A 56,348-nucleotide genomic window follows, 5' to 3' on the forward strand; every position below is an offset into this window, starting at 1 on the left:
CTTTTATTCATCTGATAAACACTTGATACTGCAGGAATGCAGTACTCCTACTGACCACATGATGGCAGTGCCGAGCAAAGCATGCAAACTTGCACCACATGCTTGGCCCACACACACACACACACACACACACACACACACTCACACACTCACACATGGCGAAGTCACAAGTGCAGCAGCGGATACAGAGTGCTCACAGCGCTGCACAGCAGAAGTGCCACCTCTGCTGAATCTAATGGGCTTTCTCGCTCTCTCTGCCTCTCGACTGCCCCGACATCCGACAGCAGCCGAGCAGCAGCCATTTCCATAAGCAGCAGAGAGGCGAATGAGGACAGAGGGATGAGAGAGTGATGGAGACAGAGAGGGGGAGGAAAAAGCAGGAGAGAGAGAGCGAGAGAGAGATGTGGGTGGTGTTGAGCTGAGAGGAAAGATGCTCCACACTGGGAGGCTGTGTGTGGATGAGGACTGCAGCGATGCCTCTGACCCTGTGTGGAGACCCGGTAACAGCTGCTCCTCAACTGGTCCAGACCGGATCCCAGAGCTCCCAAACTGGCAGGACTCCCACAGACCTCAGTGCTTTAAAAACCTCTCAGAGCGGCAGCAGCTGGATGCAAAGAGGCCTCAGCATGCACACGGACAGCGCTGCCGCCATCTACACACTAATGGCATGCTCATGTCGCTGCCTGTGGTTCCACTGAGATACAAGATCTGCTCATCCTGTAAAAAACACTCCGGCAACGTCCTGAACACGTTCCACCTCAGTGAAGGATTATGTAAAACAGTAACATGTTTCCTTCAGGGACGTTTGGGACAGACCTTTAAAGGTATTCAAAGACGGGGGTTCTTCTGAGGTAATGCCATTCTGCAGTTCATTTCATGCTCAGGAAGCTTTATCGAGCTCTGAGTGCGACCTGGGAACATGTCTTCATGTTCAGGCATCACCCAAAAATCTCAACCTAGAACAAGTCTTAGAGAGAACAAACATTTGTCCCAGCTGACACTAAAGCTCTTCAGTCGAGTCGAGAGCATCTCGAGAGTGATCACCTCCATCAAAGCTGCTCAGTCTGCAGAGTTTGATATTTTAAAGTGTGTGTAATTCATGTGATTATGTTATTACTCACATTACTGGAAGGGCAGACAGTTTGAGACGGTCTCAGCCAAAGGTGGTGCAGTTCAGATGGTCGTAGTGCTTCATTTCAGAGGGTCAGACCCAGAACCACTGCTGTTTACTGTAACGTCTTTATGGACTCTACACCTGCGAGGTGCGGTCCAGATTTCCTAATTCTACACAAAGCGGCTTTAAAGGTGCGCTGTGTAAGAACTGGCTCCCTGTCGAAGGTCTTCCAAACACACAGGGGGCAGCATAACACCTAACACAAGTGCTCTCTGATGTAGCTACTAGCTGCTGTTCGCTAGTTAGCTCAGTTAGCCGTGCAGCTAGTGATCCGTGTAGCTAACTGATGTCTGTCTGAAAAACAGCAAAGTGATTCGAACTTGTTGGATTTTTACTGTATTAGCACCAAAATGGCTAAACAGCAGCAGCAGAATGAGATCCACGTTTCAGTTGGAATCAAATGAACAAGGTCTTCAGAAAAACATGGCCACCGTCAAGCAAGCCACGTCGTAAAGGGCGAGGCTCCAGCAGGAAAATGGTTAGAACTCATTAACAATTTGGCCAATCATTGTGAGTCTGGAGCCCGACCTACAGGGGGCGCCACAAATACCAGAAACCTGTGCCTCAAACCCCAGTGGACAGCAGTTTAGGTCTGCTATTGATTCAAGTATTGATTGCCGTATTGATTGGTGCACATGGGCACGTGTTTACTCCTCAGTCAAGACGCCTTTGATCAGCCCTGATTAGACTTCCTGGAGGCGTCCTGAGCTCCTTCACATCCAATGAAGGGCCACAAAAGGCAGAACTTGGAGTGTGCTGTTATTGAAATGCTGCAGGCTCTGTGATGATGAAACGGGTGCAATGATTGGTCTCCCTCCATCTTTAAACAGAATTAAATCAGCTGAAGTGACACCTGTGAAGCCTGAAACCCACTTGTTTCCACTCCTGGCTTTAATTTTAGCCAAATTAGTAGCTTCCTCCTGTTGAGAGCAAAAGCTCTTGAACCCACAAACCTTTTTCCTTTTTTTTGTCTTTACAGGCCTGAGTGTTTCTTTAATGGCTGAAATTCACGAACGCAGCGACAGCAGCTTTAAATGACATTAAATGTGTGAACTTTGCGTTTTTTTTCTTCTATCTGTGAACTCATTCTGGTACTTAACACTGAAAATGAAATGTGTTTATCACAAGGCAAATATATCCGAGAGTAACAACTGCTCGTGAAGACAGATTAAGCGATTAAAGGAGGCAGACATTTATTTCATAACATTTAACAAAGCAGAACACAAGATCTCATGTCTGCTTGGCCCGTTTACAAGAATCCATGAAACCATGAACCAGAACGCTGCATCTCGGTAACACGGAGTACTAACAGCAGTGAGTTTCCTCTGAGAGCCAGGATGAAAACACCTGCACTGCTTTCACCTCTGGACTGAGCAGAGGAAACAGCCTGATGCATGACCTGCATGCAGGAGTTCAGCTGGTTTATCTGTAATGTTCAGTCAATAACTCCAAACTGCAGACAGCGAGGTTTTTTTCCATCGATGTGCAGAAAAAGCCTCCTATGTTTGAGGTGAAATGGAAAGAATGAATCTCACAGAGTGATTTTTAGGAAACGTTGACTTCTTATTACATTAAGACATTAAATTATGGAGATCCATGGTTCCCAGAGGATGATCCGTAATGACTTTTCCACTGGCACTAAACCTCATTTCAAACCTTCCCAGGCACCAAAGTGTCACAAAAACTAAGCATTCAGTGAAATTCACTGCAGGGATTCATGGTCCTCAGATGAATCCTTGTGTTTTTAGTTAACCTTCAATCCAGCGCCGCGATGTTCATGATGCTCATGATCTGGTTCAAACTCATGAGCCGATTACTGCGAAAGTTATTCAGTGCATTGATGCTCCTCAGAGGATGAACCCTGCCCTCTCTGAGCACAACAAAACATCCATTTAAAACACACTCTTAATACTAAAACATCTTCAATTTCATTTGTAACCTCCGTCCATCCATCAGGCCAAGATTTCCACTGGTCACTTCTGAAAATGATGCTGAAGAGCTCAAAACTCATGAACTCCGTCAGACACACAACATTTCCAACCACCACCCTGACCTCCACACGCTCACTTTCCACTGCGGTTCTCCAGGGATGCTGGTCTGGGCGGAGGCCACGAAACGGCCAATGGACTTTCCATTAGCACCAACGCACAAGACAAACATCTTTAGCAAGTTGTTCTGTGCGACCTTTTCATGTTCAATGATTATCTCATTCCCAGGTCGTCTCCAGGTGTCCTTCAGCGTCTGTATGAGACGCACCAGGCTTTCAACTAAATCCAGTGTAAACTCATCAAGGTGACAGATGTTTTAATATTGCAAAGCATCTAAAAATGTATTAGTACGCACCAAAATCAGACTTCATCTAAACAATCTGAGAGAGCCTTTCACCCAAATGCACTCTAACAGTCTGATTAGAGTGAAAGACTTGAGCCACTGCATTAATGCATGTGTCTGCTGTCAGTTCAGGTGGAGAATATAAAAGAGAAATTCGAGGAAACGTGGTGAAACGCCGTGAGCACTTCAAACAGAATGAAGCCAGAAGCTGGAATAATTCCCCGAGCTTTTGCCTCCTTGTTTTGTAATTGCATTCTTCGCCGAGGTGACTGAAAAGGCTCTCGAAGATAATTTCCCAGCGCCGTGTGAGAGGCGCAGCATGGCCGGCCCTCTCGCCTCTTAATTGGTCAGTGTCGCTCTCTCCCAGCGATGGAAAGCCTCCTCTCGGTTCCCAAGGAAACAACGAGGCCGCTCTCACACTGCAGCAGTTTGCTTTTTCAGCTGCTGCCAGCGTCGCATTCGTGGGCTTCCACACAGCCGACACACACACACACACACACACACACACACACACACACACACACACACACACACACACACAGAGGCTGCGTTTCAGTCTGATGTCTCTCTCGGTAATTTAGTCTTTTTCGCTGCGGCTTTGCGAGAACCATCATCGTCCTCTAAAAGGACTTCCTGTCACTGCAAAGATCACATCTCACCCCGCGTTCCCATTCTGTGACACTTACTTCCCAACATGATGTAAATGCTCTGCTGTATCTGTTGCATCATGTCTCCATGACGACCGATTCTCTGATGGCGGAGCCTTTTGGGACACATGAGCCTGCTCATGTTTTCAGGTGAAAACACACCTGTGCACCTGTGGGCGGCTGTGAACTGCCACGCGCTCAGCCTTCCTTTCTAAAGCAACAAGTCTGGTGATATTATGTCAACAAAACCCACAAATAGACCAAAGCGACAGTGAACGGATCCACTAACGAGTGTTTATGTGCATCTGAAACAGCTCCCTCATTGTCCAGAAACAGCAGTGAGCCTCACGGTTACATATTGAAATATGTTCGAGCTTGCATCCTCTGAGCGTACAGAGGTTTTATGTATGAGATTATGTCTGTTTCCAAAACTCAAGCATTTCAGGTGTGTTATGATGCTTCCTGCCCTCCGTCTGCAGTTCGACAGTCCAACAAAAGAGTGACGTGACATCGTTTTCTGAGACTGAGATGCAGGATGTGTTGGTGTTATTCACGTTTTAGAGATGTAGAAAACCTGAATTGCAGAGATGTAGATTGTAGAGATGCATGCACCAAAGTGAAGCTCACATTTTCAAACATCAGCAGGCTTTTGGAAAAGTGCAAGAAGGGCAGGAATCACATTAATGACTGGATGCATGGCTGCATGTAAACAGGAACATCTTAGCAGGGATATTGTTGTTTTTCTGGACTAAGAGAAAACAAAAGGTTGTGACGTGAAGGCAGTCAGTGAAGCCAGCGGGGCTGAGAGACCTCAGAGTCCACTTACAAAGACGAGAGGCCTCCTGTGATCAACACACTTCAGCCTCTCTTCTAATGACTGAGTGACGCTGATTTGAAGCACAGAGTGTTTCTGTTTCCATCTCATCAGACCTGCACTCTCCTTCTCGTTTGAACCATTTTACTTTTAGATGTCACAGGATTCGTTTACGTGTTTTCCATTTGATTTTTTTGTCCTGCTCCCTGTCGAATAGTACAGATTCTTCACTCCTTTACAGCTTTACAATAAAGTCAGAGGTGAAAATTAAATGTCCGCAGAAAACGTCTGAAACCACCCGAGCTGCGACAGAACGACCCTCTCTGAGCGAGTCTCATCCTTTTCCATTATTATGCAGAAACACTCGGCGCTGCATGTCGTGAAACACCCGCAGCGTCTGAACGCCCCTCTGGGAACCATTTCCCAAAAATTTTCACATTTTATTGTCTCTCAACAATCACAGCAGATTTAACACATTTTTGGGGGTTTTGACGCTGATCAACAGATCTTTCATGTCAAAGTGAAGCCAGATGCCCTCGAGTTGATCTAGATTTATTAGAAATATAAAGTGGTTGCACAAGTATTCAGCCCCTTTTAATAGGACACACCTGAATCATCACAGCTGCAGCCAGTTTGTTGTGATGGTATAAATACACCTGCATCAGGTGAACGAGCGTGGTGGCAAGACGTCCACCATGAAGACAAAGGAGCGCTCGCTGACCAAGTCAATCATTAAGAGAAGGAGACAGCAAAACATTCGATTTCACGATCAAGATTTCAGTTTTCGACATGGATTTAAAGCAGATTTAAGTTCTTCCTTCATGTCTTCAAACTAAACATTTGATAAAATCAGCGAATCTTTGTCGGCGTTTGTGCTTCTTTTCCACTCGCTCGCTGTGCTCTGATTCGTCCGCTGTGGACAAAGCGTCTCTGAGTGTCTGCGGACAGCTGCATGAGGCTAACCAGCTTCTTTATTTGTGGCTGAGGTCAGAGGTCAAGCCTTCTCAATAATCCTTCATTCGCTTCAAGATAGCAGGGTGGGATTCCAGCTAATCCACGAGGAGAGAACAGAGACCATCTGATAAATTACATCTGCTCAGGTTTTCTGTTCGAGTCAAGGTGGAAAAAAAGCTTTCATGTCACCGTTAATCCTTTATTCTTTACGTTTGGAACAGACAACATGAGCAGATCAGAGTCATTTTTCTGTGTGAAATGACATTTTACCATTTTTCTAAAACATCTGAATGCTGTATTTTAATTTGCATATTTCTCGAGGTTGTTTCCTTTCACTGCCACTAGGGGCGCTAGACTGACACCACACTGGATTGAATCACTTGCAGAATTTGGCGCAATATTGAACCTGCTAGTTTTGGTCACAACCAAAAATAAATAAATATTTGTGAATTGAATAAGTGTACTAGAGAAGAAAATGAATTTAAAATGACAGATGACTCTTTGCAAGGTGATGAAAGTGAGTCGTGTCTTCAGTGTGAAGTTTTCTGTTACGTAATGACAACAAACTACACAGTTGATGAGCTTTTTAATGTGAAAATAGATGACATTTTATTTCACATCTGAGCTCTCTAAACTACATTTCACAAAATATCCTGGGTTCATTTGGCTGATTTCTGATGAATTTTCTGGATTTAAAACTTTAAGTCTTCTTGAGGACCCGGCTTCGCTCTCTGTTGTCTCTTATTGATTTGGATCCTCGCTGGTAAATTCTATATTTTACATGTAAACATGTAATTCAGTCCAATGCATCGACCCCCGTCAACTTTGATCACCGAGCTGAATCCGCTGGCACATCTCATCCATTAGTCACCATGGCAACCATCTCATTTAATTAGCAAAGAACAAGCTGAAGGTGTTGCCACCCCAACGACCCAGTCTGACAGCAGACGGTGACAAACTGGTGTCACTGGGAGTCCAGTCGTCCTCCCAGCACCATGGGTCCAGTTCACAGATCTATTTTTACCAGCCTCTGAGACTCCACGTACCCACGCTGCCGCGGGGTGCAGAGTACTGACGACGTGTCCTACATTTCCCTCTCTGATACGCCGGCCGGTCTGCGTGAGCTGCTGCGGTCCGGCTGAGAGGAATCGCCGGCTGTCACATCACCGTCAGAGCTTCCATTATGGCGCTCACACGGGCTCATTCTGGCCTCTTTAACAATGGTTTGCAGGATTTAGGACGCTGTATTGGCTGAAATGTAATATTCATTATGTTTTCATTAGTGCATAAACACCTGGAAATGAGAATCTGGAGTCCACCATGAAGGTCAATCACACCATCTCTGACTTCCACGTCAGGTTTTCCTTCATCTCCGTGACTTATTCCAGACAAACCTGCTCACAGAAACAAGGCTCTGCTTCACAAATCCTCCTCCTGAACGAGGTTTCAGCCTCTTGGCTGTTGGTCACATCCCACCTGCAGAACACGGTCTCTGTCCGAATGTGGTGTGAGAAAGCTGCTTGTTAGCTTCATCAGCTTTCTACTCAAGCAATGATTCATTTCTCTTGGAAAATGCGACACTTTACATGTACTTTTGTTTTAGTCGCTATGATGCGTTGATATCAACTGCTGTGTGCGTGCTGCGTTCAGGGACCACGCAGAAGAGCATGTTAGTCCAGTGCTTCCCACCCTTTTTTCCTTGAAGCCTGTGTCCAAGACAAGCCAGGCCCCCCAACCCCAACTCCTACCTGCATACATGCACTAAAAGCATAAAGTGATTAATGCAAAAATAAACAGCTGTAGGCTTTTGTTCTTGTGTGTTATTGGGATTTTACAAATTTAATGTGCACAAATATAATTTTGGTAACCTCACAACCTCAGCACAGATAGATTTGTGTGCCCCCCCCCCCCCCCCCCCCCCGATCCCTGGACCCCAGGTTGGGAACGACTGTATTTTCTGTCGTTGCTGAAAAAAAGTTGTTGTTTTTTGTGTTTGCGAGTTGAGGTTCGCCACCACTGGCCTGCAGTTTGCTGTTGGGCAACTTTTGTTGCACATTTGGGCTCCACATGTGTTGAACTTTAGCACTCAGCGGAGAAAATGCGATGACCACAGGAGAGTTCATGTTTACTAACCCGGACAGTCTGTGATGGCTTGAAGCAACAGATACCAAAGAGTTGAGGAGTCACTTTGTTTAGGAGAAAGATCTGATCTGAGTGCAGCTTACGACACATTAATGGAAACAGTGAATGTGCAGCATTTGTTATTTCTGCTTCAGCCTCTGTAGTTAAAAAGGCTGTTTTTACGTTAAATTCCTGCCTGGTGCATCATTAAACGGGAAGTCTAAATCCTGCTGCAGACCAACATTCGTCTGTTCATCCATAGAAAAACTGTCTCCTGCTCGAAGGCAAAATGTGTGTTCAGACTGTTAGAGAGACCCAGATGATTGAAAGTCATTAAATGTTGGAGAACTCATTAATTACCCTCATTACAAAACATAACCAGCTCTGATCAACCTGTAATTAACCCCTGAATTACAGATTAAATGTGACTGTAGCAATAAATGAAGGAGTTTTCCACAGCGGAGGGAAAACGTCTTGATTCATGCGAGTGTTTGGGTTTTTGTTTCCTGTGTGTCAGTGTTGCCTCTGCCTGGTGACGGAGCGGCATAAATACCCCAGCAACAAGTGTAACGCTGGCTGCTGCGCCTCCCGGCGAGATAAACACGATATGGACAAAAAGCAGAAAATAGCAGGAATGCAGAAGAGTGGGTTCAAGGTCAGAAAGTTTACATTGCCCGGACTGATGGTAGGACACATGTGTGAGGCCCTGTTTCTGTGCACTGCATTCCTTGTGCAGAGAGGCCTCCAGGATAGGGGCTTGCTGCAGTATTCTTGTGCCTGCCTGTTTAATCACATTTACAGGAGACTGCAAGCCGTGGCGGGGGACTCGCGGGCCTCTGGACCGGACTCAGGAGCTCACATGGCACACCATGCTTGCTGAACCGCACGAGCACGCCTCCTCCCTCCTAAAAAACCAATACCCGAGCTCGTCCGTCAAGGCCGCCCCCGCCTCCTGCTCCGCCTTTGGTCCGCCTCCATCCCAGGATCCACTCCAGCTCTTCTCTCCAGCTTGTTCCCTACTTCGAAAGTAGGTCACTGTTTGCTTTGTATTATTCAGCAACTGGAATGATTGTGCGTGAGGGCTCTTGACTGTGATCTGGGTGACACGCAGCCAGCCAGTGGTGTGCAGAGCAGAGGAGAGGGAGAGGAACCCGCCAGGCAACAACACACCCGACCGGTCGATTAAGATCGAGTTTGGCAATGGAAAACAAAGTGAAATTTACCCATCAGTCCTGCACTCTCGCACTTAAACCGCAGCCCCAGTGAGTGACCTCTCGCATCGCATCAGCCTGTAGGTTTCATGCCACAGAGGAAACAAACAGATCCCGAGTGAGCCGCCACAAGGAGGCCGATGAATATACAGCACGGGGTGGTGAAATGTTTTAATGGGGAGAAGCATGAAATGAAACAAGGCTCCTGCAGACGCATGCAGGCGTCCAGACAAGCTGAACTTGCACTGAGTTCGCCTCGGCTCAGCTCCTGCACAGCCTCAGCACGCTGATAAAACCTGGCAGGACTTTGGTGTGTGTGCGCGCAGGTATATGCAGCATATTTGTGCAACATACTTCCAATGTTTTGTGCAGAGAGAATCTGTATTCAGCCCACAGGGGTATTAGCCCGGCCTGGGATCCTACCTGGAATGCAGAGCTGTTACATAACTCAGAGGACTTTGGATGATTTGTGATTGATGCACTTTGTGGCATGTTGTTTTTGGACCGGCCCCATCTGAAAATACAGCAGTGACACAAAAAGCACACACTTTTAAATGATTGGGAGCAGCGTTGAGGCATGCGTGGAAAGTGAGTGAATTACAGCGCTGAATCACACATACTGTATGTTCTGAGAAAGTGTCGCTGTGTCTTTGTGTCAGAGCTGCCGCCTTCACTCGCTCTGCTTTACACTGATTGGCTGGAAGGTTTTGGGATGCACTTTCATACTTTTCACATCACTTCTCATGTGAAAAAATAATCCTGTTGGCTAGATGTTAGCCACCTAGCTAGCTATGTAGCTAACAACAGCAGCAACCGTTCATTTGGATGCTACATGACAGGGAATATGGCATCACTTTGCATCACTTTTAAACATTTTTTTATTGTTTTTCAGCTCTGCATCCTGTCGAGGTATGCAAAAAGCAGTAAAAGTTTGCAGCCGCAACAGCAAACATAAGGCAGCTTTTTTCAGAGGGGCAGCTCAGCCAATGAGCAACTCAAGACCGGCCTTGGTCCCACATTGCATGAGAAAACAATGTGACCGTGTGAAAGGGGTCGTTTGTTATCACCTGGACATGCAGCTCACCTGAGCTTTATGAAGCTTTAACGAGTTTCAGCTCCTTTGGTTGACCCTTGCCGCTCTCATAGCGCCATTTTTAGCAAAAGCTGCTCCTAAAGTCCACTTCAACCGCTCCAACAGCAGATTTCTCAGTCAGGCGATGGTGGAGACCAAACACGGAGCTAAAAGAGAGAGAATATTGGACTTGAATTCATCAGGTGGCACAAACACAAGTCCAAATAAATGTGGATGTGTAAAGAAGCTACCGTTTGCTAACAATTCAACGTATCAAGCTACAATCGGCTGTTAAAAAGCTTTGATTATTAAACAAGTTGCACCCATTCAACACTGTTATTAATTCAGCTGCTTTATGGGAAGGTGTTGGTTTGTTTCAAGAGGAGGATCCATTAACAACGCTGGCCTCGCTTCTTTAAAAGATGAACCATAATGCTCAGTTGCCCACCAACCCCAATCATTTCCATTCAGCCCCTCAGCTTCTCTCCATCTCTTTCCTCAGGCTGAATAAATAAGCACCATAATAACCACGGATGATGTAAGCTGTCATCGTGTTAATGCCACTGGCGAAAAGGCTGAATGCCTCCGAACACAAAGCCTGCCGGTTTCAGACTGATACCCTGGCCAGGATAAAGACAGCGTATGAGCAGGAATAAATCATCTCTTCCTTTCCTGCTGCGCTTCTGATAACCTTTTCCTTTCCTCATTACAGATGGAGATTACAGATGTTCCCCTTTTTTGAAATCTGTCATGGTTTCATCTCGGCGTGATAAAGACCCATCAAGCAGGCAGTCGGATTGACCCGCCTCGCCGTTTGTAGCTCCCACATTCGTCTTTGTAACTTATCTTCAGTCATTAAATGTGATAAATGCAAAAGTCGTCTGAGCTTCCTGGAGAAGGAGTGTGGCAGCTAATATTCGTCCTCTGCACCTGCAAAGTGCAGGACGGCTGCAAAGACGCACCTGTTTTCCATGACTGCTCGTCACGTAGCCCGACAGGTACGAAGGCGCCGAGGACAGCTTGTGAATGACGAGTCAGCTGTCACATAAAAACTGAAGGTGACAATCTTCAATTAGCTCATGACAATGTGCAAGAAAATGTGATGTGTCAGGGAACATCACGGGTGGTGGAGTCTGTCATTAACGTCGCTCTGGGATGTTGTGATTCGAGTTCTGTGAAGGAGAATAAAATCACCACACTGACTTCAGCTGTCATCCTGTAACCTGGCTTCACTTCCTGATGCACGTCAATCAGTGAGGCTGCGACACTCAGAAACACTGGTCACCTGTGAACTGGCTAAACTCAGACTGAGGCCTCATTTAGATTCGACGTTTGTATTTCTGGGTTTAATCAGTCAAATGTTACCTCTGTAACACAGATTTTATAAAGCACTGATGAACCTGAAGCTGCTTGGTAACAGAGCATCCTAGCTAGCTAGCTAACAGCATCCATACACTGACACAAACACACTGATGAACTTATGGCCTGCAAGTGAATGAAGCTCTTCACCATTCCTTCACCCTCCTCACCCATACAGATCAACGCTCTCCGACCACAGAGATCATTCAACGTTGAACTGATCAGAGGAATCGGCTCATCCAGGTATGTCGTCAGTATTTTTGTATCTTTCAGAGATTTATTTACACTTTTCAACATCTGGATAAAATGCGTCTCAAACTACTTACGGAGGTGACAGTTGGCTTTTTTCTCTGTCGGATAACCTCTGATCTGATGCTGACCACGACAGCTAAAACATGCTAATGCTCGCTAATATTAGCCAGCATGAGCTATTGCTTCTACCAGACTGTAGTACCCCGATGGTGTTAAAAATGCAAACGTGCATGTTATTACTTGTGATATTCAGTGTTTTAATCCAAGTTGAGTTGTGCAAAGGGCAGCTCTACCACATTAACTACAACCAGCAACGACCTGTTGAAACTAAATACCCACCCACACTTTCTCCATGAATTAAAGTATAATGGATAGTTTTTTAAATTCATAATCTGTGACACCAACAAAAGGCCTGAACCTCTCGCTGTCTGTCAGATCAGAAGCTCTTGCTCTCTGCTGTTACTCACCTCATGAGCATCAAACCTAAAACATCAGCTGATCTTTTAATGTCAGGAAAAGGATTTGATTCTCCTATTCATGATAGAGGAACATAAGGTGTTTTCATGTCCACAGTCTGCATTATATAGTTTGCGAAAAGGTGAAATTCCTTGTGCATTTAAACATGAAATCCTTGGCGGTTAGCAAAGGAAAGTGTACGGTTTGCTTTCAGTGGGAACATGCAGCCCACACAGCTGCCTGCATGCTTGTGTGTCTTTGTTGCTGGGCTCAGTGGTGGGTTTATAGCTGGTAGTGCTCTCTGCCTCGTCCTCCACGGGGAGCAGCAGAAAATCATCCAACATGTCCTGCAGAGCTGCAGATGGAGGCCGCTGTCAGCTCCAGTCAAGGTTTGTGTTTGTGTTTGTCGGACGCACAACAATTAGAGCGAAGCCGTCGGCGGCAGTGAAATTCTCGTTCTCAGCCTTCTTTCAGCATTTCTCAGAGAGTCTGTACAAAAGGAAGTCACACAAGTTAAGAAAGAGGCGAGAAAAAGAGAATCTCTCATAAATAGTGCAGGTGTTCAATTAAATATATATATATATATATATATATATATATATATATATATATATATATATACTGAGGCAGACTGGAGAACAGCAGCGATGAACTGAATGAAACTATGATGTAGTCGTAGGTTGTGCAGTAGTAGTACATGGTACATACGTGGTAATACATATAGATAGATGTGTCTGTGTGTGTGTGCATATACACATATATGTGTGTGGGTGTGGGTAGGTGTGTGGGTGTGTATTAGCCTCTCAGCTGATGCTGCAGTAACTTAACTACTAACTGTAATAGGTCCACATGAGGCTAACAGCCAATCACAGGTCCCTCCATATGAGCTGATGCATGGCGTCTGTTATGCTAACGGCTGCTAACCCACATGACCGTGATCTGATACTGATACTGTGGCCTAAAAGCTGCAGAAAAAGATGAAACGTAGCTTCGCCATGGAGCATCAAGCAGTCATACGATCAGACATGGATGTTCTCTGCTCTGGCGGTGTGTTTCATCTTTCCAGTTTGCTGCAGACCGACACTGCTGATGCTCGAGTCAGTCAAAGGGCGGCCGGTGCTGAACCTTCAGCCGCCATCTGCTGCGCGACCTGAGTGCAGAGGCTCAAACCAGGAGAGAGTCTCACCCCGAACAACCCCTGAGTGCTGCTTTTACGCATGCTTCCTGACATGCTTACTAACCCCGCTGCTGCCTCGGGAGTCAGGCGGATAAACATGAAGTGATCAGTTTGTACCCACTGCACTGCATCATCACGAATTCACAGAGTTACATCAGACTCGCTCCGTTCATTATTTTCATTCAGAGGAGAAGAGTGGTGTAGGTGGTGATGTGGACAATAAGGATTTTACAAACTGCACAAATCTGCAATTATCAGCTGATTTTAAGGCTGTTTCTTTTTTAAGAGCTTTGTTAATTTCAGAGATTTTATTATTTGGCTTGAGATTGTTATAAACCATTTTTATGGTTATGACTTTATTGTCTTCTTTTCTTTCCTCCTCTCATGTTAGAGGTTTGCTGTTTTGTAACTTCACTGCCGGGTAATTTAAGCGTCTCTTAAATTTTTGTGGTTGCCTAATTGGCTGCACCTGCCTGTTGTGCTGTCTTTGTCTGTTGAGTTGTCGTGGGTGACATCACTGATCAAAACACCTCTTCTGCTTGCTTTCCTGCACATCATGAGGGTTTCTCCAGGAAACAGCCTGCAGACACAAGATTTTCAGACAGGAAATGTGAAATCTTGATAATCTTTAGATCACGTACGCTCCCGCAGATCCGACCCACGCGACACTACAGTAAACGTGGATTTTTGGATTATTATCTCTGCACATTGCACATATTCTTTACACTTATTACTGTGTGCAGCTTCATCCTCTTTGTTTCCTCTTCAAAAAACATATTTTTTAGATTTTTCTTTTTGTAAACTATTGATGATTCTTGACCTCGGTGCAGTGCTTGTTTCTTTGTTTGTTTTCTCTTTGTGCACCAAAATCTCAAGGCTATGTGAAAACCTGATTCTTGATCTTTATTTTGGCTCTGATTACGCCAGAGCGGCTAAACAAATTTAAGTCTTCTGAAACACTATTTTAACCCACCGTGGGACTCAAAAAAGCTCAACGTTTATGTAAGAAAACATCAAACTGGTGAGGCTGTGTTGTATTCCAGACTGATGCTCCCGCTGTAGCTGCTGAAGATCATCCTCCCACACTGTGCTGGGATCGTTGCATCGGTCAGGCCTCTGGTGGTGGCAGAAATAGCAGCGTTATTGAAGCAGAAGTGGAGGTGGACGAGCAGCGAGGGTTAAACTGGCTGCTCAGACCTGCAGGTTAAACTTGCAGCGGCTGCTAATTTCTGCTCCGCGCAGAGGATTCAAAAAGTGGTCAAAGTAAACACGTAAGTAAGCCGTCGTCGAGAGAGCTGATTGGCTCCGAGGCGACTGGTGAGTGAGCGCATGTGTGAAACTAGGTCGTGCTAACCAGAATACGTAAGAGAGCGTGAACTCGCCTCTGATCATCTGAACTCACCGTGGTCAGTGCAGACGATGTTGCCTGGAAACAGAGAAACTGCTTATTCCTCATTTCTAAGGTTTCATGTAGTCGTTGTGGTGACGACACGCCGTCACAGCTCTTCTTCCTGTGTGATGTGCAGTCCAGTAAACAAAAGGACACAATATGATGCTAATGCGAGGGGAAGGACTGTGTCTGCCTGAGTCACTCAGTGATGTGACATAAGTGTGGACGACGAGAACGAGCGGTCCTTTCCGCTCCAAGCCTGAATGTGAAGCACACAAAAGGCTCCTCGCGCTAATAACAAAACTGAGTGCTGCCTCGTGGTGCCTCTGTGTGACTGTGGTGATCTGAAGTGGCCTCCAACACATTTAGGTGGCTTGTTAAGATTTCCAGGACACCGGAGGATTTGCTAAGTAATCCTCCCTTCAGCTGGCCAGAGCTAGTGGTCGACTATTTTTGCTCTCATGATAGTACACTGTACTATTCCTGCGGTGTTTTTCTAGACGCTCACTTGTGCAGGAATACAGCCTGTACTCTACGGATTATCAAGGTGGGACGTTACCTGTGCACTCAGCTGCTTTAAGCACATTTGAGTGTCGTACAGGTGCATCTAAGGTGGGATTTTACAAGATAAGAACAAAAACATGATGCAAATCAACAAATGCACGCTGGTCCTGGAACAGTGATTGCATTTTATTCATTAATGAAGCACCAGTTGATAAATGATTCACAGTTTAAAGTCATTTATCAAGAAAAAATACTTCATATTTTCTCTATCACATATCAGTGTAAATGGCATCACTGGTGTTTTTCACTGCATTCTGGCATCTTATACACAAAATAATTGCTTAATCAGTCAAAAACTGTCATTGTTTTACCCTGAAAATGTTATGTCAGTTTGTGTCAGTTGGTTTCGGTTGATGCTGCATTTCAGCGCCAAACCTCCAGCTTTTCATCCTCGAAAAGGTCACAAAAATCAACAAATGGAGGTTGGTCATATTTCAGAGTGGCAGTGAAGGCTCACGCAGCCCGTAATCTTCACAAGGTTACAGGCGGAGATTACAAAGGGCAGAGCAAAGAGGCGAGACGCAAGCGAAGGAGACAAACTAAATTCAATCAGATGTTTGTGCTGATCTGCATCCAGTTTGACCACTTTGTTTCGCTTAAAGTGGAGTTTTCAGCTTCTGTTCCACCTTTTCATTGCAACCACATTTTTAGCTGCGTGAACTGAGTCTGTTAACAGGGAACTACTGTAATAAGATGCATGCAAAGGTTGAATGACAAATCTCACGTGTAAATCTATCAGCAACTATCAGCACCATCTGCTTTTTATAAGCTTTGGCCTCGGATTATACATAGTGCTATCTGGCTCATAAAACCTTGTTGAGCCACGCTCTTAAAGGCCGGCCCCCCCTCACTTTGAGCATCACAGAGCAGATCCAGCTCCACAGAGCATAAAAGCGTGTTAGTTGTTAGCGCTACGACATTAGCACCTGTGTGAATCACTTGGCCTGGAGGCTGGCTGGCGTGCCTCCAAGGCTCTTCCGTGACAGCACCAGACAGCCAGAGGACCATCCCCTCAAACACAGTCACACACCCACACGGTCACACACACAAGTCGTCCTCCAGAGCCTCGGCTGGCTCCGCGGACTCGGTTCTGGACGCCTGAGGGCAGGAGGACGGGACCGCCGGGGCAGCAGCTGCTGTTGCCGTACCAACACCGGAAATAACAGACGGGCCTGAAGAGCCTGAAGGACGCCGCGTGCCTTGCCCATTCAGCCGGACAAGCAGTCACTATATTCACCAGAGACTTCAGTTCTTAACCCGTTTAACCAAACAAACCTCAACTCACTCCCATATTACACTGGTTTCTGCAGAATGGAAACTTCCTTCAGCTTTGGTTCAGCCAAAATAAGACTTGAACTGGAGTTCTGCCAGTAGATGGCTTACTGTATGCATGCAAGCACAGTAAACACTCACTGTTTACATCTTTTCGCTGTATCATCTCAGTATGACTAAATGAGAGAGGTCGAGAGGCTTGTTTGTTCAACATTCGAGAAGCTGTAGCCGACACGCTAAAGCTAGCTCAGAGAACGGCTGCGTTGTGCGTGATAACCTGACACAATCAGTCCAATCAGAACCACAAGAGGCAAATGAAGCACAGCAGGTTCTGAATTATCACCATATGCAAAAATTCTTCATTGGCAGCATTCAGTGCCAGTGAAGGAAGTGGCATGCAGGTAAAACTGAGGGTGTAGCAGTTAAGGTGGATGGCATCCTGGTTAAACTGCTTCACAACCCTGATTCCAAAAGTGTTGAGACGCTGCGTAAAACGAACAGAGTGTCATCATTGGCTGATCCTCATGCTGCACACGTCGGTGTCAAACCAAGTAAAGCATCACATCTGCCTTTCTCCACTTTGTTCTAAAGGAAACAACCTTTGTCCTGAACTGATATCAGTGGTTACAGACTGATCTTTAACTGCGATTGACAGGAAACATTAAGGAAGTCAGAATACCAGTTTACCAGTTTCAGCTACACTGGAAACAAGATGTAGGACAAAAACATTGTTTTGCAAGTCACGAGTCTCCAGTCTTGGCTATAAAGTCCCAAGTTAAGACAAGCAAGTCCCAAGTGGACACCTGCATCTCCTATGTCAAGTCCCAAAACGAGGCCCACAAGTCCCACGTCAAGAACAAGTCCCATGTCAAGAGCAACAAGTCCAAAGTCAAGAACAACAAGTACCAAGTCAGGACCAAGTCAAGAACATTTCCCTAGTCAAAATTCAATATTCAGACCAAATCAAGACCAACAACTCCCAAGACTAACAAGTTCCAAGTCAAGACTATGTCCTTAGTCAACAACCAAAATTTAGACCAACAAGTCAGGATGAATACATTCCGAGTCAAGATCAACGGGTCCTAAACTTTACATTTAGAGACATACCCAAAATCAAGTTATAGGTCTCTTTGTTTATGTTAAGTCTAAAGTCAGCAGGTTTATGACTTGAGTCTTTCTCAAGTCACGTGATGCAAGTCTGCATCTCTGTCGATAAACACCGCCATCGTCCATGCACAGTGCTCTTCTCATCCTCTCTCCGGCTGATGGTTGGAGGTCGATGTACCAGCAGAACCCGAGAAGCCAACTGAAGTTAACTGTGGTGGATAATCACTTCTTCTCTGATCGCGGCAGTCTTTCGCTCACAGAGGGACGCCTCGGCTCAACGCCAGTAACTTCAATCAGCTGAACATTGGAATGGGAGCAGACAGCAGTCATTTAATGAGGCGCTCTGCTGGGTCCAGATTGTTTACGCTCTGTGTCGTGGAAAAACGAGAGGGCCAAATTAAAGTGCTCTGCTGTGCCATGTGGACATTCACGACCTGCTTTCTGTTTCGCACTGCATAAACATGGAAATGCACCGGCACAAAGGTCCATAGCATCGACACAAGCCCCATGTTTGTGTTCATGAGATGAGAAGAAGGAGAGTCTGAAAGTGAGAGGAGGCAGAGGGCATGTGCTGGGAAACGTGTTTGTCCACGCTGACAGCATGTGACTCCATACAAGCCTGTGAGCACAGCACAGCAGGGAGTGCGTGTGTGCGTGTGATTTTAATGGATGTGTGTGTGCGTCTCTCGGTCTCTCTCTGCATGTGTGAGCAGGCTCGCTTCACCATGGTCAGCGCTACCTTCCCTTCGCAGAAGTGTGGTCATCACGTCACGTTAGACTCGGTGAAGTTTCCACTCGGCGTGTCGCATCCATCGACGCGATGGCGGAGAGGATCAGCCTGCTCTCTCTGTTTAATCCTCGCAGGCACTGTTGTTTTGGCAGGTTGTTCCTGCACGGTGGATTGGCTTCCCCGTGTGATGTCGCCTCCTAGTAACACCCCACCACCACCCGTGGAGGAGGAAATATTATGTGCCACGTGAAGACTGCCGAGGTGACGGTGGGAAAGACAGGACGCATCCGTATCAAGTGTTTGACAATACACAGCTCTTCCTCATGGAGACTGAAATAATTAAGGATTACAGAAATAAGTAGATTAAAGGGTGAAACACTGAAAGCTGTCATATTCACTCATTCATTTACTGATGTCTGTTCCTGTGGGGAAAAGTTGAATTTACTGTTTGTTAATTCATTTATTTCTGTTCTGTTTTGGACTCCAAAGTGCAAATAAAACCTGATGAAACCTAAAAGCTGATTTAATTTGCAAATGTCTGCAATGGCCAGTTCATGTTTTTCCTTCATTTGCCACACATCTGTTCAAATTAATAATCTGACAGAACTGAAAACCTCATGTTTGAGAGAAGAGGTCCAGTTTTCTGAAGCTACAAGACCTCCTGTGAATCCTGGGGAACGACTCGAGCTGATAACGGATGCTGTAATCAAACAGTTTCTTTGGATGCTCTTTCCTTCCGTCAGAGTTAGTGCACCAGCATAACCAACATTTACTGGATTAGCAGCCGCCACAGGAGAGGCTAATGGAGATGCAAACAAACAGTCGTGGCTGCCTTTCAAGTTGTTTTCCCTCCGGATGATTTGGCCTTTTTGGTCATTAACGCTGAGAGCAAGTCCCATTTCCAAAGTGCTTTATGAAATTGAATTTCAGAAACACTGTGAGTGACTTGCTCTCCCCAGAGCTGCTGCCAGATCGCTCATTTGAGTCTCACTCTGCTCGAACAGAAATTACAGCATTTTTGCAAAAAGAATAATCACTTTAATGGATGAAATTCTGCTCACATCACTTCGTCTTCTGCAGTTGCTGCTTCGGGTGACCTGAGCTTGTTTTCTCGCCCTTATAATTCACAGATTCTGAGAAAACTGCACTGAGAACAAAATATCCCTCAATAACCAACGTCCTTTGTGTATTTCCTTATTATGGGTTCACTTTTTTTGACTGATTAAACCTTCTGCATGTTAAACAGTCGGTGCCAACAATGAAGAACCCCGGCAGAGCGTCTTTCTTTTTCCTCCTCCTCTATAAATGGACTGAAAGCACATTACAGGCTCCAGAAATACAGTTTCTGTCAGCCACTTGTTTCACCTGCAGCCCTCTCGCTGTGTGTGGGCACCTGAGTGTACGGTGGCAAGCGGAGGGATGTGAGTGTTTAATGCAGTGTGTGGGAGGTGGAGATGAACAACCCTACACCTCAACATCTCTCACCTGCTGGCAAGCGCAGATGATGGAAATTCAGAGCTGTGACTGCTGATTCTGCTTCTGCAGGAAAACACAAGGTTGTCTCCGTTTTTCAGTCAAAGACGGGAAAATGTGGTTTGAAAACTGTCCTTCTGTACTGTAAATATGTCGTACTTTGCTGTCTGTGGTTGAAAAGGGAATCTGAGGGCCTAAAATAAGAAAAATCATGAGGATGAAGTCATTAATAAACACATCAGCAAAATCACATTTCTCCTTGTCTGGCGAGCTTACTGAGAAAAACATGAATCCAGCACTTGTTGCAGACTTTCCAATGGAATTAGATCTCGTTAAAGTATTTCTCATGACCCCGTTATGTTTCCATGGAAGTATTGTCAATTCTGAGAAATGTTTTCTAACAAAGCGGCAAATGAATAACAACCACAGAAGTATAGAAATAAAATTTTCCACCACGAGGAAGCTTCTATCAGAGGTCTGAACGGGAGCAAATCCCTGCAGGTTGAAATCTGACGGAAAGCCTGAAAGCAGAAGAGGCTCTTAAGGCAGCAGATTAATGCTTTTCAAATGACATGTTCAATAATCACATAGGTGATTTCATGCATGTACAGTGGGAGCATCCACATACTTTTGGCCGCAGCAGCAGCAGCAGCAGCAGGTCTGCACTGACACCGAAGGACGAAGGTAAACCCTGACGCTTTACTGCCAAAATGTGAGATTCACCACCAAAAATCATAGTAAATTTGAGCTATAGTGAGATCTGCTGCTGATGTTGGCCAAAAAGGTCAGTCCCAAATGTTCTTTATGGGCCAGATTTAAGGTGTATAAGCAAACATTCCAGTCATTCTGGTCCAGTTTTCCATGGTGTCTCACTATCTGTCTTATGATAACGTCATTCTTTATATCTTTCCTAATCTCTTACAAGAATGCACCATTGTGGTTGTGGTAAAAAACGTCAGAGATTCACTTCCAGAAGAAGCCTGAAATCAGAATAATGTGCAGCTCGCGCAGTTTGTGCTGATTCCACGGACGTCTGGGCTGCGATGGAAGCGCCGCTCGGGCCTGACTGGAGGTCTGACGGCGTCAGCTGGGACGCTTGTGTACTTCCAGACTCTGAACGCTGCTGTTAAGAGGAGGGATAACAGCCCGAGTCTGTGTAATTGCTTCGCTAAGTGTTACGTAAGAGGAATGGATTTGTTGCAGATTCAGGATCATTTCAGCAGAAAGCAGCAGGCTTAAGCCTCAGCGCTGCTGGATTATTCTGCTATATTTCATCAAGCTTATTTGCATTCCCTCCTCCTTTTATCCCGTTTCTCAGAAAGACAAAACTCGCTGTGTGACGTCTTCTGACCTATTTATGGCATCAGGTCAGGGCTGTGCTTTATGACTATTATATTCCTATATTCCTGATGCACACTTGTTTATCCTGTCTTGACATCGTCAGGGCAGGCAGATGTAATGAGCTTGTTGTTGACTGAGAGGGAAACCGGCTGTGACACACCTGTCCACATACTTTTGTGCGCTTCAGCCTCCAGTGATATTTTAGACAATGGTGTTCTTCCTGCTCGAGGAAGGCTCGGCCCTGTTTCAACATGTCAGTGGCCCTGAGCACAAAGCCGTGGCTGAAGTTATCCTGCACATAATAACTCTGATTTGCATATAAACCCATACAGGCCCCTTCTTTCACTACCAGGCATCAAATAACAACAGATGGCACCCTGGAAGCTTGATGCCATTCGCATTTTTAGTTTGGCTGAATGTCAAAATTCCTCTTGTTGATTGGGTTGTTCAGATCACCTGTTGGGCAGGTGAACTGGCTCCTGGATCATGATTGAGAGCAGCTTGGTGCAATCGCCTCTGAGCCAATGAGGGAAAGATGGCGCCCTTTCTTAAAGAGAGAGCGGCCACATCGCTCCGACCGTCTGAAACTCTGAACTGTTCTGGACTCTCTGAGCCTCCTCTGATGTCTTTTGATTTCCTGACTGAAAACAATGGCTGATCAGACTCTCAGTGCCATGAAATGACTCACAAACAGATGGATCGTTTTCACCATTGCTCCGCAGTGTTTATCCACCTGAACTTCAGCAGTAACAGATTCTCCATAAATGCAAACTGGTCAAAACCACCAGCTGACATTCTGCCTTTCTGATGCGTTATTCAAACGCCTGTTGATTTGTTTGATGCACCTTTGGGATGAAACCAGACACACAAACATTCAGCATCAGTCTTTATTACACGTTCTTTGGTGTTTTTCTGCTGCTGCTGCTGCCGTCATGGCGTCAAATGTATCTTGCACCATTTCAGCAATCGGTCAGGAAATGGTACTTTTAAATTTACGCCATCTCCACAGAACTCAAGCTGGATTTCTGTTGCATCCTCTTCATCAGTGATGAAGAACACTCATGCTACTTGAGCCGCAAGTCGAGTCGAGCCAGGCGCACTTTTTCATACCTCCCCTGACTGCAATCGGCTAATCTCGTCTACTGTTGAGGCAAGCTGCGACTCATCTGGTCTGCTCTGCTCATGCAGTCAGACAGTCGTGGGGGGACGAGTCTTTGGTCCCCTTTATGTCCAAAGTGACAAAAACAATCCTTTTGTCACTGTTATTGATCCAAACCAGGCAGACAGATTTGTTTATTATGTGTCCAGGGTTTCAGAGATCTACCTGAAAGCTGCAGAAACACATGGAGGTGAACTGAATCCTTTTCTTTATGCAACACAATGAAAAATTACCTCTAATGTGAGTCAAGACGTGTCCTCCAATGTGTCCATGCCATGAACCATACAGGGCATTGTACGGCATCATATGTGTTTTTCCTGAGGACATTCAGGCCGACGTTAGCTGAAGAATTGTTTATTTCTCTTCAGATGATGTGTTCATTTCACAGATGTTCATGCGTTAAAAAATACTGCAAAACATTTAATAAAAGTCGGAATATTTTCCTTCGTTCTTATCCGCCGACTGTAAACATGAACAAATGACCAGAGCTGCATTTTTCATTCAAGGACGTTTCTCTTCTAACTGCTTCTTCTGTGGGTTTGAAAGGATGTAATCTTAAAGGTATTTTCTTTATCTGAACAGCGAACAGCGGAATAAGACGAACACAGTGTCGAAGCCTCCGTGTCTGACCAGCTCAGTTGAGCCGTGTAATCCCCTCTGCTTCCACATACGAGCCTTTGTGGTCCTCTGTCACAGTCTGAAATCACATTTTCATAGGACTGAAGTTCTTTGAATTTGTCTTTTTATGTGTCCTTGACTAACTCTGCCGCAGTGCACTGGGGGCATGCTGCTCCATTCAGCTGACCGCTTTCATACAACACAGGTTTTGTTCGGCTCATACGTCACAAATTTCCGTCTGCAGTTAAAAACACAGATTCTTCTCGCACACACTGCAAACACAGCTAGCTGCAGAGACAACAAGGGTCTAAAACTCTGCTGTTTACGTGCAGCTGATTCAGCCCGTGTGACCTGCAGATACATGAGTGCTGACCTTTAACCTTTGGCCACACCGCAGCTCTCAGTCACTCATCTGTCTTTGAGGAAAGCATCTCAGCGTCTGTCGCTACAGAACAAAAAAATGCCTGTTTTGTCTCAAGTGAATTGCAGATTTGCTCTCTCAAACATTGTTGGTTTGAGGCCCTGACTCCAAATGTGTGTGTTTACAGCGTCTGCGGCGTCCCATGGCAGCTGAGGTGGCAGCGGCGTGACTCACTTTTTCTGGGGATATCACTGTCTCTGATGTAAACTTCCACAAATCCCCTCAGAAATCAAACAAAAGGCCACTCCTTAGAGCGCCAGAACTTGCCTGAGACTCGTCACGTCCTTAAGCTTTCTTCAGCATTAAAGTAATCCACTGACATTGATGGACGCGTTACATAAAGGAACATGCTGGTAGCTGATTCGGCATACTTTTATCGGTGCCACTTGGCCAAACTGTAAACCATATCGGTCAAATAAACTGGGTTAAAGTTGTAGCTGACGACGTCCTCAATCCATGTTGACATTATGCTTCCTGATGACGTCCCAAAAGCAGAGAGGAAACAGCTTACAACACGACCATGGACAGAGAACTGAGAGGAAAACTGTGTATGATGTGCCATTGAAATCAGATGGAACTAGTTTTAATGGTACTTTTAATAAATAACAATAAAGTTTTCACGTAGGAACCTTTTACCTTTTAAGAAAAAGCCTGTCAGGTGAGGAATTAAAGCCATTTTTTGGGCTTGTAGCTTTAATTTTGTTTGATTTCTTGCTGCACAACGTATTTTGAGCTTTGCAGACATAAACCTGTGAGTTATTGACAGTATGCAGGTGTAAATATGATGTCATGATGTTTGTCGTGAGGTGAAAACTCACTAACTTCAGGGCAACAGAGGAACATCCTTCTCTCTTTGAGACACGAGCTCGTAAAGGCACTTTCAGGGTGCACCAGCAGCGTCTGCCCTGGTTGAATATCAGGGGATATTTTCAGTCGGCAGAGCTCTGAGCTTCTTAAGACACAAGTTAAAAGATTCCTGCTTTGATCGCATGAAATCTAGGATCTTTAGTTTGATAAGGCGTGAGGGCAGCTTTGTCCCACGTCCACATTCAGATCCTTTCATAAGACGTCCGTCATGTAGCCCCTCATGCGCCTGGTTTTTCTTCAGCTTGTCATTCTCATCATCTCTGTTTCGGGTGGAGTTTTTGTGTGGTGCTGATGATACAGACCAACTAATCACTGAAAACAAACAAATGGGCAGAGCGGAGGAGGATTTTAATCTGTGACTCAGCCACTACTACGCTAGAAAGCATGAGTTTCCATGTGCCACGACCTGCCCGGATAGAGTTGCAGTCTGACAACACCCATTGGCTGAAAGTAGGTCAAGTGTAGATTCATGTCATTCTTCGCTGCGGATTGTTTCCTTGTTGCTCAGACTTACAGTTGCACACAGCAGCTCTGAGAAGCTGATCGTGACAGAGACCTGACACTAAAACACACCACCGCTCTGTGAAATGTGTGAAATGTTTTTGGGGAGTTTTCGCTCATTTCTGAGCGTCTGAGAGGAAGAACTGGAGGAGTCTCATCTGTGTCAGTGGCACAACACGAAGCTGCCTCGTTCAGAACGAGACGCTTGTCTGACTTTGAGAACAGATTTCGCATCCAAATGAGTTGTGGTTGAAAGGAAATCTGCCACAAAATTCACTCAGAAAACCTGTTAGATGACTGGTTGCATCCATTGTTTTATCTGGTTTTGTTCCTGTCATTTCCAGTTCATTTAAAGCCCAGCGTGACCTAAAACTTAATGAAAGACCAGCATAAACACGAGTCTATACATAAGCTGGAAACAAAGATATTTTTAACATACCGTAGCACCCAAACACAAGCCGAGAAAGTTTCCCTTCACTCAGTTCATCATGACAAATGATTTAAGAGTGTCTTCAGAGAAAATTACCCACAGTCATAATTTGGAAAATGTTTTTGGTTTTGTTGCAAAAACAACTCAAAACTTGTGATGCAGCGCAGCCAGGGAGTCGCTCTCTGGTAACGGGCCTTCACAGATGTTAAAGGCTGGCGTACCTGGTCTAAATACCTTGCGGTGCTGCAATTGCAGGAAAATTACATGTGAGTAATTGGCACAGTAATTGAAACGTGAAAGACTGGATAATAGAATAAGACAGGAGTTTGCATATGTGACTGACAGTTAAAGACTTCAACACGAGTTTACGACAGGCAGCATGTGATGATGGACTGGATTGAAAAACAAAACGTATATAAGTAGAGGAAAGAGAGGTGTAGTGCATAGGTTAAAGCGCAGGGTACCGGCTCCAATGTTATTAATTACAGGCAATGCAAAAAAAGCGGACGTATGTAAAATATAACACAATATTTTATAAAAAATAGTACAAATGAAAGTTGACAGCAGGATTGAGTTTGAAGTATATAAAAATCCATGATAAAACAACCTTTCAGTGTTTTATTACAGAAGAAATCCAAATCAAACGTAAAGGAATTATATTATATGACGGGATTGAGTATTCTTTTAATTATTTGGTCACTTCAGACGTTGAAATGGTCGCCCCAGACTTAAATGCAACATTTCCGACAGTCCTTTAAGGCACCATATTCCAAGCAGCCGCTCAGAGCTAAGACGATGTTTTTCCCACGACATGTGAACGCGCCGCGAGAAGTCTTCCCGCCCTCCCGGTGCTTTGACGTCACCGGCGTCCGTCTCCGCACATGGATGGAGAAGTGTAGCTCCGTCAGAGCTCCGCTTCCTCCGCCCTCCTCCTCCAGCTATTTGCCAGGCAGACTCGACGACAGACAGCCAGCCAGCCGCTCACCGTCCTGCTGCTGCGCCGAGTCCCGTCTTCTCCCTCCGAGCTCCGGCGTCGATTTTTTTCCCACGTCTGCGCGGATCTCCACGGGCCGGCTAGCGAGTTCGGTCGCGTCTGCTTTCGGGGGCGAAAGTCAATCTTGTCTTTGCGAGCTTTGCTCTCCAGTTGCCCTTCAAGACATATGGAGAAAATGGCCAGACCTCTTCCTATAAACCCAACTTTCCTGCCGCCGACTCACGGCGTACTGAAATCCCTGCTGGAAAACCCCCTGAAGCTGCCTTTCCACCACGATGAAGGTACGTTTTCAAACGGTCAAAGCTCGACTGTGGCGCGGTCACTGGCTGCGCTTTCGCCTCCTCTCTGTGCGTTTCTCCGCTGTGTAGACAGACGCGGTTCTGACAGATGAAGCGCAGTGAATGACACCGGTTAACTAAATCCAAGGAGTGACGCTTCTTAATATCCTACGATCTTTGTCGAAAAACGAACAGTGTAACCTTATTAGCTTGGGGGCTGCAGAGATAAAGAAAATAAACCGATTAATGTCGCGGGTGAATTTTAGTTGATTGACAGCTGAACTTCTGCTCAAGCTAACAAGCTATTTCAGCTCATACTTACGATTTAAAGCAGCATAATACGTAATGTTTAGCATGTGTTATGACTGTGCTTGCGCTGTTTTTAGATCGGAGGTGCGTTTATAACCTTTAAACCCCCTCGTCTTCTATGGGATTTATATTAGTGATACCACAAGCCGTCGATAGAGGGCGTCTTTTCGGTGCTGTTCAGCTGTTGTGGACGCTTGCAGTCCTCCCTCCGTGTTGTTGACCGTGTTGAGTGTCATTATATTATCTGAACATGAATGGAGGCCTGCTGGGTTTAGCCTTAAAGGGACAATTAAAAAAGGAGTAAAAAAAAGAGTTTTCTCATTAGGATGGAGGATAATTGGAATCAGTCAGTAGAGCTCACATCATCGAGAAGTGACGCAGCAACGATAAACAATGAGCTCGGCAGCTCTCAGCATGGAGGAAAACACCTTCCATAGAAATTGAAGATTTTGTGTTGAATTGATTGAACTGACCCTTTAAGTTGACGCTTGGGGCATACTTTCTATTTATACTCATGTAATGACCCGTGATCCTCCCCTGCTGTGAGACAATGAAATGACTGTGTGCAAATATTTGCAGGGTTTGGAAAAGACAAGGAAAAAGGGAAGAAGCTGGACGATGAGAGCAGCGCAGCCAACCACCCACAGTCGGCCTTCCTCGGCCCGACCCTCTGGGACAAGACCCTGTCGTACGATGGCGACAACTTTCAGCTGGAGTACATGGACCTGGAGGAGTTCCTGTCGGAGAACGGCATCCCCGCCAACACAGCCCAGAGCGACCAGGCCCCGCAGTCAGCGCAGCCGCCGCAGCAGGCCCCGCCGCCCACCCCATCCACCCCGACCACACCCTCCGTGGTGGACCTCAGCAGCCGCGCCACCACCTCGGTTCACACAGCCATGGCGCCTCAGACCTGCCTCCACAGCCCCGGCACAGCAGGTAGGACGCCAGACGAGCGCCTCACGCAAGCACAAGTGAGCTCACACGCCTGTTCGCACCTCCGCTGTGTCAGGGGAGGCCCGAGAAGGCTGTTTGCTCACCTGCCCTCCACGAACACACACACACACACAAAACAAGGTGTTGTGGTTTGAGCCCTGAGTCTCTGAAGGCATCGTCTCTCAGCGCTGATCCGTTCCTCGTTTAGCTTCTCCTGCTCAGACCTTGTGACCACAGGTTAGATACTCATTGACGTACTTTAGCTGTGATTTACAGCCCTGAGCTGGACTTTGGAGTCCGGAGTAAAAGTGTGAACGGACCAATAATGCAGCACAGTCTAATTGGTGAAGCAGAAAAGGCTCTCTGCCCCGACTTTGCCTGCCATGAGTCATGTTTACTTCACTTGTTGCGTTGTGATTATATGAACTGTTTTGTTTTCCCTTTGTACGAGTTGGTTTCGATATTCTTTATTATTCCCAGAATTCCCTGCAGGGTTTGGAGGATTACTGATTACAAGCCGCTTGCATTAGTCAGAAATTAGATTTATAAATGACCTCATTTAGCCTTTGTCCTGCAGTGCAGTGAGATCAATCTCTGATGAGTTTTAAGGAACTTTTTAAAGGCCAATTAAATGATATTTCCATTCAGCTGTCCAGATCCATGATTGGACAGTGAGTCATCAATACGCAAGAGGGGCAGTGTTATGGACCTAAAAGCTCACAGAGACGCAGTTATTCCCTCACAGATAGTTTTCACTTCAGCTCAGAGGTCCAATGTTTCAGCGCGTTTGTGATCAAAGGGAACTTTTTGCGATTATTGCAACGAGCTGACGTTAAATAGGCACTTGGTATTTAGACCGAAGCGTTAAAGTGTGTAACCGAGTTCGTTAAGCTGCTGCCAGACACTATTTGGGCTTTTAATTCAGCAGACACCAGAGCGGGTTGAGTGGTTTAAAGTGCCGACGCTCGCCGTGAACACGGCAGATCCCGAGCGCTCGGCCGGAGACGGCTCGCGTTTCGGCTCCACGCTGGACACGAAACGGCTCCTGGTGGAAGATCAGATGATAAACAGATGGAGCGTTTGGAGGGTGGTGGTGCTGTAAATGTTCTGTCTGTGTGTGTTTTGTGTGGAGACGCTGAAGCTGCCTGTGTTGAAGGAGAGTCAGTGAGTCTCTGGAGTCAAATATTTCACTTTGAATCAGGTAAATGCAGATTGTGTGTTGATGCGGCAGCTGATTGAGACTCAGCAGTTTGGGTGATCATGGAGGATAAACGGTGGTTGATCAACATCCTGTCGGCTTTAAGTGACATGTAGTTCCACCCGTCACATTTCAGCATCGTTACACGAAACGTGTCCGGTCCTGTTTACTCGTTTTAAATCGTGAAATCATTCACAATTTTCATCTGAAAGAGCCTCAAAACGCAGACGACCCTGTAACAGCAGCTCTGTTGGAGCCAAACATGGGGCCCGATGATGTCTGCGATGCATCAAACATGGACGGAGACGCAGAATTTGACAATAAAAATGCAAAACGTGAAATATCGTGGAGATTTCCAGAATGTGGATGCAGTTTTCTAAAAATTAGTTTTTGTTGAAAAAGCTTCGTCCGGTTCTGGTTAAGCTTTTGTAGCCTGAATGTGAGAGGAGCCTCGATCAGACCATCAGTGGAGCTGCAGGTGGAGACCCCTGTAATAAGACATAATGTGGCGTCATCAAATCCATTGATCTGCATCACATTTGGAATATTTTCTTATTGATTGCTGAAGATAGTTGGACCCTCTGTCTGATGACAAAATGCGCGGAAATCTGAAAAATGAGCAGAAAATGTGAAATTTGGGGAAAATCTGGAGAAAACCGATTTCAAAGAGCCCTTCAGGTGTTGGTGTGACCTCCACCACACAAACTCCTCCTCAGCCTCTTACAGTCTGAAGATGAGGAAGGAAGAATCCTTGATGAGGGATCGTAAACATGCCGCTGTCATGTGGTCAACAGGTCATGTGACCTCAAACCTTTGTTTGTCAGAGGGCTGAACAATAACACTGATCACATCAGAGACATCAGACATGTCTCTCTGAACTCAATTTACTTTTTACATTTTCAGTAAATAAATTCTCTGTATCCCATAAAATAAACCCAAGAAGAGCTACAACAGCCAATGGCATCCAAGTCAAAAGTTCAACCGACCAATCAGACGACAGTCCAGGCCAGAACAATTCAAGTGAAGTAAATGCACGAATAAGAAAAATGGAAAATTAAAAACAGAAAATATCATGACAAATAATTAAAAAAAAAAAATAGTAATGTTAGTATTAATTAGTATGTAGTACAGTAATAATATATGGGCAGTATATTAATTTAAATATTATTTAATAAGAGAAATGTATATAAAAATGTAATTTAAACATTTGATAAGTTAGTAAAACTATATACATTGAAATAATTGTTATTTATATATATTAATAATTAATTGGAGAATAATAATTATTTTTATTTGTACTATATATTAGTAATAATTAGCAATACAGAAATACATCCAAAAGTTTAAATTAATAATAAGATTTCTGCATTAAAATGTCTAAAATCAAGTAAATTTCTGTCTGTTCTGTTCAAAAACCCCTCAGTCTTTTCATCTTCATCGTGACGTGTGTCTGATGATGACTCCTTCCTGGGCAGAGATAATGATGTTTGAGCCTCGCATGTCCGTCCTGCAGCAGCTAACAGTGTGACCTGCAGCTGAAATGAAGAAGAAATAGTGAAAAAGATTTTGACAAATTTCATGAATAAGCTAAATGTTTGCGCATGAGGCAGGATGAAGATGTCAGGTCACATCATCTGGAGCTAGTTTATCAGAAGGAAATGCAGCAAAAATCCGCCTCGTGGCTGCGTGTGAGGTGATGTCTGTGGAGGCAGAAAGGTGAGCAGGCGCTCCAGAGAAGGTGCGTCTGTTCAGGGCGCTTCTTTCCAGCCTCGGTGCACATGTGCAGAGGCAGAACTTCAGACCGTGTGTGTGTGTGTGTGTGTGCGTGCGTGCGTGTGTGTGTTCTGTTTGGGTTTGTCTCCGTGTGCGTCTTCACATTTATCTCCCACGTGAACGTGGCTGGGGTTTCCTGCAGCGTGCCCGGCCATGTGACGGACACATGCAGGCGCCGTGTGCAGCGCTGAGCTGCAAACAGGAGCTTGTCACGGTATGAACCTGCCTCCTTTTCATCCCTTTGCTCCTCGCTCCCTCCCTCCCTCCCTCCCTCTCACTTTCACCCACCCCTCCTCCTCCTCCTCCTCCTCCCCCTCCTCCCCCAAACACTCTCCGCTTCCCGTCCAGTCTTCCTCTCCCTCCCCGGCCGGACTCGGCTCCGACGAGGCCTGGACTCGGAGCCAAGGCACAGCCTGTACCCTGCAGAGATCACATGGGCTCTGGTGTGCTTTTGTCACGTGCACGCAATGTTGTTCCAGCTTGCCGAGTCTCGTCTAACCAGCCTCTCCACCACCACCACCACCACCACCACCCACAACAACAACCACAATCCCTCTCTGCCAGCGCCCTGCTTGCAAACAAGGCGGCTGATTAAATTGCTATCGCGACCGAAAAACAAACGAACAACCGTCAGAGGTTGTCGGTGTGAGCGGCCTGCAGAGGGTCTGTGTCGGGGTGGTTCAGGAGGTGGCCCCCCGAATGCTGCTGGCAGGGTCCAAAGGGGAAGTTACATGAGGGAGGGGTCGGAGGGTGTGTTATGGTGCATTCCAGTGTGTTAGTCAAGGAAAGAGGACTCAGCGGCAGACATAAATCAGCACATTTGAGGAGCTGAATGTGGAGTTCATATCAACATGATTTAGCTGTCAGGGGCGACTGCGGAGGAGGCGATCAGTCAGGGCTTATCAGCGCCCGGAAAAGTTTATCTTTCCCATTGTTGCAGCAGCCAGTTTCCTCTGGCTCGCTTTCTCACAGGCCGAGCTGCTTTCCTCTCGAATGTCTTGTCATGTGGCGTGAGGACAGGATCAGCATGTCCTGCAGGAGGGACAGAGTCCTGCTGCCTCGTATGTCACGGAAACAAAAATAAGTCGCGCAGGTTTGCTTGATGCAGATTAGAAGGAAAAAGGCTGCTTTATGCAACAAATCTCATGAAAAGACCAAAACCACCACCGTTAGTCCGCCCTGCTGATGGCGTGAACACGTAGAGCCTTTGTTAGGACTATTTTTAGCGGTGGATTAATACACAATCTTAAATCTAGTGAGTGTTTGGGGCAGCAGGACGGCGTGTGTGAGCAGAGCAACAATCAGCTCATTGATGTGTTTTTAATCATTTTTGGACAACAATGGAGCTCTATGGCGCAGAGGACGGGGATAGATCATGTGCTGTGTCGTCACACGCTACACGCTACATGCTAAAGGCAGCCGAGCCCCACCTGAGCCAGGTGCTCTTCATGTAAGCTGGAGTGTGTGTTCCCCCGTCAGGTGGTGTTGCCTGTTTACCCTGATTACACGCGTCCATCAAAAGGCTTTGTTGATACTGTGTTCGAACACACACACATTACGCAGTGTCTCCAGCACTTATAAGTATGATCAAATTCGAGTGTCGAGTAGGACGGACGGGTCGACATGAGCAAGCCTGACCTGAGCGCGGACGCCATGTCTGAATTTTGGCCCCACAGTCGGGTATCTACGCTCTAACGCACACACGATGCTTGTTAGCGGGATGCATTCAGTATTTGTTTTTTCATGGGATTTATTCACAATAAGAAGAAAACAGACTGACTTATAGGTCACGTGACCCCCTGGAGCGAGGCTCGTTAGCATCCTGAAATCATTTTAAAACCAATTAGATAAAAAGTCTTTTGCCCTTTAGCCCCATCGGGTCGTCCCTGAGGACAAGCGGCTGGTTTTGTCCCGTGTCACACCCAGGTCAGAGTTCAGCACCTCAGATACGACCAGCGTCTCAGCTTATCATTAACCGCCCTCGCAGCCGCATGACAACACCCTGATACGATCGTGTAGCGTGACAGTGACCTGCCGGCAGCAGGGTGTGAACACATGAACGCCCTCACATCGAATGGAAGCTCCACAAGTCTGAATCGAGAGTTAACTCCGGCTTTTAGCAGCTCTTTGTGGGTCAGCTCTGGACTACCTCTCCAGGCTCGCTAATTTTAGACTTCCTGTTCAGGAGGGGTGGAGGTGTGTGTGTGTCGGGGAATATTTTGCCCATTTGACCACTTCCTCTCTGGAAGGCGTCGTGCATCAGTCGCAGGTCAACGAACGGGCTTTCATCCCTCTGTGTTTTAACTCCACTAATTAACGGACGAGTCGTAAAGGTGATTAGGGTGAGGACGCCGGCTATTTGCAGGTCTGAGCGCAGTCCTGACAGATTGTCCCAGACAGCGTCCACTTTTAGTCCATAAGCAGCTCTGTGCCCGCCTGTGCTCGCTTTATGAATGGATGCAGGTTAAATCGGGCGATATGTGTTTCAGCTTATGGATGAAGTAACTGGACGGTGAGTTATGTGATCCAGGGAGCTGATGCAGAAAGGTTACGTGACAGTTTGGTAACAGATCACCCACTGAAGTTAAATGTGAAGGCGTCACCTCGAGCCCTGGAGACCTTTGGTGGACATTTTATTGACCAGTAAATGCAGAAAAAGGAGCTTCAGATTAGCGGTCGGCTGCGTCACTGCATCATGTGGTCCAGCACCAAAAGTCTGATCACAGTCGTAATCCTGTTTAGTGCTTAAATAACAGTTCTTAAATTAACTGTTTTCTTTTTATTTGATCAGATAATCAAAGTTTCCCAAATCAGTGGTCAGTTTTTGAGCGTGTGACACTGTTTGAAGGTGTTTTTCAGAGTGAAATGTCATTTTTGTGCCCAGCGTTTCTCACCCTCCTCAGCCTCTGCCGAAGGCCGATATCTGAAACACATGGAGCCTGAGATCATTGTTGTGTTTTCCCACATTTCTGCTCAGTTTACGAGGTGATAATTGGCCGTTTTTTAAAGTGCTGCATAGTTTTTGGGGCAAACACTGTTGTTTTGCTGGTTGTTGAGCAGCGTGACTCTCAGCTGAGCTTTCCTCCTCAGCGTCGGACGCCGTCCGATGAGTGCAGACTTCCTGTTTGCTTCTCGTTTCTAGGGCCGAGCAGTTTGACCGTGTGCACCCTGGCTGAAGGTCAGCGGCATCGACTGGCCGTCGTGGCACGTACAAAAATGTGGGTCATGATGTACGAGCAGCCGACAGCCAATGAGAATGCTTTCAGGCGCGCTGTTGTCGAGCTTTCTGTGTGGAGTAAAACAAAACAATTTAATGCTAAAGTGATAAACCACAGTGATTGTTCCATTGAGATGAACTGATTGGCCTGCAGCTGCAGATTGATGGCAGAAGCCTGAGGCGGCGACTGTCAGACATGACGGCGTGTGGGAGCAGATCACCTGTTTAAAGATGAAATGTGGTGGTTTGAGATCAGCTGACGGGAGCGGCCGATAGCTGCAGAGTTTCAGATGAAACCGGCTGTGAAATGACCTCAGTGTGTCTTTAAAGCTGGTGTGGTAGCACCACCTGCTGGTCCAGTGAGGCGACTGCGGCTCTGCAGATGGAAAGTCACCTGTTTACGGTCAGAGCGTGACACCTCTTGATGGATCAGCCCTCGAACGCACAAACATGTGAGCTCAGAGGGAATAAAGGCGGCATTCAGCGCCTCCTCGGAGGCCTCGGTGTGAGAGGCGCTCCTCGGCTGCTCCTCCTCATCCTCCATCCAGCTGTAGGAGCCTCACAGCAGAGATCTGCTGCTCATGCTTCTTTCACCAATTATCCAAACGAAACCTTGAACTTTAATGGTGCCATTAAAGCCAGATTCAGAGGTGCTTGGAGTTCTGTTCCCTGCTGGCTTCTCCCTCTCAGCCGTGTAATTACAGGTTTGTGTGCACTTGCTGTGGCTAACGTGTTTTCCTCTTTTGTTTCAGCGCTGCCCTCGGCCCGGGACACCCCCAGCCCCATCGACCCAGAGTCCATCCAGGTGCCCCTGAGCTACGAGCCCGACCCGGCGGACCTGGCTCTGTCCAGCGTGCCCGGCCAGGAGATGTTCGACCCCAGGAAACGCAAATTCTCCGCTGAGGAGCTGAAGCCGCAGCCCATGATCAAGAAAGCCCGCAAGGTCTTCATCCCCGAAGACATGAAGGTGACCTGCTGCTCCGTCTGTCTGATTCAGACCAGTGGTCTTCAGTCTTTTAGTGTGTGGATGAAATTTGAAGTGTTAGCACTACGACATGCATTCAGTATGGAGTGTCGCTCAGAGAGAGAAAAACATCAGGTTAGATGTTAGAGGTTTTGATGAAGGTTCAGGGTCACTGAGGGGACGCGATGCAGATTCAGTGCCGGCGCTCACCCTCTGCTCTGCTCCGCAGGACGATCGGTACTGGGCCAGGCGCAGAAAGAACAACGTGGCGGCCAAGAGGTCACGGGACGCCCGGCGGCTGAAGGAGAACCAGATCGCCATCCGGGCCGGCTTCCTGGAGAAGGAGAACGCCGCCCTCCGCATGGAGGTGGCGGACATGAGGAAGGAGCTCGGCCGCTGCAAGAACATTGTGGCTAAATACGAGGCCCGACACGGGCCCCTGTGAAAGACCCCCCACCGCCCAGCGTCCCTCGACTTTGAAGGACAATGTGTCTCTTTTGGTGGCACTGCCCCATCCTCCTCCACCACCCACACCCCCTCCTCCTCCTCCTCCTCCGCCCTTCATCCAACACACCTGTCTGATTTGGTATTCTGTCATTTTGACTTTGATCATCAGCTTCGATTCGTCTGTTCCTGCTTTTAATTTCTCTACATGTCATTCAAATATATTTATATATATATACACACACACGCGTAATATACGTATATGTAGTATATATATATATATACATATATTTTATTTTTATTTTGGATTTTTCCACATACTTCCCACTCTGACGTACTGTGAGGAGTTATGAGCCAGCCCACCTCCGCCACCTCCCCTTTGAGAAACGATGCCATGCTGTTTGTGGTTCACTTTCATACCGATTTTATACGTCAGATCAGGACTGAAAGCTGTTTCCTCTTCCTCCTCCTCCTCCTCCTCTGCTTTTGTCCCTCATCTTGTGTTTTTTAACCCATGAGAGGTTTGCTCTCCTCCCCTCAGAGCCCCCCTTTCGCCCCTTTTTTGGCCTCTTTTCTCGATGTTGTATTCAGTCGTCTGACCCCACCCCCCTCAGGCCTCCACCCCCCGCGCTCTGAGGCGACGCCCCCTCCGGCTTCTCCAGCCAACAGCGTTCTCAGTATCTGAACGTTCAGATTTTGCACATTTTTCCTGTGCGACGTGCCGTTTCTCCATCAGCCGGACACTGAGCAATAATTCCTGTCCAGAACTAAAGTGACACGACCACCTCCAACTTCTCCACCTTCTCCACCCTCTCTGGCCTCCACCTCTCGTTTTAGCTCCGTTAACTAAGATAACCTTAGTTAATCTCTGCACTAATGCGTGTCTCACAATCTGATCCGGTGCAATGTTTCCACTCGCTCAAATTTTCCTCCGCCTCATATTTATCGACCTTTTATTTCTCAGATGGAAGATTGTTGTTTTTTATATATATACAGTATGTATTCTGTTGATATAATTGTTAGTATTAATACTACTCTTGACATTGTCGTTTAGCCTCCTCCTCGTTTTCAGACTTCAGCATGATTTTCTTTCACAGGGCGAAAAAGCTGTTTGCAAATCTTTTATTTTATTTTATTTTTTTTGCAAAGTTGTTGATAATTCTTTCTGCTTCTGTTTAACTTAGCATGATTAATATGCGTGTTTTTATTTTAGAAATCAGTACAGACGTCTGTAGTCTCTCATCGTAGCTCTATGTTCGCCCTCTTTTTGAAGATGGCTGTATGAATGTAAAAGGTGTTGACAAAAAAAAAAAGTTGGATGGTGTTGTCCGATACTGTGGTTAACCCAATCAGTTTGTTTACTGCAGACCAAACGATTCACAACAGAGATGATATATTGGTTACAAGAGATATGTTTATATGAACCTATAAGTTGTTCTTTTTGTACAGTATTTTTCCTATACATTACTGAACTATGTATTTTAAAGGCACAACAGATCCAGAATATTATTAAAGAATACAAGTATATAACACAGACTAATGCATATAGTGGTATTTTGATATTCTATATTAGTAGGATGTAGTAGTTTTACAGAGATTTGTGGATATTCAGCAGCACCCAAACCTCCTGGGCATTACTCTTCTCATTATGAATATTAGTATTATGACACTCCTGCTTGCGTTGGCGCCACCTTCAGGCTCCCATGGTCATGCAAACCCCATTTGACTCACAAAGGAAGCAGATGCTGAGGAGAGAATGTGCATTTAGGCCCAAATCGGACAGGAAAGCCCATTTTGTTGAACTTGTTGAAACCTCCCCCGAGTCGTCCCGAGTCGTCCCGAGTCGTCCCGAGTCGTCCCGAGTCGTCCAGGCTTTGCTTTTCTTTCAGTGAGGAAAATGCTGACTCCTCTGAGGCTTTTCGTCGTCGCGCTGCTCGCGAGTCTCGTTTCTTTCTGATCTGATGTGATGGGATGAAGTTACTATGAAGGAAGGGAAATCTATAGCTGGTTACGATCGCTGCTGTCTGTCTGTGTGTGTTTGGTTCCTTCAGCCAATGCAGTCGTAGCGTGTCCCTGAACCTGAGTGATGGACACTGGAAAGCTTTATTTTTCTGAAATGAAGGCTTACGGTGGAGCCCAAACCTGAGCTGTGTTGTAGTTTAGAGCTGCATGCTGCTTTTCGCCAATCAGCCCGACACCAGGATGCGACCGATTCGTGTTTTTGAAGGCTGATGTTGACGTTTCTGATCAGTGTACGGAAGTCCAGGAATGCCAATATTAAATGAAATCATCCAAAAGAATAGTTTGACATTTTGGGACATTATTCGCTTTCTTGTTGACAGACGAGAAGATTTCTAACACTCTCATGTCTCTCGTGAAGTTACAGCTTTCAGCCAGTTAGCTTAGCATTGAGGTTAGCCTGGCTCCGTGGAATAAGCAGGGTTTGCTAGCAACCGTAAAGTGACAATACGTAAGTCACACAAAACCAGAAATTTATGTTTTTCCACATTTGTTTTCTTGTACAGATTCAAAGAAATGAGATGTAATTATTAAGCTTTAAAGGCACCTGCGTGCTAAGCTATGCTAACAGGCGACTGACTCTATTTCAGTACAGATAAGAGAGTGGTGTTGATTTTCACAAATAACTCAAAAATAAAGTGATAATCTCAAAATGTCAAACGATACCTTTTAATGAAATGGATGAATAACAGGAACATAGTTAATCAGAAATGAGCTAAAATTTGGGATTTAATCTTAAATTTTAGGCTGTTACCATACATTTCATTTTAATAATGGCGTGCCTGGGCTTCCGTATTTTGAGCTGACAGGGTTTGACTAGAAGAATGTGCCCAGTTAAACAGGTCGAATCCCAGTCCGAGCTCGGTTGATCGTTATCGATCCGATCCAAAGGTGTTTGTGACGCAAACTGACTCTTTTTCTACCCACAAACTGTCATCTTGGTGTTATGCGCTTTCGAGGGTGTTTCCCCTCGTTCGGGTTGGTAGAGAGAAGACTGGAACAATGCCTCCTGAATCTGTGGAGCATCTTTTTATGAAATCATACTTAGATATATATATATATATATATTATATATATATAGGAACAAGCCAATAATTAATCCATGTATATCCCAAAATTACCTCACTGTCGAGTGATTTCACTACCTCACCCGGAAACGTTAACCATAATTCTGAGTCTATTCCAGTGCCTTGAATACACTGACTGTTCCCCAGTCTCTCAGCAATGTAAAGTTCTCATCGCAGCACCAATCGGGTAGGTTCAGATCTGCACTGAAGGGCTTCTTAGTGCATCAAAACTCTATATATTATATACACTGACAACTCTTTTCATTTCTTATTTTGGACATTGCAACAGACCTGTAACCATTGTATTCATGGCAACACCAACAGACTGTTTCAGAGTGTGTAAAATACAGCGGGAAGGTGTATCCGGTCTTGTTTGTCATGGAATGGATGCATAACATTTTATTTGTGCTGTTCGGCCCTCAGCCTCTCCGTCTCTGTAATTTGTAGTGTCGAATAAAATCCCACTTCTTTTCTGCCATGTGTGGTTTCTGTGCTGCAGGACGTTTGATGAACGGCGCTCTCGGGGTCAGGATGGGGAGCGGAGCGTCCACCAAACTGCATTGAAAAATATTAAAATTTAGCTGATTTTGGTCAATAAAACTTGGAATCTGCTATTTTAAAGAAGCAGCATCATTTTGATGTATAAATCAAAAGCTGGGTAATATTTTGGCTGTCGAATTCAAAGATTTTATGGCTTCTTTTGACTGAAAGATGCTTAAACTGCTGAAAGTCAGCTTTAAAAGATGTTTCATTTCAGTTAATATTTGCTCAGACGTTTATAGATCAGGAACATGTTTGACGTGTTCAGGTTCAGGGCTGCATGTGTTTAAATATTAGCTGAAGTTCGGCTGATTTTGGCCTTAAAAAAAAGTGTTTGTATTGTTTTGATGGTGAAACTTGCCGTCATTTGGGTAAAAGTATAAAAAAAAAGTTGTCGATAATTCAAAGCTGGCGTTTAAATGTTGATCAGATTCTTAATTTTAAAGTCTTATTAGACTTTCAGGTCACTGCAAACATCAGGAAGAATCAAAACTGTCTCATTAAGCTTCACATAGCCCCAAAACAAAGGATTATGGGGGATTTTCCGCCCTGAAACATCCCTCGCATCAGTTTTTCAACAGTCTGGAGGACAGATGTGGGCGTCTGACGCCTTCTGATCAATGTTTCCATCATCGTCTGTCAGCACTGAATCATTTCATCCCTTTAATGTGTGAAAACCAAGAACTCAGTCAATCAGCCAATCAGTGAATGAGGCTCCAGAGGCTCAGACGTGGGGCGTTATCATTTTTTATTGTCACATTAGAAAGGTGATAAATAGCAGAGGAGCATTCGTGGATATGCAGCACCATGAACAGCCGATGGGACAGACAAGAAGCAGATTTTCCTCCCTGCAAAGGCGAGGATCAGGACAGAAGGACAGAAGGTACAAACGTTACAAAACAGGTTCAAGAAACCATTTCACCCAGAGCCAAAATTAAGAAACACGCGACCGGAGAGCGACAGAAAGGTCATTTCATGAGCACGTTTACAAAACCGACGGCGGCAGACGAAAACGCTGTCAGGACGCAGACAGGAGACACGGCTCGTCCCCGCGGTGCAAATCAAATGGAAATGTAAGACTGGACTACAGGCCGAAGCTCTACTGCACACGTTCACATTTACAACAAAGTGGAAGAACTCGTCATTTGGCTCATTAATAAAACCCCACCTCACCCTGAAATGCTGCCCACCAGCAGGGGGCGCCAAACGCTCACAGAAGAAACAGGCTCTCTGGAAACTGAGGAAATCTGGACCTGATGGGCCGATCGCTGTGACGGGAAACCACCAAACGTCCATCAGGAGCTTTTTCTTGGCATTTCCTTCCTGATTCAAACACTTCAAACTTTATTCACTACTGACGAGGGCTGGGAGTCAAAGCTCTGTGCTTCCTGGTCAAAGTTGGCATCAGTTGTCTGGTCGGACTCGACTTGTTCTCTTAATTCCTGATTTTAATCACGTTTTGCCAATCTGAGCTGTTGACCGGCTGCTTGGAGCATCTTTGGTTTCTTTTTTTGAAATGAAAATGACGCCCAGCCCTGATTTTTAGCACCTCATTCAACGTCCCCAGCGTTCGGCTGAAATGATGAATCTCCATGTTGACCCCGTGTGGAATGTGACTGACTTCACGTGATACAAAAGACGGCTATCAAATTTCTCAAACACTCGTCAATGTGCCGGGTCGACGGTAAAAAGTCAAAACTCTCCCTCCCTCACTGAAGTCGTACAAAACAGCTTTGAAAGAAGCTTTTGTTCGTCAGAAAAATCTGTTCTCCTCGTTAGAAAACAGTAAACAATTCACGGTCGTTTTTTCGTAAACTTTTCGGCTGTCGTCGCAGCGTCGGCGGGCAGTTGAGGGAGTCGGCGTGTGGGCGCCTCGGCTCCGGAGCGCAGGGGGGAGGCGGAGAACCGGCGTCCGGTCCCGGCTGCCATCACGACTGGAGGAGGGCTTCAGCGCTGGGGGCCTTGTAGAGGTATTTCCAGATGGCGTAGTAGTGCACGGCCGCGGCCAGCGCCACGAATACATGCCAGATGGCGTGGGCGAAGGGGATGACACCGTCGCTCTTGAAGAAGAACACACCGAGGCAGTAGATGAGTCCGCCGCAGGCCAGCTCATGAAGGCCATCAGTGTTGCTCTGAAAACCAGTAAAGACAAGAAAAAAGGTTATCAAACAAAAGCAGACAGAAAGGATCGTGTTGAGGCCACTCAGGCTGCCATACTCAAAGAAACCACAAGAGGGCAGCAGACATGCACACTCAGGTCTGAGAGGAATAGGATGCACGAGGAGAGCGCACTCTCATATGGATCTGAATATGTTTACCAGCAAAGAGGAAGTGACACACACTCATCACCTCCTCCACACTGCTGCTGGAGGAGGGGGAGGAGGAAGAGGAGGAAGAGGAGGTGACCTAAACCAAACGTGACTGTAAATGTGTTAAAACACAACCTTACCATTGACGTCACGACGGACGCGGGGAAAAAACCCATCGTCAAGTAGAAGGCCAGCTCGACGAGTTTATACCTGCGAAGGCAAACAAACAAACAACAAACTCAGTGATCTGTAAAGATCAGATAATGAGAGAAAGACGGAAGAAGAAACAAAAGCAGGCGCTCAAAAAAAATGTGCCAGTGACAGTAAAAATGGCTGAACAACCTCCTGAACAAGACGTCCAGCGTGTCTTAATTCTGTATCCGTCTATCAGACGTGACTAAACGAGCTATCGGCTGCTGACACCGGGCGGCGCTCAGGGCGTGAACAGCTGTGAAACAAACCTGCCAAACCTGCCTGAAAACCTGCACCAATCAAAACACACGTGAGCAAACCGCCGATCGTGACTCTGACAAGACCAGAGGACGGCGGTCCGATGAGGAGACGATGTGATTGGTCAGAGCTCGTCTCAGGTTTGCTATAAATGTGAAATTCTGGATCCGATGGATCATTGGCATAAAGATGGCTGAAAAACCTGTTGCTGAAGCATAAACATCACCGGATGAACAGTTTCAAAGACAGATCTGGAGGCGGGTGCTGCAGGTCGGAGACTTCCTGTCTGATGGTCACACTCATGAAGAGCCCGCTGCTGGAACGTGAACTCACTTTTCGTGGTAGTTGAAGACGTATATGGTTCCAGCTGCAGCCATGAGCCACACAAACCAGCGCATGTGAGCTGCTAACGGGCCCAGTTCACGCAGGTTCAACCTGAGGGGAGAAGACAGCAGGCGTCAGCGTCAGCCCTCCGCTCACCAAGACCGGCCCCCCCCCCCGAGGACACGCCGTCCTCCGCCCGACACTCACCAAGGTGTGTAGGAGGCAGCGATGAAGACGTAGATGACCACTCTGTCACACATGTGGAAACACTGTTCCACAGACCTGAAACAGACAACACACAGGTGAGCGACCGCTCAGGTGACCCGACGCACCTGGCGTCTGACCAGTGACGCAACAGAACACTTCAGCTTTAAACACACATCACAGAGCAAACAGCACGATGCTCGTTCAGGCAGCAAAATCGTCCTCAAGCTAAATTCAAACATGTCTGACGCGAACACTTTGAGCAGAGTGCAGTGAGAGAAACCAAAGTAAGGACTCTGGAGAGGACAGCGAGCGTGGACGCTGCTGCACCTCACGGTCACACGCCGGCAGCGTAAATGATTGACTTCACTCTAAACATCACAGACTGTGCCCTCATCGCTCTGTGTACATGTGCAGCAGGTCGTGTGCTCACGGCTGTTAGGACAGCTCGTCCACGTCAGTCTCGGTTCCCTGCCGCCACGCTCCGCCTCCTCCTCACCTCATGTGGCTCTTCTTCCAGGTGATGATGTGAAACACAGTGGAGACCAGGAAGAGGGCGCACAGGCCCATGCCGTACACCCAGGCCGTGATCCTCTCCCAGCCGTTGTCCGACAGCCGATGCAGCAGCGCCATGCCTACGGCGGCCGGCACGATGAGGAGCTGCGGGGAGGAAGCACAGGGCCGTTAAAACGAGGAGCCGCGGGCCAAGACGTCTGCTTTCACGAACACATTCAGGCCGCTCACCGCGTGAGTGTAGCAGTTTGCAGCATGCTCGTAGCAGGTGGGCTGGTAGCGGCAGTTAGCAGAGGCCCGTCTGTTCATGAACCTGAGACAAATCAACAAAAACAAAAAAATGAGCAACCACGGGAGGCCGATTCAGAGCTGCACAGCAAACACAGAGATCTGATTCTGAGCGAAACAAAAGAGAAGTGAAAGTGAAAACGCTGATTTGAGGTAAATGATGTAGAATGGGGCTTTTTGCAAAGCAGGTTTTGAAATAGATGAATCTGTATTTTGGTGCAGAAAGGTCACAGTTAGAGAAAAGAAAGAATAAGTTCTGCAATGTGCCAGAACAATTACGCAACATAAGGACATTTAAAAAAGCAGATAAGATGTAAAAAGAACAGAGAAATGAAATAATAATGAACTGAAATCAGTAGAAACTGAACTAAACAGGACGTCCTCATGGTGAATTGACAGAATACTGCAATTTCTAACAAAATACTAGTAGTATACTCATAACTTTAACTACTCTGGAACACGTTTATGTTGACGGAAAATAAATGCATGTCACTGATTAAAGGCAACATTTGATTTAGAGCTGAAAACAACGATGATCATTTTCTGCGCCAGACTTTATTCAAAAAACTCCAAATTTAACGCCGCGCTGTTTTTACATCCTGTCGTTGTTTATCTGCACAACAACTTTAACTGCTTTGTGATTCTGTGGGTAAAACAGGTTCATGGTAAGAGACATAAAGAAGGAATTAATTAACCTCAGCTGACGAGCTTCCTGTCACTATCTGACACTTTAAATGACATTTACAGTAAGTGAAATCATGTCCGGAATACCCAGAACAGGGTTCTGACAGTGAGGTTTTAGCATTTCACCCACCTCTGAAAGCTGTTTACTCTCTTCATTTCAGTCGTATTCACCACAAGCAGCAAAGAAAAAGATCAGCAAACAAAAGAGCTAGAAATCTGCTCTACAAGGGCGACGATAAAACAATAAAGTGTCCTGACAAACCGGAGGAAACGGAAGGCCTAGCATGAGCTAACCTGATGCTACTCAAGCTAATTCTCAGCTACAAGGCACCGGCAGCATTAATACTCCCGCTACAAAGGCACCATTTTAGTCTTTTTCTTAATACCATTCTGGAACAAATACTGGCTCACTGCCGCGTCTTTAAGCTACAAATATCCATGAGCACCAGCGGCAGCCAGGACAAAGCGAAAAGACCCCCGCAAGGCTCACAGCTCCCCCGCTCAGCGCCGGGCTGCTCCCCACTGAGCCGCTAGCCAAAAAATATGATTTCTTTTCGAGTCCCACCGCCCAACAGTGGTGAGATACTGAGTGACAGCGGCGTGAGCCAATCAGCAGCGGAAGGACCGGCAAACTGGCCAATCAGATGTTAGATGGGCTGCCTCCGGTGCGGGAGCCTCAATCAAGTCTGGGATTATCCAGATAATAAAGATTTTACCGTCATGAGAAACAGACAAATAACAAATTAATAAATAAAAGAATAAATACAGAAAATATCGTTTTTGAGCTTTCTCTCATTTCCTTCCTCTCTCTGTTTTCTGTGCTGTGGGATTTGCTGTCTGTTTGTTGTGATGTTCGCTGACCTGTTAGTCATTATATTTGCACGTTTTATGACTTTAAATGTTGTGGCATGTGTACAAAACAGTCCTTCACAAAAGGAAAATAAACTACAAAACTGCTGCTTTTTCATATTTGACTCCCACTTCCAAAGACAGCCTTCATAAAGGCATTTCACTGCAGTTTTATAGATCAAATATGAGACATTTAAATTAAAAATCCTCCATCGCGACACCTGCATTGTTTAAATATTTAAAACTACAGAATTTGTGCTTTATTAAACAGCCAATAAAGCCATTTAATGAATTATTTAACATCTGAAAGTGCAGAAGTGATTATTTATTAGCCTGGAAATAAGGAGGAAAAACTTGAAAACTTCAGATTTTATAAACTCGTCGTATATTTTGTGTGCAAAGTAACTAAAGCCGTCAGATAAATGCAGTGAAGTGACAAAGCAGAATCCAAATCAGTCCCTCTGAAAGCAGAAAGAGGTGTGAAAGGATTAAAGTAAAGTACAGAAGAAGTAAAAGTACTTCGTTACTTCCCTCAGCTGACAGCATGTCGTGTTGAACAGAGCAATATGTTGTGAAGCACATGTGTTACGTAAGATGTTTCCTACAGCTTTACGCTCATGGAGTGAAACGAGCTGCAGCTTTAACTTGAATCTGCATTTTCCTGCAGACTCCGCAGACGTCCTCCTGCAGCAGGTATCACAGAGAGGGAAGTGAACCAATGTGCTGCTGGATCAGGAGTTCTGACAAACATCAGCGTGTGACGCCGCCGCAGACAAAGTGACACAGCAGACAGTGAAGTGCACACAGTGTCAGGCTGTAACGGCCCAGTTACATAATCCTACTGTAACTTGATCAGCGGCTCTGAGATATAACAGAGCCTTTATGTAAGTGCGGTCCTCGGGCTTAATGAGGTTCATGCTGCTGCCGCACACGACGAGGCAGAGACCGGCTGAACCCTGAGGAGGTTTTAAGTCTGTATCAGTAATTCATAGAGTGGTGCACCGGCCCGTCGGATGGGCCTCAGCTGCAGCAGTGAGAGCACAGAATGGGACTGATCCAGATGAAGAGAGAGCTCATTGTCACAGAGACAACAGGACAGTGCCAGAGGCCATTTGTCAGGGGACGGTGTCTCCTTGTTCTTGGCTTCAGGCGGCTTTTTCCCCCCACGCCGCCTCTGTGACACCTCTGATGTGAAACAGAGCTGAGAGCTGCAGGCTGGCAGCGCGTCACAGCAGTCGCGATGTCTTCGTGTCCTGCCTGTAAACGGTGTGACTTGCACTGACGGCCTCGTCTGTCTGGACGGAGGATGGAGTTTCAGGTGTTTAACCTGCGCTCTCTCATCACACCGGCGGCGGTATCAGTTTGCACCTGTTCACGCCTCCTGATGTAACTGGGAAAGGCTTTTTCGGTGAAATGTGGGGATTTGGGTTCTGGTTAATTTGTCTGATTAAGGTCAGGACACATTATTTAGGTTAGGGTTATAGGATTACTTTAAAGCCCTGACACATGCGTGGTCAACCTGCACAGGTGTTTTCACTTATTTTTGCCTGATTAAACCTCTTCTCAGAAGTGTTTGGACATGTTTAGACTGAGATTAAAAGCGGTGATTTAACTGCTCGGGACAGACCGTTTTCATCTTTTTTGCTCCACACGGCCTCCAGATTTACACGACTTTTCCTCTGCAGACTTTGATGTGTGAAATCAGAGGATTTCAGTTTTGTGAAGCTCGTCAGGACAAATGATGCCTTTATATTCTGAAGGTTTGTCTCATTGCCCTCCGGTCCATGCAGACATTTGCTCTGCACTCAGCTGAAGCCTGCAGACTCTGTTTCAGAGCAGCTCAGCTGAAACTGATGTTCTTGATGTCAAACTGCAGCATCGCTCTCACAGACTGTGTTCAGCTTGTTAATGTGACTGTCCCTTTCTTAGCACATGTGCTTCCATGACATCACGTGACTCTCTGCCAAGCTCCACCCAACCTCCACCCTTCGTGTGTGTTAGTTTTCCATCATCTTCACATGCTGATCTAATGAAATCGTTCTACAGTCTTTCCAACCCTCACAAAACCAACTCTGCAGTCATACGACCGCCTTGAGTTCTCCAGTGACGTGACAACTTGCAAACAGCTTCCCAGGAGGACGTCACTGTCCATCATGGGGCTCTGCAGACCCACCTGTCCACCTGTCTCCTGCTCTGCACACCTGTGCCTCGTTCCCTCGTCAGCCTCAGCACTTTAAAATCAGCGTCTTGCTCAGTGCCAGTCGGCGTATCGTCCGCCTGCTGCAGAGCTTCAGCCTTTCCTCCCTCCTCCTGCTGTGTGACTTGCAGTCTTGCCCAGCTGGTCTGTCGTCTAGCTGTTGACTCTGAGCCTGATTGTTCTTAAACTGCCTTTAATTCAACCTGCTCTGCTTCTGCTTGAGTGTCTGCAGCTGCGTCTTCCTCCCTGATGCCAAGAACCTCCACAGTTACTGAATGAACAAACGGCAGAAAAAAGCCTGATGAGTAAAATGAGGAGAAAGTGAGGAGTGGAGTAAGCGAAAGGAAACGTGGAAAACTCTCTGAAAGCAGCCGGATAAGTCTGGGCTCAGAGGTCAGACATGCTTATGCTGTTTGACGTGACCTCAATGCCTCTGTGGATCAGACACCTGCTGACCTGGTTCCTGCTTCACCGCACAGATCCCACATATCGGACCATCCCAGGCCGAGAGCTCAAAGCGAAACAGATCAGAACCAGAGCACAAACTCTGGACTCTCTGTTTCAGTGGCTGGATGAAGCAAAAGTGCTGCTTTTCTAACAACAACTAGGACAGACGTGTAGGTGGGAGCGCCCTCAGAATAAAAGAGGCTTTCTGTTCACACGTGACACGCCGTTAAACAGCTTTGTAATTGGTTTACTGTTTCACGCTAGAATGCATGGCCCATAGTTTCCCTCCAGAGAGGAAGGTCAGGAGATGAAGTGGAGGAAGTCTACCTGACAGCTGAGCAGGAAACGTAAAGCATCTTAAGAATGGCTTCAGCAGAAGGCGTCACAGAAATTAACAACAAGACACGTCCAGTCAAGAAAATGAGTCCAGTGCTCTGCAGTGGAAACGCAGACTGGTGCTTCTGGCCGAGGGCGAGTGAAGCATGGCCGCCGTCCTCTGCTCGCTTCACACCTGAGTCGCAGACTGAGCTGCACAAACATCTGAGTCGTGTCTGTCTGCAGGTGGAGCTGCTGATGTTTCACCTGGTTGGACTGTTATTAGGCCACTGAACAAGTTTATATTCCACAGCACCGACAGCAGCGTCAGGTTCTTTTTCAGATTCATCATATTTCATTTTCATGGAGATGTTTATACAGAAAAACATTTAAACTCATAACTGAGGCCACAGATCTGATGAATAACTTCAGTTAAAACACGAATCAAAGCGAAAGCGTCCTGCGCCGCTGTGATACGAGTGTTTGTGCAGGATGTGATGAAAGCAGAGGTTTTGATTTCACAGCAGGAAATAAAGAGAATCATGTCTGTCGGTGCTGCAACCTCACAAAGTACATTTATTCAAGTACTTTACCTGCAATTTTGAGGTACTTATACTTGCATTTTTCACTACTTTGTACTTCAAATCTACCACACCTCTGTGTGAAATACCGTACTTTGTACAGCTGCTTATTTTTTACAGATAGATTGTATAAAAATATCCAAATATTCAACAATCACCTGATAAATTAAAAGTATTATCATAGATGAAGGTACCCAGCAGCGTTAGCTTAGCGATGCTAACGTATCAATGCTTCAATAGATCCATCCATTTTCTATGCCGCTTATCCCTTTCGGGGTTGCGGGGGGGCCGGAGCCTATCTCGGCTGTCAACGGGCGAGAGGTGGGGTACACCCTGGACCGGTCGCCAGCCGATCGCAGGGCACATACACACACACCATTCACACTCACACCTAGGGGCAATTTAGAGTCACCAATCAACCTAATGAGCATGTTTTTGGTCTGTAGGAGGAAGCTGGAGTGCCCGGAGAGAACCCACGCATGCACAGGAAGAACATGCAAACTTCACACAGAAAGGCCCAACCCGGGAATCGAACCTGCGACCTTCTTGCTGTGAGGCACGCGCACTACCTGCTGCGCCACCGTGCAGCCTGCTTCAATAGATATAACCTTAAAATATAATATTCACAGCTCTGAAAGGGACCATTCTGCATAATGAGTACTTTTACTTTTGGTACTATTTTCATGCCACTACTTCCAGTGTTTCCATACTTTGTTCACAGTAACATCTCCAGCAAAGGGCTTTATCCTTCGGTCATTCAAAGCTGCTGCTCTCTGCTTTGATTTGTATATTAAAGATGAATCAGCAGAGATTAAATGTGAAGAATATAGAGATGAAGATGAGAGCGGATCCAGAGTGAAGAGGCAGCAGCGGCACTAAACTTACGATCCTGATACGTTTAATCCAAATCCTCCGCTTCAAGTTGCCAGATGATGAGGCTTGTCTGTAATTACATAACGTATTTAACATCTTTTTTGGCGTATCTTATCCATTGGCCTGTTTTATGAATGAGATCCATTTATTGCACATTTCTCCGAAGTGGCAGGATTACAGCGAGCCCGTCCAGGTTTCTGTCTGGAAGACTTCTCAGAGCTGTGACATCTATTCCTGCTGAGCGCTGGCAGCAGACTGAGAGCCACAGTCACAATCTGTTGAATAATCAGTCAGAACAAATAGTTTCTGTATGAACCAACAAAGAGCTGATTCAGGCCCTGCACACACTCTCCATATCTCTGATTCAGATAGATCCTTTTATTATTTCTACCTTTGCTTTCTGGAAGGCGAATAAGCTCCAGAGGCTGGAAACGTCGCTCATGGATCCTCAAACAAAGAGCAAAGACAAAGTGTGATCAAATAAACTTTGTCCTATTAATCTGTCTTTACGAAAGGTGTGACAGAAATAAAGTTTATTTTACCTTCATATTTGATTTATTGGCAAAGTGTCTGCTGCTTGCAAGAGTTGAAAACATCAGGAAAATCCACACAACTGTGTGACTGTCGGGTTAGAAATACTTAATTTGGACAAAATAGCGCTAAATCCACTGAATTAGTGTTTACATGTGGTTTACATGAAGCGTCTATGTTGTTTGGTTTTCAGCGTTTTTTACTAGACTATTATTGTGAATCTGATGCAGAAACACGTCTCACAGACTGAAAGATGTGGAACGCTCCAGAAACACCTGTTTGGATCATTCCACAGGTAAACAGGCTCATTGGTAACAGGTGAGAGTGTCGTGATTGGGTATGAAAGGAGCATCCTGGGAAGGCTCAGTCGTTCATAGAGGATGGAGCGAGTTCACAAGTTCAGGAAACTGTCTTACATCAGGTCCAATCTGACATGAATGCAGTTTAAAGCTGGTGGAGATCAGGACAGTCTGGATGCTAGGCTAACTAGCTAATGTAGCTTTACTTCAGTTATGATTTTATTCAGTTTCTGTGTTTCTCTGACTCAAACTCCACTCGAGCGTCTTCCAGGAGGCCTTTTCAGTGACCTGCCTCCATGAAACCTGGCACAGTCTGTGTTTTCGTCCACGTCTGACAGGCTTTGTAGTTTCGCTCAGCGCATTCATCCAGATAACGATAACCTAAATCTGCTTCTTGGAAAAGCTTTGATTTGAGACCCCCCGACTGCTCTGACAGGCGAGCTAATCAGTCTGCCTCGCCACAGATTAAAGCGCGGCGCTGCACGCATCCTGATCCTCCACAGCGAGCCACCTGCAACGCTGCACGGACACATCCAAATATGACGAAGTCATGGCTGAAACAATGGAGTCTGAGCGCCTCGGAGGAGAAAAACAGTCCGTGGTCAGCTGATGGGCGCGGAGTTGAGGAGCACTGCTGCAGCTTCATGTCAGCTCTGCTCAGTTTACTCGTCAAACACAGCTATCGTGTTCATTGTCGTTTACACAGAACTTTGTGTGCATGTTTCTCCACTGATACACCGTATCTGCAGCTGAGTGTGATACGAGCGATATGAGAGACAAAGGAAAAGCTTTCACACTCTCAGGTGAGCGCTGAGCCACAGGTGTGCCTGTGCAGCGGCAGGCCGGGCGGACAGGTGACGGAGACCTTTGACAGCACATCCATGCTCATCACACTTCCTGCAGTTATGCAAGAGCTCGTCGGTCCAGACTTAACCTTGTTGAACACTAATCCCTGAATGGCAGCCAATCAGGAGCAATGCAGCTCTGGTTTCGATAGAGTAGTTAAAGCAGAGATAATAGTTTTATCTGCATGTTGACGAAGAGGAGCAAAGTCCATCGCGGTCTGATGGGTGTTTTCTTGACTTAAAGGCGTTTTTTTGTCTTGAAATGCCTCATTTAGGATCTAAGACAGGCACAAATGTAGCTTACTACACTCCGGTGTGTGTTCTCCTGCCCTTAACCTTAATCCTAAACCTCTCTGCTGTCAACACAACAGAAATGCCCTCTTTATTCCTTGTGCTTTATCAGTGCTGACATTTCCTCTCCACAGCTGACTGCAAGCTTTGGCTCCAGATCCTTGAGATAAAGAAGGATTTCACGTGCATACACACAGCACTTAAAGACATCAGCACATGCTGTGATCCCTTACCGTGCAAGCCTGGTCCTGTGCAGGTCAAATCCCAGCATTGTCCCAGAGCAAAACCGAGGAGGTGCAAGACGAAACGTACAAAAAAACAGAGTCAGGTGTGCGCAAAGGTGAGGTCTCGCTCACACCATCGTGCTCTTCTTCTCCCTGAAGTCAGAATGCGTTGGCTCGTGGTAGGTTGTGATCATGTTGGCCGTGTCCCACCGTCCCACCGGGGCCGGAGAGCTCTGCATCACCACCAGCCTGATGGGAGACTGAGTCGGCTGCGGGTCCGGGGCGTACTCCTTGGTGGGATCTTTGCCCCGGCAGTCGTACATGATACACGATATCAGGAAGACCAGGAGCAAGATAACGTAGCTGGCGATGAGGATGCAAAGGTTCAAAGTGACGGGATCAATCTCCTGGTAGTTTTCCAAAAAGCCCATGGTGCCCGCTTCATGCTGGGCGGCCCTGAGGCCTCGAAGAACCAGCGCCTCAGAGGTCGATGGAAGGTCTGAGATAGGCTGCAGACGGAGAAACACTAAACAAGCCTGGCGACAGCAGGGCTTTCTCCCTCTCTATCCTCTTCAATCTGTCTCCCTGCCGTCCTCCCCCTCCCTCCCTCCCTCCCTCCTCTCTGCCCGGCTTCTGCCTCTCACCTCTCTGTTTCAGATGAGCGCGTGGATACGTGGCTTTGTGGTAAAAATACTTTAATCCGCGCCACTCCTCCAACCTTGAATTTCTGCGATCAATGACTCCCTTTAATAACTTAAGCTTCGGCTGTCACTCAGCAACTGTGTTATATCATCTGCAAGCAAGTGGACATTAATTACTGTGTATGTGATGTATTTGAGTGCATGTTCGTGTGTGTGTGTGTGTGTGTGTGTGTGTGTGTGTGTGTGTGTGTGTGTGTGTGTGTGTGTGTGTGTGTGTGTTGTAATCTTAATCTTGATTGTGAGTGGGGATTGACGGAGGAAGCCATCTGGCTAAATAGAGGCCGGAGAGCGTGACTAAAAAGCCACTCAGAAGATGCTAACATGCTCGCAGGAGACTTCAAAACCAGGAGGAGGTGAAAGACGTTTCTGTCCAAAATCTGTCCAAAGAGCTCATGTGGTTTTAGCCGAGACAGATTACAGCAGCCGTCGTCCTCTGTGTGTCAGACTCCTTGTTGTAGACATCCAGGGATTCAGAGATGGGATTATCAGCGGACAACAAACTCCACGGGTTTATAATCTCTGTCGATGCATGACAATACACGGCATGTGTGCAGGCAGACCGCCGTGCGGGCTTCCAGGCGTGTTTGTGTGGGAAAGCGAAGACGCTTTAAGTGGCAGGAGCCTCAACAGGTCGCTTGTACTTGTGCAGTAGTTTGAGATCAATGCGAGACAGCAGAGGGCAGCAATTAGCAACGTTAGCGGCGGGAGCAGAGCGAGGAGAAGCAGAGCTGGGGGTTGAACTTTGACCCAGACAAACACTTCAGGGGATAGAGAGGGGGGCAGCACACAGAGCACAAATAAAGCAATAACTCACCCCGACGCTCTGACGTCAGCGTTTTCTCTGCTTTTCACACAGTTTAATCACCTCCTGCAAAGTGCAACATTAAGCCTGCGTCCCGTTTCCATGCTGCACGCTGAGTCCAGGCAGACAAAGACGGGGACATTCAGACAGTTTTCACAGTTTGTCCTGAGTCTTGATCAGAAAATAAAAAGTTTATATATTTGTTTGTTCATCAGAGTTTAAGTGACACCTGCACACAAACTGACCGTTAAACAGCGTATCAGAATCAGCTTTTGCTCTCAGTCGTGAGTCCTCGCTCTGTGTTGTTAGAAAGCAGCTTTTGAGCAGAAAAGTTCGGTTGTGTCCCGTCCTCGCCAACAGGAAATGAGGCCGTGCGTGGTTGACCTTTGACCTTTGAAGTCAGAAAGGTTAGGTTTGGTTGTTATTAACGAGGCTGTTGTGAGCTCAGAGCTTCTGTCACAGATCTAATAAATTCTGTTTTTTGGGTGTGATCCTCGTTATAAATCCTGAATGAAATGAGTCACTTCCAGGAAAACTTCATTTTCAAACAGTCCTGGTTATTCTAAAAAACGCATTTCAAGCTAATGAGAGACTTTAAGCGGCTCAAACTGTGAAAGTGTTTAAGAAATGAAATGTTCGAACGGAAGACAACATTTTTCTTCATAGACAAATCATATCTGACACATGTCATGTGCATCATTTTCTACACATTTCCAAAGAGAACAAAGAGGTCAACCTGATTTATTTCACATGTAAAACTGCAGCATGTCGACTGCAGTTTAAACACAGCCGAAGTTTCATCTCCAACATGTGACCAGAAGTTAAATCTTGTGCAACTCGAATCACTGCATAAAAAACTAAGGCTCCAGCAGAGGAGAGAAGCAGCTGGATGCATTTTTCCCTCCAACAAAAAAGTATTCATAACATAAACAGTGCGAGCGTGAAATGAAGCCGTAATCTCCTGCAGAGCGGACGGTCGGCCATGATGTTTCCTGCCTCCTGCTGCACGAGGCCGAGCAGCAGATGCTCAGATCACATCTGCAGAGCCCAGAATGACCTCCCGCCTCTCCTCACGCTAATCCCCCTGTACGTCCAGGAAAGTGATGCTCGACCCCGATCCTGCCCGACCTCAGGATGGGGGCCGACGGGGAGGGGGTTCTGTCAGGCCCCTGTGCGTCACCGATCCCGCACTCGGCATCTGGAGGAGTCAAAGTGCACCGAGCGAGCGATGACGGCATCGTTTCCACTGAGTATTTTCATAACATGTCACCGTTCGCTCACCGTGATTGACAATAGAGACATTCATAATCCAGAAATCTGGATTAACTGACTCCAGAGGGACACATTTCTGCCTCAGATTCACACATGTTGATAGAATTTACAACTTCTTTTGGAGGTTTTGTAAGAGGCTACAGAGGATATATCACTCCCTGAGGTCCATGCATCAGTGATGAGGTCTCATCATGAGGTTGCTGTTGAGATTCAGAGTCTATGACCGAGTTAGCAGAAGGTTTGAATGAGCTGCTGGGTCCTGATTAACCTGCTGGTCCTCTCAGCCTCCAAGAGATGTAGTTATAGCACTTAAATGAAAGGTGCACATAGGCGGTGCACAGGTACAAGAGTCAGAAATCAAAATGCACCTTTGCAAAGCCGGCAGCAGCTGTCACTGCTCATCGATGCACATTTCTCATCTACACACAATTCTAAACTACAATAATAATAATCTATTTGTGCAGCATGCAGCTCAAAGTGCTTTAAAATACAGAAGGTGTTTCATGTTTAAAAAGAGAGAGAATGGAGATGAAAATAACAGAGAATTAATATAAAATAAGATGCAGAATAAAACCCACACGACAATAACAGCACAGATAAGATAGAAGGATGAAAATAACAGCGATGTTAAAAAGTTGAAAATATAAAACATAGGATGTGAAAACTTGACGTGCAGCAGAAGAAAAGACTGCGATGCATCGAGCGAGCTGCTGCTAACAAACGAGCTAATCAGGCCAGTCGAACACCAACTGAACGAGTTGAATGAAGAAGAAGAAGAACAAGCTGAGTGTGATGCTAACAATGCAGTTAGCAATGCAGATGGAGGACAGGAAGTGAAAAGCTCAGTGGATGAAACGGTGCTGTTCCTTCAGGACTCTTCGCCTGGTTCAGAATCAGCTGGGCTCCTTTTCCTCTTCCCGCCTTTCCTATTTGAACTTTGAACATTTGGAGCAAACCCAGCAGAAATGACCTGTGAGATGCCAAAGAAGAGAAAAAGATGGATGTATCTGTCGTGTTTGGGGCGTGAAGGAAGAGCAGCACTCTTGAAGACAAAGACAAAGCTCGCGTGGCGTCACTTTAACGGAGATGTGGAGCTCTAAAAACAGCAGCGAGTCGGAGGAAGGCTGCTGTTTCTGTCCCGGGGATGTTTGTGTTGTGGTGGACTCAGAGGATGTCATCGGGTTGCCTGCGTGGCCTCCTGGGTGGAGTTTCTCCTGCTCATATCTTGGAGATAGATCTTCCTCAGCGCCAGACGCTGGTGCCAGGGAGTCCGGCAGCCTCGGTGGGACCTGGACGCAGACAGCGGGGACAGATGGGAAAGGATGTGCTGTCGTCTCTGCTTTATATTCGTCCTCCGTCTCTCAGGCCCAGCAGGTTGTTTGTTCGTCGTCACAGCGTGAAGCTGAGGCTCCTGCAGCGATCCCACACATGCTGACCTCACCTCTGCTCTCCCACCATCAACCATCCCAGAAACAAACGAGGAGCGAGAAACGAGTCCGCCCCCCCCCCACCCCCCACGTGACGTGACCTCACACAAAGACACATCACACACAGAGGACCAATGTGACTAAAACAAATCCTGTAACAGAGAAATACTGATCGATTCCCTTTTTTTCTATGGATTATCAGTGAAGATGTGAAAAACTCAGTGAAAATGTTCTTTATTTATATCTTAAATAACAAATATAAGACTGAACAAGGCTTTTCTGAAGGTCTGTTAGTTAAAAAAATAGTTTTGCAGGTATTTGCTCATAAATTTGGTGCCAATCCTTTGAGTCATAGTTTAGATTTTTCACCAGATGAGTCAAAATGTTGACCTGCTGGTGGCGCTAGAGAGGAAGTCAGGAAAGTCCTCCTCAGGGGACCGTGAGTGTCTTTCTGATGTCTTTTCCAAAGTTTACCTAAAGCTAAAACAGCTGTGGTCCTTCAGACCGAGCGTTGCCTCCTCCGCTGAGCCAGAGGCGAATATGTGGTCCAGTCTGAGCTGGCCTGTAGGTCAGAGGGCACCGAGGAGGGAGAACGTGATCCTTCGTCTCCGCCGCTTCACAGACGTTCCATGAGGTCAGCGAGGAGGTGCTGTTACACAACCAGGAGACAGCTGAGGGAAGCTCCTGCTGCGCTCCTCTACAGACGGAGGATCAATCACAACGTGAGCGGCAGCAGCAACAAACC

General features: G+C 46.3%; 3 protein-coding genes across 4 annotated transcripts; 1 reads left to right on the forward strand and 2 right to left on the reverse strand.

Moving 5' to 3' along the window:
* Positions 1-26,320: 26,320 nt before the first annotated feature.
* Positions 26,321-37,085, forward strand: hlfa (HLF transcription factor, PAR bZIP family member a). Its single transcript, XM_070980879.1, has 4 exons — positions 26,321-26,716; positions 27,602-27,958; positions 34,896-35,110; positions 35,337-37,085. Exons 1-4 carry the CDS (start codon positions 26,602-26,604, stop codon positions 35,550-35,552), a joined length of 903 nt encoding a protein of 300 aa, XP_070836980.1. The 5' UTR covers positions 26,321-26,601; the 3' UTR covers positions 35,553-37,085.
* Positions 37,086-39,908: 2,823 nt separating this feature from the next.
* mmd (monocyte to macrophage differentiation-associated) lies at positions 39,909-51,551 on the reverse strand. Of its 2 annotated transcripts, none has more exons than XM_070981852.1 (7): positions 51,411-51,551; positions 43,209-43,290; positions 42,964-43,124; positions 42,468-42,542; positions 42,270-42,371; positions 41,627-41,696; positions 39,909-41,309 (listed from the first exon to the last, which is right to left on the reverse strand). In XM_070981852.1, exons 1-7 carry the CDS (start codon positions 51,446-51,448, stop codon positions 41,106-41,108), a joined length of 732 nt encoding a protein of 243 aa, XP_070837953.1. In that variant the 5' UTR covers positions 51,449-51,551; the 3' UTR covers positions 39,909-41,105. The 2 variants fall into 2 exon arrangements, with proteins under 2 accessions (XP_070837953.1, XP_070837954.1); XM_070981853.1 differs by lacking the exon at positions 51,411-51,551 and adding an exon at positions 44,080-44,494.
* Positions 51,447-51,936, reverse strand: LOC139343986 (small integral membrane protein 36-like). Its single transcript, XM_070981854.1, has one exon. It carries the CDS (start codon positions 51,830-51,832, stop codon positions 51,530-51,532), a length of 303 nt encoding a protein of 100 aa, XP_070837955.1. The 5' UTR covers positions 51,833-51,936; the 3' UTR covers positions 51,447-51,529.
* Positions 51,937-56,348: the final 4,412 nt, after the last annotated feature.

This window comes from Chaetodon trifascialis, chromosome 15 (assembly GCF_039877785.1).
Source record: "Chaetodon trifascialis isolate fChaTrf1 chromosome 15, fChaTrf1.hap1, whole genome shotgun sequence".
Lineage (NCBI taxonomy): Eukaryota > Metazoa > Chordata > Actinopteri > Chaetodontiformes > Chaetodontidae > Chaetodon > Chaetodon trifascialis.

What these genes read in the sequence shown, in the direction of transcription:
- hlfa (XM_070980879.1), top strand. Translation starts at nt 26,602, where the DNA reads ATGGAGAAAATGGCCAGACCTCTTCCTATAAACCCAACTTTCCTGCCG. An exon ending in GCCTTTCCACCACGATGAAG is followed by an intron (nt 26,717 to 27,601) that starts GTACGTTTTCAA and finishes AAATATTTGCAG; the next exon opens with GGTTTGGAAAAGACAAGGAA. An exon ending in CCACAGCCCCGGCACAGCAG is followed by an intron (nt 27,959 to 34,895) that starts GTAGGACGCCAG and finishes CTTTTGTTTCAG; the next exon opens with CGCTGCCCTCGGCCCGGGAC.
- mmd (XM_070981852.1), bottom strand. Translation starts at nt 51,448, where the DNA reads ATGCTGGGATTTGACCTGCACAGGACCAGGCTTGCACG. An exon ending in TGGAAGAAGAGCCACATGAG is followed by an intron (nt 42,543 to 42,963) that starts GTGAGGAGGAGG and finishes TGTCTGTTTCAG; the next exon opens with GTCTGTGGAACAGTGTTTCC. An exon ending in GCTGCCTCCTACACACCTTG is followed by an intron (nt 42,372 to 42,467) that starts GTGAGTGTCGGG and finishes TTCTCCCCTCAG; the next exon opens with GTTGAACCTGCGTGAACTGG.
- LOC139343986 (XM_070981854.1), bottom strand. Translation starts at nt 51,832, where the DNA reads ATGGGCTTTTTGGAAAACTACCAGGAGATTGATCCCGTCACTTTGAAC.